Raw genomic sequence first — 72,089 nt, 5'->3', positions numbered from 1 at the left:
CCAAAACATCCGCAACACAAGTGACATAAAGAACCAATCCTCACCAGCACTGACCTTATTATCACAACAATAATTAAGATACACAGCATCAACATAAACAGCAGCTCTGGCAGTAAACAGCTGACTTCTTTAATCATAACAATTCACACTGAAAAACTAGTGCACTAACAATAAATATTTTTCCTTACCTTTACATGACTGTTTGTCCAGGTTATTGGTAAACCGGCAAAAACAATACTTAACAATCCAAATCCATGGTCAAGCTCATAGTTACTAGTTAAGTTACACTTAAACTACAGCTAAACTCAAATTAAACTAACCGTTAAACCCGTTGAGCTAACTTGAGGTTTATGATAAGCAATCGAAGCTACTGTTCAACTCACTTTAAGCTAACGTAACACTTAAAACGAATGTCAAGCTAACGAAGCTAACGTTAAAATAACGTTCAGCTAACATTACACTAACGTCACACTAACTAAGCTAACTTTAAGCTAACGACGCTAACGTTAAAATAACGTCCAGCTAATATTACACTAACTAAACTAACTTTAAGCTAACGACGCTAACGTTAAAATAACGGTCAGCTAATGTTACACTAACGTCACACTAAGCTAACTTTAAGCTAACGAAGCAAAAATGAAGCTAACGTTACGCTCAGGTTAAGCTAACTTGGAGTTTGTGATGAGCATACGAATCTACTCACACTTGAGACGCCTTGAGCTAGCTTAACACCTAAGCTAACTTTAAGCTAACGAAGCAAAAATGAAGCTAACGAAACTAAGCTAGTGTTACGCTAAGTTAGCTAAAACTAAGCTAGCAACGCTAATGTTAAAATTAAGCTAACGTTAGTTGTGTCTCCTTAACTCTCTACTTTAAGTTGTTAACTTTGGATCACTCTTTCAGAAAAGCCAATTAAGACACCTGCTGTTCGTAGCAGACGGCCCATATGTATAAATGAACCAATCAGGGTTATTGATGAGGGAATAGAAAGGGCAATAATTAAATGTAGCTTCAGTATAAACACTGTTTACTCCACTACAATTATCTGCAGGTTGAGGTTTAATTAAATATTGTGTTGCAAGCAATCAAAGGAGTATTGAAGTAAGAATAATAACACACGTGAAAGTAATGGATAATATTGCATAAAATGTGCTTTATTTTGTTATTATTCTAGAGTTTATTATATTTATATGGAATATTTCTTGAATATTATGTAGAATGATCCAAGAAAATGTACATACTATTGAAAGTATGTAAACAAACATTGTTCGGTGACTGACTGAGACACTGTCATCTAGATTTGAGGCGTTAAAGTTTTAACAGCTTTTAAGAACATCCAGGTCCTGACGAGTAACGAGAGCTCATCTCATATAATCAACAATTAACTAACAAGCACATTTCTATTTGCATTACCACTACATCTTAGGAAAAAGGAAAGAGTATAGAGAGTGATCTGCAACCGATTTAAGAGATGACGAGGAAGATGTATTGTGTTCTTTGTGTTTACAAGGGGTGATCAATAAGTTTGTGATCTTAGGTGTATATAAAAATCTTTGAGTGATTATCTAGAAAGTTTGAAATATGTCTTTGAGGACATATTGTAAAATTAAAACGCTATATGACTAAATTACAATCTATTAACTTAGTCTGCCTCATCCATTTCTGAAAACATCAGCAAATATGACGCAACTTGTCAACTTTCCACAAAAGGAGCCGTTCACGTGGAATGAATCTTCGACAGATCTTTAACTGTGGAGTTTTAACAGGTTAATTTAACCTGGGTGCAACAACACATTAACGTCTAGAGCAGGTAGTAAGATTAGTGAGTTTAACAGCGGAGAGATGTTACTCTGGAGCTTCCATTAAAAAGCCCTGCTCCTCCTCCTCCTCCTCCTCCCCCCTTCCTCACACTCCCCCTGCTCCCCCCCTGGGGGAACATCCGGCAGGTTCAGTGCACATTTCCATGATAAGAGTGGAGATGACAGCCACAGGAACATAAACGGCTTCTGTTTGCAAGAAACATCAATCACAGCCAAGAGCTGCCTCACAGGTGGTGCTGACCTCTAGTGACCCCGCTCACTTCCATTCTTCCTCCTGGTTACTTCCTGTGTGTGTGTTTGTGTTTGTGTACACGTATGTTGTATTTACACTTAAACCTGACTGTTGCTCTCAGACATCTGAGGTCCAGTTCGTTTAGTTTTTATCTGCAGGGCTTTACTGTAGAATATTGACAAAAGATGCATCTAGATTTGGCTTCGATAGACTTCAAGAGTGGGAAATTACTTCCAGCCACAAGCTGATGCTGCTAAATTCTCTTAGTGACTGTGGCAGATAATGAACCAGTCTCTCTTTTTATTACTGGAAGTTTACTTGGCAGTTGCCCCAAAATGCAGCAAGTGCTTTGCCAAATCTTTTTTTCTCATTAAAGACACTCTGCAGCCCAGAAAAGAAAGTAAGTGGATGCTGTTATTTACTGTTTCCTGGCTCCACAGAAACTTTTCAAGAGGATCAGGAACCATTTAAGGATGGTATACTAGACTGCTCAACATTGAGGAGACTTTTCTGGTGATGTTCATTAACCTGTGGAGTCAACCTCCTTAGAAAAATGCAAGACAAAACCAATGTGAGTTAAGAATTTATCATATTTATTTGTCAGCTACATGTACACACTAAAGGGCTGTCCAGACCTGGTGTTATGAACACGCGTCCTGAGAGATGGAATTGCAATTGACCAGCTTAAAGTACCGGTGTGAACGCATCCAGGTTTATTTTGACATCGGATCACTTGTATTAATATCCAAACACAAGTGGCCTGTGTTAAAGTGACTGAATTGACCTTTATCCATTATCCATCCATTATGTATTAACACTTATCCTCTAGCTGGCTGTGGACTAACTCTGAACATGCTAACATTTTGTTCATTTAGGTGAAGCATCTTACATGGACGTCATCAGTAGATATTGGAGTTGTTTTAAAAGATGAGGTTGAAAAGTTAAATCTTTATATCATTTACTTTAGAGGAGATTTCGTTAAGAGTAACCCAGATATATTGAATTGTAAGTTTTCCTCCCGTGTCTGCAAATATTTTTACAAGTGAAGGTGTCACAGAGAAGTGAAACTGCAGCCTCCTCTAAAGTGTAAGTGCTCAGCAGCCGACAGACAACACACAAGCATCATAAAATCATTTTAAAAATGGGCGAGAATCTCGGTTTGGATTTCAACTCATTTTTAACAACAGCTTTTTTTTGTATTTTTTTTTTTAGCAGAAGCATCGACTTGCTAAATTCCTATTCAGTTTATGCAAATCCCTCCACAATAGCTAGTGTTGCAAAGTGTTGCACACTGTAAAGCGGCGTGCCGGAGCCCAAAGCAGCGCTCCCTTCAGGTTTCACAACGCTGTAGCTGCACGGGTAGCTTGACACCAGGGAGGCAGGAATGAATAATAGATGTGTGTTACTTCACCCAAACGGATGAATAATTCAGGAAGGGGGCACGGAGGGTGTGTGGAGGGGGGGGGACAGAGCCGAGCGATGACCGAGCTCAACGTGCCGCTGCATGCCGGCATGAGTTTCATCTAAAAATACAGACTCACATGTGCTGTAACGACGCATCAGGCCACATCCACGAGAGGCACATACAGCGAGGAGACAATGCACAGCCTCACAAAAGACATGCAGATGCACTCAGCTACCTGCGAATCTGCAGCTGGTAATACAAAGCAGAGGCACTCAGAGATTTCTCCCTCGGCGGCGCCCGGATTAAAGATGCCAAAGAGAAAGAATGGAGGAAGGCAGAAGACATTGTGGAGCAGGAATTAAGACTGAACATGTAATCCGCTGACCAAAGCGCTCAGAGAGTGCATGTCCAGGCCACAGAGGTTTTAGAGTTTGCTATTGTGAACGACACCTCCTGCATTAGTGATGTGTTGACCTCAGAACTGATGCTAACGTTAGCATGACTTCCTGCTCTATTTTTAGGAATGCTAGCAGCATAGTTGAAGTCATGCATATTTAAGCCTCTCAGCTGGTCAGTTTAATTTGGAGTGAAGGTATGAAAAGACACTCTGCACCTTGGTGATTCTCCAACCTGTCAGATGATTAAAGGTCTTACTTTTTCAGGAGTTATTATTAAAAAACAGATTTAGTCAGAGCTAACACTGTAACACCTAACGTGTAATGTTTGATAGATGAGTTTCTGAAACCTTAGACACCGTCCCAACCTTAGACACCATCCCACATAATCAATACCTGTTTTAAACAATCTGAGACTTGTCATCTGCCCCCTAGTGGATTCATCCATGCTCTGCAGTCAATGGCTTTTGGCAGCCATTTCCAAGATGGCTGCTTTCATGGACCGACTTTCCTGTTTTCATTTTTGAAGGGAAAACCATGTCACTGTCCTCTACTTCCTTTTCTTTGCTCTCCTTTTCCTTTCCTTTCCTTTCCTTTCGTCTTCCCTCCTTTCCTTTCCTTTCCTTTCCATTCCCATCCTTTCCTTTCCTTTCCTTTCCTTTCTTTTCCTTTAGTCTTCCCTCCTTTCCTTTCCTTTTCTTTCCTTTCTTTTGCTTTCCTTTCCTTTCCTTTCCAGTCATCTCCATTCCTTCCCTTCCTTTCCTCTCCTTTTCCTTTAATTTCCTTTCCTTTCCTTTCGTCTTCCCTCCTTTCCTTTCCTTTAATTTCCCTTCCCTTCCCTTCCTTTCCTTTCCTTTCCTTTGCTTTCCTTTCCTTTCCTTTCCTTTCCTCTTCCATCCTTTCCTTTCCTATCCTTTCCTTTAATTTCCTTTCCTTTCCTTTCCTTTCCTTTCCTTTCCTTTCGTCTTCCCGTCTTTCCTTTCCTTTAATCTCTCCTTTCCTTTCCTTTCCTTTCCTTTCGTCTTCTCTCCTTTTCCTTTCCCATCCCATCCCATCCCATTACATACCATCCTTTCCTTTCCTTGTTCCTTCCTCCTCTTCTCTGTTTCCTGTTGCTGTAGTTGTTGTTGTGGTGATTCGTTGCCTGTGTTGCCGTCTCCTCTGCAGACGTGTTGTTGTGACTCATCTGTCTCCTGTCGACTGAGACGGGAGGAAAAATTCATCTCTGCAAGAAAAACTCATCCATCAAACCTGTCGACAGAAACACTCATCAGCACTTCTCACACCTCCACCTGTCCTTTCCTTCCTCTACGCTCCTCGTTACCTTTCTTTCTTTCTTTTGCTTCCTTTTTGTTTCCTGTTTCTTTTGTTGTTATTTTTCCTTTGATTTCCTTTAGTTCCTCTCTTTCTTCTTCCACCTTCTTTTGCTTCCACATATTGTCATTACGCTTTCCTTAAATTTTCTTGTCTTTTCTTTCTTTCTCTTGCCCTTTCCTTTCCTTTCCTGTCCTTTCCTCTTCCCTTCTGCACCTCACCCTTCCTCTCCTTACCCTTTCTTTGTCTTTGTTTTCCGTCATTTTGCTTTTCTTTCCTCTATTTTATTTTCCTTTCTTTCCACCTCACCTCTTTATTTCCTTTTCATTTCCTTAGGATTTATTTCCTTTCCTTCTTCTTTTATCTCATGGTGGAAAGAAGTGACAGGTGCCAGATAAAGGACGGTGATATTTAGGAAAGGTCCCAGTTAGGGTTTGAACCCGTGTTATCGTGTAAAGCAGCCTGAGAGTCAGCAAAGAGAAACTGAGCCCTCCTCTTCCTCCTCCTCCCCCTCCTCTTCCTCTCTGTCTCGTCCTCTGAAGGTCACGGGGAGATTAATGAGCTGATGGCTGACGGAGGAAATGCGTCTGACACGGCGGCCGTCCCGTCTCGCTCGTCCCGTAATGATCATCATTTTCTCTTATCTGCTCAGCGGGACGCTCTGACTCAGTCTGGAGGACATACCTGCCTTTCACCCTCCATTTCTCTCTGCGTCCCGCTGTCTCTGATCCCCGCCATCGGGCCAAAGCCTCATTATTCCCAATCCGGTTGCCACCAGGGACAACGTGACGTCCACCGTGCTCACACCAGAGCAGCTATCAGATTTATATTCAGTATTTCAATCATTCTGAGCCAGTTTTACGCCTCTACCGACCTGAACGAGATGCTGATCGCTGCATTTCACTGAAAACAAATCACCACAATATTCACGTTCCCTCGTCGCTCCTGCACAGTTTTATTTCTACTTTCACATTTTAAACATTGTTAAAAGTGGAGGAAAAAATTAGAATATGTAAATGAGTTTCTGAGAGAATTCCTACATAAATATATATATGACAGTAGAAGTAAAAATATTATTCTCCCTCAGATTTTTGTGGAATTTATTACCAACTTTTCAATTATTTATCAGTTCATTCTCTTATTTTCTTACATTTTTGCTAAAAATATCAGTTAAAACTGTTAAAAAGTCAATATCCTCATGGTTATATGTTCTCTTACTAAAATGACTCTTTATTTTAGGTTTCTATCAGCTGTTTAGACACAAAGATGGGCAATTTAAAGTTTGAGGAAACAGAAAAGTCTGAGAGTTGATTTAAAATCTGATTCTAAAAAGACAAACCGCACCACAAATGAAGACAATGACAATTAAGAGACACAAAATCAACACAAAACAAAACAATATGACAATAAAGAATCACAAAATGACACAGAGCGATGACAAAGATGCACAGCGGCAACAAAAAGACACAAAATCACCACAAAGAGACCAGAAAACGGCACAAACTGGCCGTTAAGAGACGCAAAGCTACCACAAAATAAGACAAAAACTGCCACAGAGTGACAATAAAAAGACACAAAACAAGATGACAAGTAAGAGACAAGAACTGAATACAAACTAAAAATAAGAAAAATTGTAAATAAGACACAAAATTGTCACAAAACGACAAACTAACTACAAAGAAATACACAATGGTTACAAACGAGACACAAATCTACCACAAAATGACATAATGTTACCATTAAAAGACACAACATCACTGCAGAAACACAGTTACTGCACAAAAAGACACAAAATCACCACGAAGAGACAAGAAAACCTATCACTAAGTAAGACAAAATTACCACAAAGTGACAAAAAAAGACACAAATCTACCACAAAATGACATAATCTGATCATTAAAAGACACAAAATCACAACCAGACAATATGACAATACAAAATGACTACAAACCAACACAAAAGTACCACAAAGACACACAAAAATAACGACAGAGACACAAAGGGAATATAAAAACGCATAAATCTCAATAAAACCATAAAAAAATCACAAAATGACACAAATTGACTAAAAGGAGATGCACAACGACTACAAAAAGACACAATAGAAACTTTATTTTACCACCAAATTACACAATCTGACCACAAAGAGACACATTTACTGCCGAGACACAAAAACACCACAAAACATTAAACAAAACTGACAATACTGGTCCTAGTGCCTCTAAAGACACAGAAATCTACCACAATGTGACACAAACTGAGACACAACATCACCACAAAACCATAAAAAGACAAAAAACTACCACAAAAAGTCACACAACCATCAAACACAGACACAAACGGTAAATACAGGACAAAGAAAACAACTAAAATATGAGAAAAAAATAAATAATTCAAACAGAACATAAGAAGACGTCAACTACAAAGAGACACATCTACAGAGACGTTGTCCTCCCTCTGGTTTGTGTGTCTGTGTGCTGCAGCAGCAGGATGATGATGATGATGATGATGATGATGATGATGATGATGAAGGTGTGAGGACACTGTCAGCTGATTCCTGCCTGACACTTTAATTCCTCCTTTCATATTTTAAAGACCGTTTCTCTCGTGTTCTTGACAGCCAGGTCCAAAGGAAAAACGCTTCAAAGTGCAGCAGCTTTCTGGGGAAATTACATTCCTTCTGTCACAGTCGCTGTTTGTGACGTTTAACAAATTAAAACGTCGCACAAACAACAACAGAAACACAAAGTCCCTGACAGCTGGACACGGCAGCAGAGACACAGTCCGTCCTCCGTCTCCATCAATGCTGAGGTCTGAGCTGATTAGCACTTAGCTCCAAGAGTCTGGATGGATGGATGGAAGGATGGATGAATGGATGAATGGATGAATGGATGAATGAATGGATGAATGGATGGATGAATGGATGAATGGATGAATGGATGAATGGATGGATGAATGGATGAATGGATGAATGGATGGATGAATGGATGAATGGATGAATGAATGGATGGATGGATGAATGGATGAATGGATGAATGGATGGATGAATGGATGAATGGATGGATGGATGAATGAATGGATGAATGGATGGATGAATGAATGGATGACAAAGAAATGTGTAATCACTCCAAAGAGACACAAACATACCTTAAAATTAAACTATAAATGACGACAAAGAGACACACAATCACCACAATGGAACAAACAATGAGCACAAACTAAAGGAAGATACACAAATGACACAAAATGACACAAACTAACCAAAGAAACACACAGAATTACCACAAAAATACACAAAGTGACCATGAAAAGACACAAAATCACCAAAGAGACACAAACTGGCTGCACAGTGATGACAAAGAGACACAAATTTACATCACAGTTATACAAACTGACTATGAAAAATGCTGCTCTGTTCAACGGGATGGCTGAAGGTGTGAGTCTGTGTGTGTCTGTGTGTGTGTGTGTCTTTCTGAGGAGTCAAAGTTTTTAGTTTTCTTATCTTTTGTTTTTCAAATGTGTCAAAATCAAAATCACACAAAACGACGAGACGACTTCTCACAGGACAGACGGAGGAACAGCCATGCATCTGTGTGTGTCTGTGTGTGTTTGTGTCTCTGTGTGTGTCTGTGTGTGTGTCTGTGTCTGTGTGTGTGTCTGTGTGTGTCTGGATTTTTGTCCTAGAGTCTTGAGGAGTCTTCTTCACGGAAAGTTAATCAGAAGTAAGTAAGAAGAGAGCTGACAAACTGACGACAAAGAGACACAAACCTACCCCACAATTACACAAATTGGCCCTTTAGAGACATATAGTTACCACAGAGACACAAATTGTCCACACAAAGACACAGGATTACCACAAAACAACACCATATGACCACGTAGTGAACACAAAATGACACAAAAAGAGAAAGAAACCTACCCCAACATTACACGAACTGATTATAAAGAGACACACGATTATCACAGAAGCTCAAAATTACACAAAGTGACCACATAACAACACAATGTGTCCATGGAGAGACACATAACTAGTGAATGTGGAGGCCAGGTCAACACCTTGTGCTGTTCTTCATGTTTTTTTTTTTAGTTGTTCCTAAAGTGTTTTTGTGTGTGTGTCTGTGTCAGGCTGCATCCTGCTGGGGATGGCTGCTGCCATCAAGGAGTGTCATTGCTATGGGGTGGGGGTGCCTGGTCTGGTCTAGGTGGGTGCTACATGTCTAAGTAACATCCACACCAATGAATGCCAGGTCCAGAAGTTTCCCAGCAGAACACTGAACTGTCACAAGGTGGTTTAAATGTTATTTACTTCTCCTGTCAGTGGTCATAATGTTGTGGCTGGTTCCTCTAAAACCACATGAACCAACACAAACTGACTTTAGGACATAAACAATACAACAAATTAAGAGTGTGTGTGTGTTTGTGAGAGTGTAAAGTTGTCAAAGTGTGAGTGTCGTTTTTTTTTTCTCCAGATGTCACACCTTCCTGAATAAGTGATGAAGACAGCTCACACACACACACTACGAACCCCCCCCCCCCCCCCCCACACACACACACTATGACACACACTCTCTCTCTCTCTCTCTCATCATCTCCTCTCAGTCGTCCCCAGACTCGTTATCGGGCCCCAGAGTCTGTACAGTAACGACAAAGAGACACACATTTACATCAGAGTTACACAAACTGACTATGAAATGACACAGAATCATCACAATGAAACAAACAACTAAATAAAGATGCACAAAGTCACCACAAAGACACAATGACGACAAAGAGACGCAGATTTAAATCAAAGTTACACAAAATGATCTTAAATATTCTCTTATATACCCTCCTCCTAAATAAATAAATAAAAATAAACAAATAAATAAACTTATATAAATAAATAAACAAATACAAATAAATACACAGATAAATAAACAAACACATAAAAATTACATATGGATAAATTAACAAACTAATAAATACAAACCTAAATAATCACACAATAAATACACAAATAAATAATAAACAAAAAAATAAATAAATAGATAAATACATCAACATAAAAATCCTAAATATATACAAATAAATCAACTTATATAAATAAATAATTTCAAATAAATACACAGATAAATAAACAAATACATAAAAACTAAATATAGATAAGTAAACTAATAAATACAAACCTAAATAATCACAGGATAAATAAATAAATAAAATAGATACATCAATAAATAAACTCTAAATATAAACAAATAAATAAACAAACAAACAAACACATAAAAATAAATACAGATAAATAAACAAACTAATAAATACAAACCCAAATAAATAATAATAATAAATAAACATATAAATAAATGATTGCAAATAAATATATAGATAAAAACAATAAATAAATAATAAAATAAATACAAACCCAAAATAAATAAATGATTGCAAATAAATATACAGATAATAAACCAACTAATAAATACAAACCTAAATAATTACATGACAAATAATAAACTAATATAAATACATAAATAAATAGAGTTTCCTGGTGTTGTCATGCCGACCCAGTCTGCTCCATGAATTCGTCCAGTCTACAGGTCAAACCCTGAATCGTGCCACTGTTAGCGTCACGCTCCACCTTCCCACCGAGCTGCAAATTCCCCCTTAAATCAGACAAACGAGGCTCAGAGGCAGCCGTGGAGGGAAGCAAAGTGAATACTGGAAACCATGAGTGAGGCTGCCTGGCGACCACACGGCCTCCATCCCACTCTAATAGGCCCATTAGTCACAGAAACAGACCCAGAGTGATTATGAGCAATCAGGCTGCACAGAGAAAGACCACTGAGGGGAACAGGGACACGGTGGGGAGGGAGGAGGAGGGGGGAGGAGGTAGAAAGAGAAAAGAGGAAGCGCCGAGGGTGCTGTTATTATTATCACTCTGCACAAAAAGGTTAATGAAGTCACTGAGAGCAGGAGAAATAAAAGATGGAGCAGGACGGACGCTGAGACTCAGAGGAGGACGATGCAGAGACTGGAGACGCTCATTTGTCAACATCAGCATCTTCCTTGTGTGTGTGGATGCAGTAGGGCTGTGGTCACCATGGCGACATCGAACGCAGCCCGGGGTGGCGATGGTGGTGGTGGTGGTGGTGGTGGTGGGGGGAGTTCTCATTGAGGAGTTAATTATCTGCTGTGGAAATATTTGTCACCTTTGGCTGATGAGGTCGACGACAGAGAGTCGAGAGAAAGACGAAATAAAATGTGATTCAGTTCTTTAGATAAAGAGAAAATATTAACTGTTCTAAAGTTTAAATTCATTAAGACTTTCAGGTCACTTAGTTGACCTACACCGATCAGCCACAACATTATAACCACTTGGAGAAGTAAATAACATTTAAACCATCTTGTGACAGTTCAGTGTTCTGCTGGGAAACTTCTGGACCTGGCATTCATTGGTGTGGATGTTACTTAGACATGTAGCACCCACCTAGACCAGACCAGGCACCCCCACCCCATAGCAATGACACTCCTTGATGGCAGCAGCCATCCCCAGCAGGATGCAGCCTGACACAGACACACACACAAAAACACTTTAGGAACAACTAAAAAAAAACATGAAGAACAGCACAAGGTGTTGACCTGGCCTCCAGATTCACTAGATCCCAAACTGATCAAGTATCTGTGGGATGATCCACAGAGGCCCCTCTTCTCAAAGACAGTAACACTAACAAGAGGACACCCTCAGAAGGCCCATGTCCATTCTCTGATGAGTCACCACAAGGGAGACCTACACAATATTAGAAAGGTGGTCATAATGTGATCAGCTGTTAATTACCAAGCATCCAGTTTCATTTTACCGACTGTACCTGGGCTCATTCGTGTTCTGGACGACCGTTTCAGGCTGTGGATGAACTCAGGTGCTGTAAAACGTGACTTTATGGAGATAAATAAAGACGTTTTTAAAGCCCTGGAGCTAGGAAATGAATAAGAGAAGATTGTGTGATGTTTTAATTTAATGTCCCTGCGTACGGTAAACAGCCCGTCCTCCAAAGTCACTGAAGAGAATTCACGTTTAACCCGATCAAAGTGGAAGCACTTGGTTTAAGTCTTTCATTGTTGTTCCTTTCGGCGTTCGGCGTCTCCAAGCGTCACCGTGAATTTACAGCGGCGAGGCGGTAAGTGGACGGCAAATAATCACTGTAAACATGATCACAATAATAATGGCGGTAATTGCCTCTGCCAGCGCTGCCAGCAGCCTCTCCAAAGCCCTGTTTGTTTTCTGATCCCTCTTCACAGGAGTCATTTTGGTCTAATGGTCCGTTTAATCTCCCTCTTTCTCCCCTTCTCCTCTCCGCTCTCTCCCTCCATCTCCGTTCCCTCCTTCTCTTTGTCTGTAATGGAGCATGCGACGGCGCTAAATGGAGATAATAGCGTCTCCATTTTTGCGGCTAAGAGGGTAATTTGCTAACTCTTTTGAAAAACATAATTCTCGTAAGAGAATAACGGAGGTGATTGTTCCTTTGTTGCTCCGTTTGTCACGAGTCTCATTCAAAAGGCTTTTCGCTCTTGTGTTAACTGTTTTATAATTCAGAAAGTTCCTGGAAACAAATAAAAACATTAACACCTGAAAACGACGACTGATCCGGGAACAATCAAAACGAACAAGGACGCTTTTGAGACGAGAATAAAAGGAAGGACGTCTTTTGAAATGGAGATGAACGAAGATAAACGTGTGACCAGGTATTTACATTCTGCTTTAGTTTAGATCCGACCTGCAGCAGCATGTTAACTGATCTGAATAATAAACTATGGAAGCTCAAGATAAAGCTGTACACGTATGTCTCTGAATATCAAATAGAGGAGATTGAAGATGACTGTTCTCCTCCACAGGAGTGGTCAACCAACAAAGATCACTCCATAATAGTCTGAGAGGTCCCAAAGGAACCCAGGAGAACTTCTAAGCAGCTAAAGGCCTCTTTCTCATTGGCTAATGTTAATGTTGATGAATCCACTGAACAACCATGGTGTGATGGACAAAGACACTGCTCTCCAAGAAGAACATTTCTAAACATCATGTGGACAAGACAGAAGACTATTGGGACAATGTTTAGTGGACAGATGAGACCAAAGTAGAATAGTTTGGTTTAAATGAGATGAAACAACACTGCATCATTCCAGCATCAGAACCTCATCCCTCCATCAAACATGGGGGTGCTAATGTCCTGGTTTGGGCCTGTTCTGCTGCATCTGGACCAGGACGGCTTGTCATCATTGATGGACCAATGAATTCTGAATTCTACCAGTGAACTCTAAAAGAAAATGTCAGGACATCTGTCCATGAGCTGAATGTGAAGAGAAACTGGGTCATGCAGCAAGACAACGAGTCCAAGAACACAAGTGGTTCTACAAAAGAACGGTTAAAGAAGAACAAGATGAATGTTTAGGAACGGCCAAGTCAAAGTCCTGACCTTAATCCAATAGAAATGTTGTGGAAGGACCTGAAGCAAGCAGTTGATGTGAGGAAACCCACCAACATCTCAGAACTGAAGTGGTTCTGTTCTGAGGAATGGGCTAAAATTCCTCCAAGCTGCTGTAGACCACTGATCAGCAGTTACCAGAAACATTTAGTTACAAGGAGGTCACAGCAGATACTGGAAACAAGGAGACAACTAACAGATATGAAGAAATTAATAATTTTCTTGTATAAACAAACAGAGAAGCATAATATTTTGGTCTGATTGTGTTCTCTTTGTCGACTTTCAGGACGTTTTGAGTCACTTTTATGCTAAAATTAAGCGTGCACCAACTTTTAAGTGCATCACTGAACTCTTTCCACTTTAAAGTCAGAAATAGCACCAGAAGGCGCCACTCACATGGACTTTTCCACGTGAACACATTAAACACGATGAAATTTGAACGCAGCCAACACCTAAAATAAAACCCACCCCGTGCTGCCCTCTGTGATTTCTGACGTGATCTATTCATCAAGGCACTCATCAAAACTTTCCACTGAAGCTCAGACTAGAGAATATTTCGCATGATTTATGTCTGATTTCATGTTTTGAAGGCAGCGTGATCCAAGCCGCTGCAGTAATTGAGCATTTCGACTTAATTACAGAGAAGATAATTGAACAGCTGAGTAAATGAAAAGCCACACTGTGCAAGATTTGTTGGGTTTTTTTGGACGCGTCCTTTGGATTCCTTCACTCTGACAATAAAAGACTGGGCTGATATTCAGGTCAATCAATATACTTGATGAAAGTGTCTTCTCGTAGCCCAGTTCTCTAGAAAGGACTTTCTATTATTCTGCAGCATCTCTTCAGAATCCTTGGAGCCGTGGAGCTAGAGGCCGACAGACAGACTGACAGACCGGTTGCTGTTTCCTCCCCCCCAGGGAGGAAATGTGTCCCTAAGTCAATTTAGATCCGCCGACATCTCCTCTCGCCTCTTCCGTTTTATTTTTTTTCTTTCTTCGCGGTATGTTAGTCTGAGCCCGCCGATACATCTGAGGCCTCAGAAGACGAGTCGTGGGAACGGCGCTCTGTCACAGATGGCACTGCCGAGAACATCATGCTCCACTGAGGAAGCGTCAAATTGAATTTGTTGGAGGAAAACAGGTGTGTGAGTTAGGTGCTGTCGTATTAATGTGACTTTCTGTCTCACACACACACACTCGTATATATACATGAGTATATATATATATATCTGTAGAGAGAATGGACATGGGCCTTCTGAGGGTGTCCTGTAGTTAGTGGGGGACCTTTGTGTGTGTGTCTGTGTCAGGCTGCATCCTGCTGGGAATGGCTGCTGCCATCAAGGAGTGTCATTGCTATGGGGTGGGGGTGCCTGGTCTGGTCTAGGTGGGTGCTACATGTCTAAGTAACATCCACACCAATGAATGCCAGGTCCAGAAGTTTCCCAGCAGAACATTGAACTGTCACAAGATGGTTTAAATGTTATTCACTTCTCCTGTCAGTGGTCATAATGTTATGGCTGATCAGTGTTAAGACCCAGGTTTGCAGAACAACATTAATTAGATAATTTTCACTGGTTGGTGTTTCTAATGTTGTAGCTGATTGTGGTATAATTACTGTTATTTAGTCGTATTAATTTCCTACATCTCCTCGTAAACACTGAGTTTCTTTTTGAAGCAGAATGAAAAATGTCGTTTCTTCTTTTCTTCCCGGTTTGTGAACTTTCTGTTTGAAGACGTGTCACTCATCTTGACGAAATGTCACGCAACACAAAGCTGAGGTGATCAGTGTTTGCCGAGGGAACAGATGGTGGATGAAGCCGCTGAAAGAAAAGTTGAGGGGAATCACAACAATAGCCTGCTTTCATTTTGCTGCTATTTGAAACTGTCTCCAGACATTATTTTCCAAACATGAGCAAACACCCCGGACTCAGCCTATAGCCTTTTATACTGTCGTGGACGACTGCTGTACTAAACTGTTTGATCAAAAATAATAAATAACTGCTAGAAGTATCAGCTTGCTAGCTATAACATTAGCATTAATCCTGCTAGCCTTAAAAACACAGACAATAATGTTTATCATTTATTCCCGCCAGCCACCAGGGGGCGATCAAGTTAAGTCTGTTTCAGCTCTCCTATGATAGGTTAACATATGTGCAGTCTATGCCATAGACCGTATAAAAAGTGGACGCCATGACAGCTCCTTTAAAAGTGAAGTCAAAGCAAGTAGAGCTCCCCCTGGTGGCTGGCTGCAATATAGGTTATAAGCTCCACCCCCTCCATGTTAGTGGATGGGTCAAATTTACTTTTTTCAAAGATGGTTTCTGTCATTTTAGGTAGTTAATATAATGCTGATGAATGTTCAAGAGTCTGAGGAGTTTCCTTTTAGTTATTTGACGCTATAAAAACAAGATGTGACGTCACGATGATTGACAGTTGCCATTGACGACAGCTCTGTTTTGTGCTGTAAACTGTACTAACCGACGGCAAGGATCTTGGAGATCTTTGCATTTTTTGCAAATTCTTTCCAAGTTTTCAAGTTAAAACTTTAGTTTTGTTCGAGTTTAAGTGAATTAATGTAATTAGCTAGCTAGCTAAAACACCACTCTAACATTAGCTCTGCGGGGAAAGAAGTTGTCAGTCGGTCGTTACCGTTTATTCAAGCGTTACGGTTACACCATAACGGTGCTTGCTTTTAAAAGAAAATAATTACAATAATCCAACATTTTTGGTATCAGCCAAATTTAAAATCTCTTCTCAGACTTTGGCACCAAACTCACAAGATGGCGCCGCCCATATCCCAGGGATACTAGCATCAGTTTGACCAATGAGAGGAAGTGGAGACGCCTTGTCCATGTTTTTCTGCAGTCTATGGTTTGTGCATGTTGCTGTCGTGTATTCACACATGAACCAGCAAAGAGAAACCAAACAACCAACACTGTGACCTGACGATGACGCTGATTCCTAGTTAAAAGTTAATTTAGCCGCCCTCCGCTTGGTTCTCCTGATCTTTCTCTTTAATCTGTTGCAGTGATTGCAACGTTTCTTGGACCAGAATTCAGACGACTGAAGAGAGCAGTCAAATTACAGTTTTCAATTTTCCTTTCCGTTTCAGCGGGATGGCAATTTCCCTTCAACTCTCCAGTTCCTATTCTCCGTCTTCCACCGAAAGATTTTTATCGACGTCTCCTTCTTAATTCACCCAGCTAAAAAAAGACAAGTCTCTGTGTGCACAAATATATTCAACAGATATGAGGCCATTTCCTCTGCGAGAAGTGCAGAATTATTTAATTACCATGTAAATTTAATCAACCAAGCAGGGAAAAACAAAAAAACAAAACTCCTCTATGAAAACAGAGGGATTCCCATGTCGAGCCCCCGGTACCTCACACCTCGTTGGTATTCAGGGGCTCGAGCAGCCGGTTCAATACGTGTCAAGATTAGCACGCTTCCGTGAGTGGGCCAATCACGGTTCACGGTACATGACTTGCCAAGCTGAATCACCCAATCCCGACGCAGACGCGAGGCTGAGTGATGAAGCGGCAGTTGGGATCTGACATTTGTGTGTGTCTGTGTGTGTCTCTTTGTGTGGATTCACATCCTTTTGTGCATTTTTTGTTTTTCTTACAATTTGCATTTTTTTTGCTCCTCCAATAAATTCTTTATGTGAGCACTGGAATATTTCTTGACGTGTGTATTAACGCATGAATGCATGTGTGTTTGTGCATATATATATGTGTGTGTGTGTGTGTAGTCTATATTATCTGTATGTGTGTGCATGTCTTGCCGCTGTCGGCCTACAGATGGTACGTGTCACATGCAGAGCGGACAGGCGTGGAAAGGCGGGGGAGGCGGTGGAAGGAAGGTTTGGACTGATGGGGGTTGTGAGTCTCTGTGTGTGTGTGGGAGGTGTGTGTTTTGGGGGGTGGGGGAGGGGGTGGTCATTTTAACGTGAGTCAGCTTTCCGCCGACCTTCACCATACGACTGATGTCTGATGTAGCCGGAGGAGGTCCGCTTCAAAAGGCGTTATGAATATTCAGCGTTTCCTCTCTCCTGCCTCCACCAGGCAATCCATCATTCATAAACATGCCTTCACAGCCGGATGGAAGTGTGTGTGTTTCCTATTTTTGTCAAGTGTGCTCGTGGCAAGCTTCCCTGGCAAGAATACTGAAGTATTCAGGTCATTTATCGAAGTAAAGTATTAATGCCACAGCGTAAAAATACAACATTGTGGGCGCCCATGTACCAAAACTTCCAAAACTTTACCAAACACTGAAATTACTTAATTCTTTAATGTGTTATGCATCCTCCTAATTACTGTGAATGTGGAAATAAACACCAACATCATTTGGGACTCAGCAGAATATTTTCATGTTTACTGTCTCGAATGGATTTCTACTGTTGTTTCAGAACCATGAACAATGTTTGAGTGCTCTGTATGCAAATAAATACCAACATCATTTGGGGCTTAGCAGAGTATTTTAACAGTTAACGTCTCTAATGGATTTCTACTGTTGTTTCAGAACCATGAACAGTGCTGCTATTTTGACCTAGATAGATAGAATCACACACAGTGTACTCATATTAAATACTTTCATTTGTAAATTCTTGTTTACATTTACTTCTTTAGTTAGTTAATAGCCACATGGACAGAATATTTTAAAAGGCTTTCATTATTAATGAAGTGGTCATTTATCCAAGTAAAGTATTAATGCCGCAGCGTAAAAATACACCATTGCAGGCGCTCTTGTACCAAAACTTCTAAAATTGATCAAACAAGAGGGAAACATTCATTATTTAATGTGTTTTGCTATAACCTGTGCATGTATCCTCCTAATTACTGTGAATGTGGTTCATTATATAATATACAGTTAAAACAGTGTAAATTTGCATTAACATCAGACTTTACATTAACATCCGTCCTGGGGGGGCGCTGTGGAGCATGGATAGGGAGTAGACGCGTCCTGACCAGCTCCTGCACATTTTGTTAAAATAATTTGGCAAACTACTCTTTTGCTCTCCTACACGGCCAAATTTCTGTCAATAAGACCCGCAAGATGACAGGGAAAGGCAGTTCTCGCCAGGAACGGGCCGAGAGAGGCCGCCAGACGCGGAATACGACTGATGCTATTGCTAACGCTGTTGCTAACCCGCGAGCACATGATGACGACGACGACGTCTCGTTGGACGATGAGCCTTCCCTCTCCTCCGTGGTCAGGCTGATCGAATCCTTCCGGAACGAATCCCGCAACTCCATTGGTAATCTTCAGTCCACAATTGATTCGTACGCCTCTCGTCTCACAGATGTTGAATCTTCACTTCAAGATATTGACGGCAGGGTCGCCGAGCTCGAGGCGAAGTGTGAGGCGCTGAGCAAAAGCAACACGGTGCTTGTGTCCAAAACTGAAGACTTGGAGTCCAGAAGCAGACGCTCCAATTTGAGGGTTTTGGGAATCCCCGAAAACACCGAGGGGCCTCAAGCAACTTCATTCATGTCAGACTTTTTTGCTGAGCTGCTGGGCATCGACAACTCCGGAGTCTTCCCATTGCTAGATATAGCCCACCGCTCGCTGGCTCCCAAGCCCCAACCAGGAGCTCCCTCGCGCCCGATGATTGTTAAAGTCCATCACTTTCAGGTTAAACAACGGATCCTCCGGCTTGCGAGGGAGAGAGCTCCGCTGATGTTCCGCGGACATCAGGTGCGCATCTTCCCGGATTTCACCGTGGACGTTGCTAAGCAGAGAGCTGCATTCACCAGCATCAAGCAGAAGCTCCGAGCTGCCGAGGTCAGATATGGCCTCCTGTTTCCCGCACGGCTGCAGCTCACGTTCAACAATGAGAAGCACATATTCAGCACCCCAGAGGCCGCCGAAAAATACTACGAGGAAAAGATTGCTCCAGCCCGGCCACCGCGGACGGGTCCTGCATCTCCTGCCCCGAATGGTTAAGTTTTCTTCGGGTCTCATCTCTACACTCAGGGTTTATGCACCCGGTCGACCAGGCAGAAATTCATGGACTTATCGTTTGGGACTGAGTTCTTAACGCCACAGTGTCCTATTTCAGGGTGAGTCACAGACTATGTGAATTGAACTGTTTGATAATGGCTTGATCTGGCTCCACAAACTATTTACTATGCCATATGATGTTCGGGACTGTGGCGGCTGTTACAAAACAGCCTACTGTTATTGTTATTACAGTTTAATTTCATGTGTGAAATTTCTCCTCTGATGGTAGTTTTGCTAATGTATATATACACCTGGAGTACTGGTCTAGTGCACAGTTTAGATGCACAGTGGTTTAGGATTCTGGTGCTTCGTTTGGGGAAGTACTGGGGGGGCGGGGCGGGTTTTATTACTATTTTTATATGGTTTTTATCTCCCACACATGTGTTTTTTTTCCCTTGTCTTTTTGTTTCTTGATATCTCAGGCATGCTTTCAGCTATTCAAAACTTGCTCGATTATGGTTGATAGCTCAACAATTAAACTTTGCTCATGGAATATACACGGGATGCAAAGCCCTGTTAAACAGAAGAAAGTTCTTAACTTTTTAAAGAGGGAAAAGGTACAAATAGCTTTCATCCAAGAGACCCACCTGAGTAATGAGGAACACCAGAGATTAAAGAGAGATTGGGTTGGCCAGATATTTTATTCCTCCTTTACATCTAGGAGCAGAGGGGTTGCAATTCTGATCCATAAAGCCTTGCCTCTTACTGAAGTGAAGGTCAAGAGTGATAAACTTGGACGTTATGTAATGATCTCGGGGTCTCTATATGGTGACACTGTTTCTTATTTAAATGTCTATGCTCCACCAATATGTCCTCCTGACTTCTACACCAAAGCATTTTCCCTGTTTTCTGATTGGATTGTTGCATCCTCTGTAATTGCGGGTGATTTTAATTGCTGTCTCAACCCCCGCCTAGATAAATCCCATATTGGGTCGAGATCTAATGTTAGTTCTAGTCAGTCACTTCTAGGTTGCTGTAAAGATTTAAATCTCATTGACACCTGGAGGGCACTCCACCCTACAGACAAACAATATTCATTCTATTCTAAGGTACACAAATCCTCCTCGAGGATTGATTATTTTTTCACTCCCAGCCATGCTCTCTCAAAAGTGCTCTCATGCTCAATGGGTAATATTGTTATTTCAGATCACGCCCCATTGTTTCTGGTTATGTCTAGTAAAGAACAGCGTCCACCGCCTCAGTGGCGTTTTAAAAACTTCCTGCTTAAAAACCCAGATTTTATAAAATACTTTACTGAGCAGTTTAAGCTCTTTTTGGCTGAGAACGATACCCCCGATGTCTCTCCTAATGTGCTTTGGGAGACTTCTAAAGCTGTTTCTAGGGGCATTACAATATCTTTTTCTGCCCATCTCAAGCGCAATAAGGAGGCAGAACGGCAGAATTTGGAACAACAATTAGAGAAGCTCCAGAGAGAATTTGATATCAACCCTTCCATTGACTTGAGATCTCAAATTGATACCACAACAGCAGCTCTGGATACACTTATGTCAGCAGAAGCTCAGAAATCCCTGTTTTTTTCTAAACACAGAATGTATGAGTTTGGGAATAAGTCTGGTAAATACTTGGCAAACTTAGTTAAGACCAGATCTAACTCACAAGCTATCTCTGCAATAAAAGATGAGACAGGTAAAATAGTCCATTATGGTAAGGATATTAATAGTTGCTTTCAAGGGTTTTATGAATCTTTATATAAATCTGAAACTGAGCCTCAGTCTGAGGCCCTGATGCAAAATTTTCTGTCAGCCATCACTCTACCTCAGGCTTCTCAGACCCAGAAAGATCTCTTAAACAGCCCCATTTCACGAGAAGAAGTTATTGCTGCTATTAATGAACTACAAAATAACAAAGCCCCGGGCCCTGATGGCCTGACTCCTGAGTTTTTTAAATCTTTTCAGAACCTGCTAGTCGACCCTCTGCTTAAAATGTTATCCCATTCGTTTAATTCCGGCCACCTTCCGAATACAATGATGGATACCAACATTTCGCTGATCCTGAAGATGGGCAGACCATCAGAGGATTGCTCCTCATACAGACCAATTGCTTTGCTTGATGTTGATAGAAAACTTATTGCAAAAATTTTAGCTAAAAGATTAGAGCTTGTCCTTCCAGACCTTATTTCGATGGACCAGACCGGTTTTATTCAAGGACGTAATTCCTGCAATAACATCAGGAGACTGCTGAATATTATTCAATTTGGCACAAATTTGAAAGCTAAAGCTGTCGTAGTCTCTCTCGATGCCGAGAAGGCTTTCGACAGAGTCGAATGGTCATATTTACTGAATGTCCTCTCTAAATTTAATTTAGGAGATAGCTTCATTAAATGGATTTCTCTCTTATATGATTCCCCTCGTGCGTCCGTCATTTCAAATGGTTGGAAATCTCCCACGTTTTCAGTTGCGCGTGGCACACGCCAGGGCTGCCCAATCTCTCCTCTTCTGTTTGCGCTTGCGATTGAGCCCTTGGCAGAGGCGATTAGGAGCGATCCTCAGGTGGCTGGCATTAACATAGGTCCCCAGAAACACACCATCTCCCTTTATGCAGATGACGTGCTGCTCTTCCTAAGTAACCCTGAGATTTCTATTGTCAGAATTGTTGAAATTATTGGTACCTTCGGCCAGTTTTCGGGCTACAAGATTAATTATTCAAAGTCAGAGGCTATGCCCCTAACCCTCGACACCCCCTGGTCCTCCTCTAGTGCAGCACCTTTTCGATGGTCACCTTCTGGGCTTACTTATCTTGGTATTCATATAACCCCCTCCCTCTCTGGTCTTTATAAAGCCAATTTTGTACCTTTAATCCGTAAAATTAAAGAGGATCTGGCACGCTGGACCAGTCTCCCATTATCTCTTATGGGCAGGGTAAACCTTTTTAAGATGAACATACTTCCTCGTCTGCTTTACGTGTTCCAAATGGTCCCAGTTCTTCTGACTAGAAAGTCACTCTCTATCCTGAATAGTTCTTTATCTTCCTTTTTGTGGAGGAACAAACGTGCCAGACTGAAATTACAAAAGCTACAACTTCGCCTAGGAGAAGGAGGGTTATCCTTGCCGAATATTAAATATTATCAACTAGCCTGCCTCGGCCGCTATCTCTGGGAATGGTTTAGAAATGATCCCCGATCCACTTGGCTTAGCATTGAGGCTGGCCCTCTTGATCCAATTCCTCTTCGTAATGTTTTATATGTTTCTAAAAAATGGGTGTCGAACAAAGTAAGGGGGAATTACCTCCTCCAAAATACATTAAAGGTTTGGAGAATTTTCAATAAAATAGGGTCTCAGGAGGATTGTCTCTCTCTTTCCACCCCCATTCATTTTAACCCAGAGTTTCCTCCTGGCCTTGAAGACAATGCATTTCATTCTTGGTCTGAAAAGGGTATTTGTACTATAGGAGACTTGGTAACTGATGGCACGGTCAAATCCTTTAACCAGCTAATCGAACAATATGACCTTCCCTCCAGACATTTATTTAGATACCTGCAGGTCCGTAGTTTTATCTCCTCAAAAACAAGGTTGTGTCCAGGTGGGTTCTCTCGCTCTTCTATAGAAGAGATACTACAAGACCCTGAGCCCCGAAAACTGATAACCAGGTTATATAGTGCTCTGTTTCCCCCAGTTGAGAGCACGGGTCATCTTAAATTGCTCTGGGAGGCTGATCTGGGGGTATCAATCTCAGATGATGATTGGGGTGATGTGTGGTTGAGCTCTCTCGGCTGTTTGTCCACTAACAAAGTTAAGGAATTTCAATTCAAAATCACCCACAGGCTCCAGATTACACCAGTGCTAAGGAACAAATTTAATCCCACACTCTCCAAATACTGTAATAAATGCAAGATCTCAGAGGGATCATACTACCATTGCTTCTTTGACTGCCCTTTTATTAAAAATTTCTGGAGAAAGGTCTGTAAAGAAATTTCTGACATATTTGGTAAAGACCTGGACCTAACCCCACTGTCTTGTATCCTTGGTTTACATCCTGCACTGAACCTTAATTCTTGTATGCTGAGACTGCTTGATGTTCTTCTGTTTGGTGCCAGACGATGTATCCTACTTCAGTGGATCTCTGACAAACCTCCTGAGCTTTCACAGTGGCTGCAGAGTATAAGGGAACTTATTCCCCTGGAAGCAATGACCTACTGGCTTAGGGACAAGCCTCTGTTATTTTACAAAACTTGGAATCCATTTTTAGACTATATCGGTTTGGAGAGTGCGCAGACTCTACAGAAGGGCCTTTATGGACTTATCTGGTCGGACATCCCTAGAGGGAGCCACACTTAAGTTGTGAAATCAACCAAACACCATAGTAATGCTGTAATACCTGAATATCTGCTTACGTATCCCTTTAACTCATGAACAAATTTGACCTTTAATGTTGTTGTATGATTTTGCTTTGTTTTGGTTCTCCACCCCTTTTTTTTTTTTTTTTTTTTTTTTTTTTTAAATTTTTATTTTATTTATTTAATAATTTTTTCAAGTTTTCTCTCTTACATGTCTGTACTTTACATTTATCTTATGTGAATATATTTTTACAGGGTCTCCTGTTTTTTTTTTTTTTGTTTTTTTTTGTTTTTTTTTGTTTTTTTTGGTAATTATTATCATTATTATTTATTTATTCTTTCTTTCACAGTGTGGGTTTTTGTTGTTGCTGTGGTTGTTTGTTTGTCTGTTCACCATGTTCTGTGTAGTATAAGGCACTTTTATGCTTTTGTACAAAGCCTTTCCTGTATAAATTGAAAAAGTAATAAAGATACGTTTAAAAAAAAAAAAAAAAAAAAAAAAAAAAAAAAAACAACATCCGTCCTGGGTGATCCGATCACAAGTGGCCTGTGTTCACACCTGGTATTAAAATACGTCTCCTGCTAGCATTTGAGATCTGTTTGAGTAACATTTGAATGTTTTAACAGTTAAAATCTCTACTGTTGTTTCAGAACCATGAACAGCCCTTTTTTTTTTTTTTTTTTTACCTACAGATAGAATCACACACAGTGTACTCATATTAAATACTTTAATTTGTTAATTCTTGTTTAGATTTGTTTCTTCTTTACTTAGTTAACAGCTAGAAGGACAGAATATTTTAAAAGGCTCTCGTTACTAATGAACAGACGTCACTTATAATGCTTTTTCCTTTTCAGGCGATCAGTGTTGGACATGGAATGCTAACCTCTGTAGCGCACATTCTGCTTTTTCAGTTTTTTTAGACTTTGCCATCTTTAAAGCTTACATTTAATTAAAGATTAATTTGATAATAAACTAGATTATTAATTCACGTGAAGAAGAAAGCTGTTACAGATCCTGTTTTCTTAACATCTTTGAATGAAACCCCTCAAACATGTCAAAATGCATTTAAACAAACATTCCATCTATTATGTTAAACTTAAAATGAATACAGCAGAAAGATCCAGAATAGATAGAACAGCTTAACATCAAAGACAAAGATCTAACAGAATTATAATATAATAATAAAAAGCATCTGATGTTTCATTTGTTTCCACTGGAATCAACACAATCAGGCCTGAGAGTATGAAGTGACATGAAACACGCAGCAGACAGCGAACAGGCGACGAAGAATCTGAGTCATGTGTGAAGACGGCGGACGTGTCCCATGTGACTTATAGTTTTGGAGAGTGGTGTGTCTGTGATGTTTATGTATGTGACACTGGGAATGAGTCTGAGAAGGTAAAAGCGGCGTGCGTTGCGTCCGTGACATGGATGACTCCTGACGGCGTGCAGAGAGCTGGCACTCGGACGTCCTCTCCTCCACCCAGTCCCGTCTCATGCGGTCAGACACATGCACAGACTTTCTATCCTTTACGCCAACCGTCTCAACTAAGAGAATAACCCCAAACTAAGAGTAACGAGGATAGACTGTATGAAAACTGGACGCCATGACAGCTCCTCAAAAGTGAACCAAAAGCATGTGGAGCTCCCCCTGGTGGCTGGCTGCTGTATAGGTCAAATAACCCACGGTCCTCATAGGCCCCTCCCACTGCAGCATACGTCACATGCACTAAGCATTGTGGGAGATGTGAGAGACAGACGACAAGAGGCACTTTTCTTATTATTTTTGTTAACTCCGTTCATTCAGCATGCACCCACACACAGTATGACGATCTCTACCCAGGAGTGATTAGCGGTCACACTGCTAACAGGGTGCCTTCTCCGCATTAGCCACGCCCACTTCCAATTTCTGACCAATCACAGAATAGTTGCCGGACACCACACGAGAAAAAAGTTCTGCCCGGTGGATGTGTCGAGGACAAGCTGTCCCAAACAAGGGCTGTTCTTGCAGACCTCTTGTTCTCTAGTTGCTTGGTTTGTTAATTAAATTTCTCACTTCTCGCGGAGTATGTAATAGCCTTTACTCTAACCATCTCAACCAAGTGTCCTAACACTAAGACCAGGCTTGTCAAGAAAAACCAAGACACTATCCATTTGCCAATGAATCCTTAAACCTTGCGTGTTAATGGTTTTATACCTCCCACACAGTTCGTTCTACATTCCCTTCAGCCTTCTCTAACTGAAGCTGAGAGTTTGCACTTGAGTGTAGTGTCCAATTATCTTATTTTAAATTGAGTCTGCTGAAGCACAGAGCATTAAGAACAAAAACCGCCTAACACACTTCCAGTCCAGACTGTATGTGGCTGTGCATACGTCGAGCTGCTCTGCTGGTAAAACACTCTGGTGGCCTGAATCTGACGAGGCAGAACTAATGTCCAATTTCAGCTGGAGTCATGAAAATGTCGGTGTCTCCATTTGCGGACCTCGAGACGCTCATTTGATTAACTTGAAAATCTGATACGCGGAGGGAAGTGCTCGTCCACGGTGCGTTCTCCATGTTGAATTAACTGTTGTTTGAACTGCAGGAGTTCATTTTCCACTTCTGCAGGGACAACCTGACAATTTCCTTTCAATTTATTAAATATGATTCAATTATATTTGACTGTTATTATTTTGTTTACTGTTGCCAGAGAGGATTGGGTGTAAAAAGTGTAGATCACTGACATTAAACAAGAAACAAGTCCGAATTAGCTTATTTTCTCCCTTTAATGTTGAATAAAACAACAAGAAAAACTCAGATAATGGCAGATACCATGTACATGTTGATAACAGTAGTGTTTATACTTTAACTACAAGCTTATTCACGTTGTTTCAGTCTCCTAGCTAAGCTAACAATTTGACTAGCGGCCACACTGCTCTGCTAGCTAAGTTAACTAAGTCAAAGAAAGAACAATCTAAATAATGTGATGCTAATGGAAGTTAAGGCTGGACGACTTTTTTTGCCCCACAGAGCTAACACTTGAATATTGTTTTAGCTAGCTAGTTAATTACATTAATATTTAACCTCAGATCCATGAGGTCGGTTAGCACAGTTTACAGCACAAATACTCATTTAGTAGTTTTCAAACAGACGTTCTTTCCTGGAGTGGTTGTCAGTGGCAACTGTCAGTCATCATGATGTCACATCCTGTTTTTATAGCGTCAAATAACTAAAACCACTCGATTAACTACGTCAAGTCTCATTCTCTAACGTGAAGGGGCGGAGCTTATGTCTTTTACTGCAACCAGCCACCAGGGGGAGCTTCACATGGTTTGGCTTCACATTTGAGGAGCTGTCATGGCGTCCAATTTTTTTACAGTCTATGTGCTGGACTAGTAGCAGTCAGTTAGCTAGTTTTAACTTCTCTTCATTCTGAAATGGCCTCCATTGTCATATGTAAATACTTTAAAAAGTAATACCCCCAACATGTAACTCACTGATGTAATTTAAAGTCCGTAAGCCCTTGGGAGCCCCCTACTGGCCTGGAGCCTCTGTCTGCAGCAGTCCTGAGTATTCAGTCCCGTCCAGAGCTGTCGGTACCAGGATGTAAACCCGCCTTGTAATGTGTCAGCAGTTATTAACCCGAGTGTGTTTCTGCAGACAGCCTTTGTACTCGCTGATTAGAGCGATTCCGCCGCTGATCAAAGGGGACGATATTCGAGGAGGATGAGGTCCAAGTATTTCTGTCCGTCCTTTTATCCCGTCCCTAAATGTCGGCAAAGCAAACTTTTGATGACACATGCAAATGTTCTGTTCAGATTAAAAGCTCCTCTGTCTTCAGTCGAAAATCAGCACATTTAAGACGACATGATGAAATAGAATTTAAATAAAACGTCATTGAGCAGTTGACCCCAACGCTCAGATGACACATCTTATTTGTTTGATTCAGATTCCCCAAGAAAACAGACTGAATCCACCAAAGACAAAATAAAATGAGGACTTCTGAGTCTTGTAATCGTGACTTATCATCTCATTAGTTCTGAACATTGTCTCCTTAGATTATAGATATCTCAGATTTAGAGCCAGAGGAACCATTTTTAAAGAGTGTATTGCAAAACTGAACATGTTTCATACTGAACACAAAATATTCCTTGCAGAATATTTATAACCTAAGTTCAATATACAATATGTATTTATATACACATATACCTGCAAATAATACTTTTATTCTGTTCTTATTCTTTTTTATTGCTTCTTTTCTCTCTCTATTGTTTTGCTGTTAAGAGTCAGTTAAACTTAATTTAACTTTAACTTGTACTGCTGGTGTTTAGCTCTGAATGTCAATAAAAAAAAAGTCTACAACAAAGAATTTATTTATTTTTCTTTACAATATTGGACAAAATTGGACCAATGTTTGAAAGAGTTTAGTAAATTATTCTGGTTAAAGGTCAGTATCAGGTTTGTATTCTTCCTCTGGCCATCCAGGCTGGTCCAGCCAAATATATATTTAATATTCAAGATTAAATTAATTATTATGAAAGTAAAATGATTTACAAAAACCCTGGAAGAAGGCACGTATACAAGTATAACTGGGAAAACCCACCAAAATTATTCCAAACCGGCCCTAGTTATACTATTTTTTAAATAAAATTTAAAAACATCCCCAACCATAGACTGTATATAAATATGGACACTTCCTGTCATTGGTCAAACTGACGCTATTTTCCTGGGGATACGGGCGGCGCCATCTTTCAACTACACTCATCAACATTATATTAACTACCTAAAATGACAGAAGCCATCCTTGAAAAAAATCTGATGTGTATTTTAGTGTTTTCGTTTGGCCCAAGTCCCGCCCACTAACATGGAGGGGGTGGAGCTTATGACCTATACCACACCCAGCCACCAGGGGGAGCTCTACTTGATTTGGCTTCACTTTTGAGGTGCAGTTCCACGTCCATATTTATGTTCAGTCCATGTTCCCAACTGAAAGTGAAACCAAAAGAAAGAAAAGAAGAAACTTTCAAAATAAAAACAGGAAACACAAGGAAAACCAAATAGGACAATAAAGAAAAACATTTTAAAACTAGACAAAGGAGTTCATGACTTCTTCATATTTACCATACAGGTATGAGCTTATAATGCTGTTATTTAACTATTTAAGGAGGAAACCAAACTGTACTACACTCAACTTTTCATTGGGCTAAATACTAAAGTAAACCTGCTCAACAAAATGATGTCTTCTGAAGTCTCCTTTTCTTTTTTATTATTTTGGGGGGATTCCCTGTTTGAGGAAGAAAGAAAGAGGCTAAAAGAAGAACTGGAGATGAAAGGCGGTGTCAAGCCTTCAAAGATCACTCGTGTGGCTTCAGATCTGTTGAGTGAAGTTTTGACAAGACGCCTGGAATTGCAGGAGAAAGCTTCTTCATCGGTTTTATTTCGGACTGTAAATGCAGTCGTATGCTCCTGGGAGGTCTCCCTGCAGATGAAAACTGGTCGTTCACCTCGCGGAGGCCTGACGGTCACCTTTAACCCGCCCCGGCTCGCTCGCCGAGGGTCTCCACTGAGGAATCAGATCCTAACGAGGCCACGACTGGCTCATTAAAACAGACCTGAGGAGGTTGACTGGAGACCAGAAGACCTGTTTACTTTATTATTATTATTATTATTATTATTATTTGCATTTTTAGAAATCATTCTGATCAGAGATTAGCCGTTGCCATGGAAACTACATAAAATGACGAGATCAAATACATCACATCAGAACTTTAACCACTGTAGAGGTTTATTGATGATAAAGGGAGCGTCACATCTACTGGAAATAGAACAGAAGAAGAAGAAGGGGAAGAAGAGAAAGGAGGAAGTAGAAGCAGGAAGGAAGCCTAGGGGGATAAAATGAGGAGGAAGGAGGAAGAGGAGAAGATGGTAAAGAAGACAAAGGTGGCGGAAAAGAGGAAGGAGGAGGACAAGTTGAAGAAGAAAAATTAAGGAGGTGGAAGAAGTGTTGGAGAAGGAGTAAGAAGACAAGGAGAATATGCATGAGGAGGAAGGAGAAGAAGAAGATGGTGAAAAAGAAAAGGGATGAGGAGGAGGAGGAGGAGAGAAGAATTAAAGCCACAAAGTAAAAAGAGGAAGTTTTTCTCCATCTTTCTCTCCAGTCCTGAATGTGTAGAGTCTTAGAAGACGACCAAGATGTCTTCACGTCTCCAACGTCTCTGTCCACATTGATTCCATCTTGGTTCGTCTTGTTTTTCTGTCCCTCACCTGATGTTTACTGCATGTGGAGCAGACATGCTCAGAGAGAATGGATTTATTCTAGAGAGAAACCAGCAACATTAAAGCAAAGACTGAGATTTAAAGTGAAGGATTAAAGACAGAATGGGGCTGAAAGGGGAGAATTAAAGGATGTACTGCTGCTCCTGATCAGGACTAACTCTGTGCTCAGACTCTCTAATCTCCACTCGTACATGACTCATACTGTATGGACTCAGACAGGGTGTTTCCCCACGCAGGGACAAATATTGCTTTTTATTATCCACTTAAAGAAAATGTAGTAAATTAGATTTGTCCATGGGGCTCCCGAGAGTTTCGGCCTGGAATCTGATTGCTTCGTTAGCTGTGGACGTGTGCAGAGACTGGGTGGTCTGCAAAAAGAAATAAAACATAACAGAAAGTCAAAGGTACTGCAGCATGAAGCTTCAGCACGATTTAAAAACGATTCCACCTTTAATGCACTGGTAATTATTAACCCTAGACTGAGTTATTTCTGCTACAAGTATTTTCAAGGAAGCAGAAAGTTAACATTCAGTTAGTTATAAAGAGGGAGGACGTGTTTTTGTAATTTAATTGAGTATCACTAAGTTTGTTTCCATTAGAACAGCTGATTGATTTAATTAAAGACGGATGAGGTTTCATTTAATTTTCAGAAGCACATGAGGAACTTTTTTCTTCATGAACATTAAGGAGCTCCTGATGAATTCATGTATTGTTTCCTGAACTTCTACCACGAGGTTCAGAAGAACAAGAACGAGAAGAAAAAGAAGATGAACAAGAACAAAAAAGAACAAGAACAAGAAGGTGAAGAAGACAAAGAGGAGAACAAGCAAGAACTAACAGAAGAAAAACAACAACAGTAAGATAAAGAAGAAGGACAAGGTGAAGGAGAAGAAGAAGGAGAAGAAGAACCAAAAAACAAGAACAATGAGATGATGAACAAGAAGATGAAGAAGAAAAAGAAGAAGAAGAGCAAGAACAAGGACAAACACAAGAAGAAGAAGACGACGAAAAAGAAGACAAAGAACAAGAACAGCAAGAACAAAAAGAATAACAACAGCAGAAAGATGATGAAGAAGAAGGAGAAGAAGAACCAAAAAAGAACAAGAACAATGAGACAACGAGCAAGAAGATGAAGAAGAAGAAGAACAAAACAAGGACAAAAACAAAAGAAGACAAAGACAAAAAAGAAAAAGATGAAAAAGAACAAGAACAAGATGAAGACATTGAAAAAGCTTATGACAAAGATAAGGAAAAAGAGCAAGACAACAAAGAAGAAGAAGACGATGCAGACTATAAAGATAGAGGTGAAGATGGAGGAGATGAAGAAGACAAAGATTAAGACACTGAAGATGACAACCATGAAGATGAAAGAGAGAAGAGGAAGATAAAAACAAAGACAAAAATGAAGACGGTGAAGGCAAAGAAGACGAAGAGGACAAAGACAAAGACAACGGTCAAGGACAAGAGGAAGAAGAAACAAAAACAAAGAAGACAAAGAAGAAGAACTTTCTGCACTTAAATAAATGTCCTCTCCATTGAGTCACTGACATTAATGAAACGTCCTCACGTCTTTGACTCAATCGTCTTCTTAGGATTCTGTCCTTAGACTTGGAGATGGTTTGGAGTTTCTCTACCTTCACTCGAGACAGAAGAACCAAAATAAAACCACGTCAGGCATCCTGTCCAGGTGACAACTGTCTCTGAGACGTCTTCATCTGATCTCACACTGAGTCACGTTTCCAGCAGATGAAAGAGACGTTAAAAGACGTTGGAAGACACAGTCTCATGGGAGAGGAATGGACGTAAACGACTGTGTTTGCTTCTCTCTGTCACTAATTACCTGAGCTGCTCTGTGATTAGTCTCAGAGCCGAGCGCCACCGATGACGAGACAGGGACTAATAAAAACTGAAACTCACACAGAGCGACAAACTGAAAACGCTCAGAACGACACACAGAGGATGTTGTGTCCCGCTATCGTCCCCGTCCGTGGACACGTCCTCAGAGGGAGGCGCTGATTGGAGGTGCTGTGAAGCAGCTTTAAAACCAAACATAAAACAGATTAAAGCTCATTTACTGCACGGTTTATCAGGACTGAGAGCAAACTGTCCTGCAGGGGGTTTATTTTACAGCTAAGACGTCACGAGACAACAACGTGATGAGGAAAGGTTTTATATAAAACTCCTGTATATTAGTCCTATACGTCTCTCAGTGTGTGCATGTGTGCCTGGAGAGAATTATTAATTATAATATTATTATTATTATAATTTTTTCTCAAGCATCTATTTATTTAATTATTTTTTTTTAATTTATTTTATTTTATTTTTATTTATCTTTTTTTTACTTTTTTATTTTATTTTTTACTTTTTTATTTTTACCTTTTTTATTTATTTTTTTACTTTTTTATTTTTTTACATTTTTATTTTTATTTTATTTTTATCCATACTACCTCTGCAAAAACATAAGGTAATATATAAAACAAAACATAAATATATATAATTCCAGTTTTGGATAGTTAATACATTTATGACATAGTTTTATCTTTTTGTATAGACTTGTTCTATTTTTTGTGTTTTTTGTTCCTAAAAATGAATGGGTCGTCAAACTTTCTTAGACTTAGAAAACTAACTGACCATGAAGAAGAGAAGGAAGATAAATCGCTGATATATAACTTTATAACAAGCTACAAGAGTTTTAGTTTTTTGTCTTGAGAAGGCATCAATCCTGTTATTTGTGATAAAACTCTGTGGTGGTGGTTTTAGCAGAAAGTGACCCGTCGCTGCCCAAGTACTGTTCCATCTCAAATTATCATCTGCGTGACCGCCCAAGTTCCCCGTACGTTCCATCGTGGAAGCATCGCGGGGTAACTTGCGTGGACTTGGGACAGCCCGGTTTCCCAGAATGCACTTCAAACACGCTGCAGCTCCAATCCTTGGAGGACCGTCCTGAATCAAACCCAAGTCCAAAGTCCGTTTATGAACAGTCATCTGATCATTTTGCAAAATTACAAATAAGCCAGGAATGAGAATAAATAACACGTTATTTTATTGTATTTCTTGTATATTGAGTGAAACGTTTGAATTGCAGTTGTTTTAATTCATTGCGCATTATCAAACCCAATGCTCTTTGTTCTGGATCTGCAGCACTTGATGATTGCAATGACTTTTACGCCAAAACCTTCTGAATTAACTCAGTTAATTAGTTGTGTTATTGCTGAGTGAGTTGAACCGTTCAGTGTGACAATGTCCAGTTTTAGTTTACCTGCTGTTTTAAACATTGAACAGGTCACTTTAGATATTACGGCAACAAATGTCCTCTCTGAGAAGTTCCAGCCGCCACAGAAATGTCCTCACCGTCCCAACAACACCAACATATCCACCCTTTTTTTGCCAGTTGGGTTCATTTTTGTTTCTACTTCTTGCTTCACCTTCAACAATGGCGACTGAAACTTTTGCCAAAGACGAGTCGTACAAATGTTTGTATCTCTGAACCTCCTCAGTTAACCTTTCCTCCATGTGTTCCATCTTTATTGATCCAAAACAATCAATTCTAAAATTGCAGAGATGGAGAAGCAGCCGGAAATACTAAAGCGTAAACATATCATACCTACAGGTAATGCAGCTTTAGTTTCTCCAGTTCTAAACGTCTGGAGGGAGTTCCTGTGAGCTCTCCACTGACGCCTGAGAAAAATATCATCCTACTTAGCAGCTAAACGCTCCCCTACGTCGACCTACTATTTCCTCACAGTGTTGTCGGTGTGTTTGCTGCAGGGCAGATATCTTACAGTGTTGTGTTATGAGCGTCTGTGTTACTGTTTGTCTTTGTTGCTGTTGGAAACAAAGCTTACGAAAGAGGTGAGACATAATTAGCCGCCTTAAAAACCAACACTCAGGAGTTGAAAGACGTTCAATGGCTCCGTAGTCCTGACAGGACTCACTACGTGTTGCATCGCTACAGACCCTGCTCACCTGAAATCCACCCATACAGGTGGCGTCACTCATTGTGTCTGATTATATCTTGGATCTTTATGACCTCATTTCACGCAGTTTTGCAAAACAACAAAGGGAGGCTGCTGTTGTCGGCGGCGGTGAGGTGCAGCAGGGCGTGTTGACGTGAGCAGAGCAGATCTTATTTTCCTGGCTCCAGTAAACAGTGACAATGAGCCGGCATTAACGAAACCACGGCCCAGGAACCAGCTCACCTGCATGGAGGGCATCGGACCAAAAAGAGGATTCATATTTTGGATTTGCATGCACAGTCTGACCCTGGGGTCTGGGACACATGAACACACCTTAACTATCAGGTCTAATTCATAGCTAAATGGTTAGACTAAGAGACACTGAAGACACTTTGTATAATGTTGTTAGAGGTCTACAGCAGCTTGGAGGAATTTTAGCCCATTCCTCAGAACAGAACCACTTCAGTTCTGAGATGTTGGTGGGTTTCCTCACATCAACTGCTTGCTTCAGGTCCTTCCACAACATTTCTATTGGATTAAGGTCAGGACTTTGACTTGGCCGTTCCTAAACATTCATCTTGTTCTTCTTTAACCGTTCTTTTGTAGAACCACTTGTGTTCTTGGTTCTCGTTGTCTTGCTGCATGACCCAGTTTCTCTTCACATTCAGCTCATGGACAGATGGAGTTCACTGGTAGAATTCAGAATTCATTGGTCCATCAATGATGACAAGCCGTCCTGGTCCAGATGCAGCAGAACAGGCCCAAACCAGGACATTAGAACCCCCATGTTTGATGGAGGGATGAGGTTCTGATGCTGGAATGATGCAGTGTTGTTTCATCTCATTTAAACCAAACTGTTCTACTTTGGTCTCATCTGTCCACTAAACATTGTCCCAATAGTCTTTTGTCTTGTCCACATGATGTTTAGAAATGTTCTTCTTGGAGAGCAGTGTCTTTGTCCATCACACCATGGTTGTTCAGTGAATTCACCAACAGTAAGAGAGGCCTTTAGCTGCTTAGAAGTTCCCCTGGGTTCCTTTGGGACCTCTCAGACTATTATGGAGTGATCTTTGTTGGTGGACCACTCCTGTGGAGGGGAACAGTCGTCTTCAATCTCAAGATATAATTAAAGTTTACAGTTTCATTCTAGACTTCCAGAATTCAGTTCCTTTGGGACTATTATGCATCTTTTTTTTTGGGAAATCAATGGTGCACTTACTTTTGCAACTCATAGATATGAACAAATGACCCATTTACTTAAATAAATAAAAGTTTCATTGGGTTTTCTTTGTCTACTTTCAGGACTTTTTTAAGTGGCACTAAAAATCTCCTCCATTTACCGACTACCATCAGTAACACCAGCGCTGCCACGTTTCCATTAGTCTCTAAACAACCGGCCAAAATCTCTTCTATTAAATGTTTTTTTTTTTTAAAAACTGCTTCCCACAAGAACTGAAGTAAGACACACACACTCCCACACGTGTAAAGTTTAATTGAAAGGAGGGGTGGTGGGCTCGGCGTCCCATTGTGAAGCTAAACAGAACAGCCCACGACTGAGTCAGAGCCCACAGCATCTGTCTCCTGTGTTTATGGTAAACAAAGGTTACAGTGGCCACAGTCATGCATGTATAATGTCACATACGCTGCAGCGCATGCATTCAAACCGCCCTCCCACCTCCAAACAGATGTGCCCGGGATGAGTCACGCTCACCGAGAGGAGCTCACTCTACCAGTAGCGGACGGCTGTGTTGTTGTATATTTAACTCACAGATTACATTACGGCGACGGGCGCAATCAAATCAGCTCCAGCGTCTGCACACTTCATTAACGTGCACAGATTTATTTCCATTTCGGAAGAAAAAAACAAAAAACTAAGCTCTGCAGCGAATCAGACAAATTATCTACAAAACAATTACACACAGACATTTCACATCTGGATGGTTCCTGTTTCTGCTGAGGACGCTGAGGAGAAGATTTTCAGTTTTTGCTTTAACATTCAACTTCTCTAACACTTTTAATGGCAGTAAATATTCATATTAAATTCCAGCCTGACGTTAATTCTTATCAGAACATGAGTCTAGTCTTGGAATTCATTATGTGGTATCAACCGATACCTCAAACCAATCAGAGCAAAGGATGTGACATCAAGTAATTAATTCTCTTAATCATCGTTGTCGGTATCTTTTACAACAGATGTGATAGCAGAGTCTATTGCTTCTCGAAAGACGGCAGCCATTTAGCTGTAAACACATTTAACTCTTCATTGATGACGCGTATGGCAACTGTCAAACTTGTCACGTACGCTGCAAGAAGTTTGTTCTTGCTCATCGGGCTGCAAGAACAAAATGACGTATTTTTGTAAACACATTTAATTCTTCATAGATGACGCATATGGCGACTGTCACACTTGTTACGTACTCTGCAAGAAGTTTGTTCTTGCTCATCGGGCTGCAAGAACAAAATGACGTATTTTTGTTCTCGCAGCCTCGTTTGGGAGTTCTCGCAGCTTGTTCTCAACGAATCAACTGGGCAGAACTTTTTTCTCATGTGGTGTCCGGCAACTATTCTGTGATTAGTCAGAAATTGGAAGTGGGCGTGGTTAATGCTAAAAAGTTGAAATTCATGATCCAATGGACACAGTCGTCGAAACTACTTGCCGACATCCGAAAATAATAAGAAAAGGGTCTATCCTCATCCGCCTCCTGCATCTTCCACAATGCTTAGCGCGTGTGATGTATGCTGCAGTGGGAGGAGCCTATGAGGGCTTCCCCGCATTTCGAGTTTCTTGTGATGTATAAATGACCTTGCCAGAACAAACTTCGTTCTTGTTCTTGCCGATCTCTACCCACACTTTCGCACTGCGAATATTAGCATCTGGTAGCTCACAGAGTGGCCGCTAACCTTTCAGCTTTTCTGCATTAACCACGCCCACTTCCAGGTTCTGACCAATCACAGAATAGCTGTTGGACACGGCACAAGAAAAAAGTTCTGCCCGGTTGATGTGTCGGGTAAAAGCTACAAGAACAAAATAACAAATTTCTCGCTTCTCGCAGAGTATATAACAGCCTTTACTCTTCTGTCCATCACCACTTTAAGCCCCACCCCCAAGCAATCTGATTGGCCTGGCAGATCATTCCAGAAGCATAATTAGTTCCCAACAGAGAGACTCCAGAACATATTTCCACCACAAAACAGGAGAAGGTTAAAAGTACATTTGATTGAAATTAGTCTATAAGATTGAAATGTCTTCTGAAGGCTGGTAGAGTCCATATCTGATGCATCCGTCTTTTATCTACACTCTTTGTGTCGTTCATATGATGGACCTCTCAGCAGAAACCACCACCTTATCTCTGCTCTACGCTGAGTGAGTGTGAATGAACACATCACATTCTTTGATGGAGCACCGATGAGAGCAGCCTCACATGGAGACGGAGACTCTGGGTGGAAGTTTATTTTACAGAAACGGAGTTCAACCTTAACTGCAGTTCAGTCAAAAGGAAACTGATTAATGTGCAGCAGCTTATTTTTAAGCTACTTAAGCAAAGTTTTATGTTTACTTTGCACAGTTTCCAGCATTGGATTAATAGGTTCTAGTCAGAACTTGACTGTTTTTGAGAAAGTTTAAAACCTGGATCTTAACCCTCATACCTGATTTTAAAATAGTTACGTTGTTACCACTAAGGGACAAAAGTGTCCTCTTTTAAAATGCCATAAAAATGGCATATGTTAATATTTTTTTCTGCTTTTTTTTACATAAATCTTTTCATTTACTTCAGTCCTAATCATAAATACCAAATGTTTGATTATTTTCAATATTTTAACCCTTTATATGCCAGTGTTTGTGATGGCATCCAAAATTTATTGTAAAAAAAACACACAAAAAAAGAAATATTTTCAATAATCTGAATGCAAAACTGATTTTTCTTGGGGGGATTATTAGAGCCTTGGATATGTCAATGAACAGTAGCAAGATTGATTTGGATGGATTTTTAGTTTTTTTGTAGTGTCAGATTTACAAAAATAGTTACATTGTTACCACTAAGGGACAAAAGTGTCCTCTTTTAAAATGCCATAAAAATGGCATATGTTAATATTTTTTTCTGCTTTTTTTTACATAAATCTTTTCATCTACTTCAGTCCTAATCATAAATACCAAATGTTTGATTATTTTCAATATTTTAACCCTTTATATGCCATTGTTTGTGATGGCATCCAAAATTTATTGTAAAAAAAACACACAAAAATGGAATATTTTCAATAATCTGAATGCAAAGTGGATTTTTCTTGGGGGGATTATTAGAGCCTTGGATATGTCAATGAACAGTAGCAAGATTGATTTTGATGGATTTTTAGTTTTTTTGTAGTGTCAGATTTACAAAAATAGTTACATTGTTACCACTAAGGGACAAAAGTGTCCTCTTTTAAAATGCCATAAAAATGGCATATGTTAATATTTTTTTCTGCTTTTTTTTTACATAAATCTTTTCATCTACTTCAGTCCTAATCATAAATACCAAATATTTGATTATTTTCAATATTTTAACCCTTTATATGCCAGTGTTTGTGATGGCATCCAAAATTTATCGTAAAAAAACACACAAAAAATGGAATATTTTCAATAATCTAAATGCAAAGTGGATTTTTCTTGGGGGGATTATTAGAGCCTTGGATATGTCAATAAATGGAAGCAAGATTGATTTTGATGGATTATTATTAGTAGTATTAGTATTGTTTTTTTGTGCTGTGTACAAACAACTCCCATTGAAATCCAATGAACCTACTGTTTTGTACTTTGCACCTGCACCTGTGTGTCTTTGAAGTAAAAGTATACATGTTATAGATCAAACGCCTCAATTAGACACATACTGCATCACCGTGTGGTACGGCAGCACTGTGGCCGGGACCCCAAACGCCTGCAGAGAGGATCACCAGGACTCTACTGCCCTCTCTGCAGAATATCTACAAGCATAGAGTCCGCAGGAGAGCTGCCTCCATAACTAAAGACCCCACCTGCCACCAACACAGACTGTTCACACCCCTACCTTCAGGAAGGAGGTACAGGAGTGTGAAATATAAGACCTCGAGACTTTTCTTCTTCCCCACTGCCATCAGAGTCCTCAAGAGCTGACAGGAGTCTACAATCACAGACTAAAATCATGCCATGTTCACTTTCCAGCTTTTGTTTACATTTTTTCAGTACATTGTTTTCATTTCATTTGCATATCGATATTTGCACTTCGTCTTCATCTTCTCGCGCTTATCCGGGTCCGGGTCACGGGGACAACAGTTTCAGCAGGGAATCCCAGACAGCCCTCGCCCCAGCCTCTTCAGCCAGCTCCTCCGGAGGAACCCCCAGGCGTTCCCAGGCCAGACGAGAGATGTAATCCCTCCATCGTGTCCTGTGTCCGACCCGAGGTCTCCTTCCGGTGGGACATGCCCGAAACACCTCTCCCGGCAGGCGTCCAGGAGGCATCCTTACCAGATGCCCTAGCCACCGCAACTGACTCCTCTCGATGTGGAGGAGCATCGGTTCCTCCACGTCGAGAGGAACCGATGCTCCTCCATGTCGAGAGGAACCGATGCTCCTCCATGTCGAGAGGAACCGATGCTCCTCCACGTCGAGAGGCGGGGAGGAGCATCGTGTCCTGTGTCCGACCCGAGGTCTCCTTCCGGTGGGACATGCCCGAAACACCTCTCCCGGGAGGCGTCCAGGAGGCATCCTTACCAGATGCCCTAGCCACCTCAACTGACTCCTCTCGATGTGGAGGAGCAGCGGTTCTACTCTGAGCTCCTCCCGTATGTCCGAGCTCCTTACCCAATCTCTATGGCTGAGCCCGGCCACCCTACGAAGGAAACTCATTTCGGCCGCTTGTATTTGCGATCTTGTTCTTTCGGTCATTACCCAAAGTTCATGACCATAGGTGAGGGTTGGAACGTAGATCGACCGGTAAATTGAGAGCCTCACCTTTCAGCTTAGCTCTCTCTTCACGACCGACCGGTTAAGTATCCACATCACTGCAGATACTGCTCCAATCCGCCTGGTGATCTCCTGCTCCCGCCTACCTTCACTTGATACAATATTTGCACTAGTTATCTTATATTTTTGTATTATATGTATCTTTTTATATTCTAATTGTAAGATTTTTTTATATTCGTAGGCATTTGGGTGGACGGCAAAAGAAGAATTTCATTGTACAGGGAAACATGTTTCTACACTGAGCACATGAAAATAAACTCTTTGAATCTTGAACATACACATGCACACACACACACACACACACACACACACACACACACACACACACACACAATCAATGCAAGGATCCCTTTCTCCTCATGACCAATAACATCACTTTTATATCATAAGAAACTTGGGAGCTGCAAATCACAGCAACTGTGGAAAACACATTTGCAAAGTTCACACATCCTTTTGCTGCAGTTCCTGTGTATGAGGGTGAACTGAACTCATACACATGTACACACACGCACAAACACACACAACATTCCTGATGCCATTCATGTACTTTTCTGTTCCACATTTTTAAATATTTATGTATTTATGTTTTACTTCTTGAGCGATCGAAGTTGTTGGACACTGCACTCCTAATTGAAATGCATTGTATGTAATGCATTGTGATGCCATCACAAACACTGGCATATAAAGGGTTAAAATATTGAAAATAATCAAACATTTGGTATTTATGATTAGGACTGAAGTAAATGAAAAGATTTATGTAAAAAAAAGCAGAAAAAAATATTAACATATGCCATTTTTATGGCATTTTACAAGAGGACACTTTTGTCCCTTAGTGGTAACAACGTAACTATTTTGGTAAATCTGACACTACAAAAAAACTAAAAATCCATCCAAATCAATCTTGCTACTGTTCATTGACATATCCAAGGCTCTAATAATCCCCCCAAGAAAAATCAGTTTTGCATTCAGATTATTGAAAATATTTCATTTTTTGTGTGTTTTTTTACGATAAATTTTGGATGCCATCACAAACACTGGCATATAAAGGGTTAAAATATTGAAAATAATCAAACATTTGGTATTTATGATTAGGACTGAAGTAGATGAAAAGATTTATGTAAAAAAAAGCAGAAAAAAATATTAACATATGCCATTTTTATGGCATTTTAAAAGAGGACACTTTTGTCCCTTAGTGGTAACAACGTAACTATTTAGATTACACTGTAAAAATAGAGTATTATGGGATTTGTTTTTGGAATATCAAAATTTGTTCAAAAATACACACCTTGACCAAATATCATAGCAGCAAGCATAACCAACACTGAGTAATCAAAAAAATTAAATCAGAAAAGGACACTTTTGTCCATATCAGGTATGAGGGTTAATATACCTCTATTTTTATTAATACTGTTATATAGCAGGGTTGTGGGTTCTCTCCAGGTTCTCCAGCTTCCTCCCACCGTCCAAAGACATGCTGGTTAGGTTCATTGGTGATTCTAAATTGGCCGTAGATGGGAGTGTCTCTCTATGTTAGCCCTGTGATGGACCCCATGATCCTTTATTTGTAATCACTATCATTCAGTTTGTGTTTCTATGATAACAAGAGTTAGTTTAGCTTGATGCATAGCTGTGCAGCTACTTAGACCAACTCCTTGTTATAAACTTGCTCTGTAGCTCCTCCTTTGAGAACTGATCATGCTCCTGCAAACATCCATTTTCAGACGTAAATATTTTTTCTCTGGATCAGCTGAAACACCACAATGAAACACAAATGGAGCGTTTTCAGACTCATATTTTTGAGTCTGGCCACGACAGACTCGCACCAACATGCAAGGCGACGTAAAGAAAACGTGTGGAGGAGATTTGACGGAGATCAGGGAGCAATCCCCGGAGCAACAGGTGGTTTCCAGCATTAATCATCTTATATCTGACTGAAGGGAGAAACTTTGGTAGCTGCAAAAGTTTGCATTTGTGGGATTAATTGTAAAACTGTTGTTGTACAAAGACTGAGAAGACACTTGACTGAGAAATACCTCATCAGTGCTTGTGTCCATGTGAACATCTGCAGATGACAGCATAAATATAAAACAGACAGAGCTTATATCTGTATGTAGCTGAGAAGCGACCACTAGCTTGTTAGCTGCAGGATCCTCCGGAGGGTCTGTGCATGTGAAATAAAATAAAACACAATAAGATGAGCGGCAATTAATTTTATTGATCCCCGAAGGAAGGTGCAGTCGTCGCTGCCGCAGAAAACCAAAGTGTAAATCGGACATCTGAGACCAAGGAAGGTAATAAAGACAGAAACATAAAACGTAATAAAGCCCTGGAAATAATATTCATAATGAGAGCGTCTCCGTGAGGCCGATATTAAGTTTCTCCCCAGTGACTAAAATGGGATTCGTTCTCCGGCTGCAATCAGTAGAACAGCACGTACCTCGACAGAATTCACAGGTAGAACTCCCACATCGAATCATCAGACGAACAAGGCAACAATAAATACCCCCCCCCCCACCGCCACCACCTACTCACATGAATCATCCAAACACCTTCAGGAGGTTCAACATTTTAGCTGCTGAAAGACGCGATGGTTCATGGACAGTTCTGAGGGGGATGAATCCACGTTGCCATGACTGAAAAGGAGAAAGTCACAACTGCAAATGTTCCAGAAGCATCAACCAGTTGCTGGTTTGTTACGGCCCAAAGTGTTTCTGTCTTTGTGTTTAATCTGTTTTAAATAGACAACTTCATCTCCAACCATTCCACCAATCAGAACGCGGTCTCCATCAGAACAACTGGTTTAAAAGCATCGTTCTACTGACATTCGAGGCAGCTGTGTGTTCAGAGATAGAGGAACAAGTTGCCTCGGTGTCGGTTACAGAAAATTGTTGTAAGTTGCCTGTTTGGAATCGAGCTTTGAGCTACTTTTATTCTGTTACAAAGATTAGGAACTATCGGCTGTCTCGATTTGAAGCAGAGGCAAGATTTGAAATTAAAACGAGAACAAAGGAAGACCAAACTCAACTAACTCATCCACAACAGAAAACTGATCAGAAGTAGCACCACTACACCTAGAGTTCAGAATTCTTCTAAGTATAAACAGTGATATGAAATCAAAACAGGATTCACTTCTGAGAGCATGTGTTGTAAAGATCAGACTGAAAAACGACATAAAACAAAACAATTCTGAGCAGAGGGGCTCTGATTTGGTCTTGATGCTGTTTTGTTTATCACGTCTACAGGAAGACATTGTTACGATGCAGCTCGCTAGGGGTAAGGGGATGAAATGGGTTCAGATGGTTGGTTATTGTTTAATGTTAAATAATTCAAAAATAACATAAACAAAAGAGGAACCAGAAGTGGGCAGTGGGTGCTTCTCCAAAGATATGATGTCAAGAGACAAAACCATCTCTAAACAGTTTGAAATCCACAAATCCACAGTCAAAACGAATGGGCTAAAATTCCTCCAAGCCGTTGTAGACAACAAATCAGTGGTTACCGGAAATGTTTAGTTTAGTTTAGTTAGTAGGGGCCGTTGGGGTTGAGTGGTGGTGATGAATGGTGGAGTAGGAAACCAAAACCAAAAGGGATTAAATAAACTCTGGAAACTGGGACTCACAAGGGGTAGAACAGAAACATGAGAAATCATTGACTTCAGGAGGAAGAGGACACCATCCAGGGCCTGGAAGTAGGTGGAAGAAGTGGACTGAGTCCTTGTGAACAAGCTGTAGACGACAGATCAGCAGTTACCGGAAATGTTTAGATTAGTTAGTAGGGGGTGCCACGTTTTGGTGATGTTGAATGGTGAATGGACCCAAACTCAAAGGGAGGTAGGAGCAGGAAACAAAAACCAAAAGGGATTAAATAAACTCTGGAAAGTGGGAATCGCAAGGAGGGGTACAACAGAGACACGGGGATGCATACAACCGGGTAACAAAACATAAGAAACTGGCGAGCCACAGGTGAATCCAATCAAACAATCAAATGAAGTAAAGCAGGACAAGAAACACCAAGGAAGAACATTTCAAAATTAATGTTGTCAAGAGAGCTTTCTGAGGTTAGAACGAATGAGCTAAAATTCCTCCAAGCCGCTGTAGACGACAGATCAGCAGTTACCGGAAATGTTTAGTTTAGTTACTAGGGGGTGCCACGTTTTGGTGGTGTTGAATGGCTGAAGTAGGACCCAAACACAGGACACAAAGGGAGGTAGGAGCAGGAAACAAAAACCAAAAGGGATTAATTAAACTCTGGAAACCGGGAATCACAAGGAGTAGAACAGAAAGAAACCAATCAAACAATCAACGGAAGTAAAGCAGGACAAGAAAGACGGAGGAAGAAGCTTAGAAAATAAAAACAGGAAACATTCAAAGGTCTGTACCATGACGGGGAGATGGAAGATGGTCATTTAGTCGTATAGTGTCTTCTTTGTAATATTTTATAATTTGTTGACATTCCCGACAGCCTCATCCTTTAATTACACCTTTGAGTTTCTTTGCGTTAAGTTGTCTGGTTCCTAGCTTGCTAGCTGTTAGCCTGGGTTGCTTCTAAACGCCAACCGTTGCCCAGCAGCAGCAGCAGCAGCCGAGCAAAACCCCCAAATATTGATGCAGTCCATGTCAGATCATTTGGCCCCGCCATCCTTTCTGTTTCTTTAATAAACCTTTATTGACACTTTGAGCCTCTGCAGCTGCTACAAGGTGTTTCTGTCATGTTCATTCAAGCCGTCGTCACAAAGCGTGTTCGTCTATGGCTGAGATCAGAGGTCGGTCCTCCTGGTCAGACGGTCACTCTGCCTTCTCTCCGCCTCCCCTTTGTCTCCTCCAGGGGCCTCCTGTGTTAAACTGACACATCTGTCGGGCCCCTGGCTGAGCCTCCTCTTTACTGGAGCAGAAGGCAGGAGGAGGAGGAGGAGGAGGAGGAGGAGGAAGAATGGAGCTCGTGCCTTCACACAAGACTCCTCCATCTGGCCCGTGCCTCAACAGATGCTCCTGACAAACACACAAAGACACACTCCTTCACACACACACTCCTTCACACACACACTCCTTCACACACACACACACACACACACACACACACACACACACACACACTCCTTCACACACACACACAGGTCTGTCCTTTTCATACCTCATAAGTCAATCAGTTCCTCCCACTCAGCCAAGAAAAGCAATTAAAGCGATACACCCCCCCACACACACACTAACCTCTGCCTTTCACCAAAACACCATCACCTCCTCCTCCCCCCTCTGTCGCCTCCTCCCTTCCTTTCGTTGCCTCCTTCAGATCGCAGCCTTTATTAGAAACCAACAAAAGGTCTCTAGGCAGGTCAACTAAGGACCCCCTGTACAAAAAAATGGTCTGGTTATTCTCCCTATGACTGAACATGGCCTCTAGATACTGCACCTCACTTCTCACGACAAACATCTTGTTCAGAACAAGCTACAGTAAAACCACGAGTCTCCTTCTTGTCGCTGGGATAGTAGTATAAAAAATAAAATAAAAAGCTGACGGCTCTGCTTGTTCTCGAAGAAGCGAATGAACTTGGAGTCTTTCCGAAACGGCGGGATGTGGGCACACGGCGTCCTCTCGGGAAGAAAGCACCGGGAACATTTATCATGTCGTCAAAGACGGATGGCGGGCCGCTCCGAGGTCTATTTCTGCCTCAGACATGGGAGCTCTTCAACTTTTGAGGACGTTGACAATGATTGAACACGGCGTGGCGCGGCTCAGAGCTCTCTGCAAAAAGTCCAAAATGTGAACGTGTAAAGTGTTTCCACTGCCTCCAAAAACTATTACACGTAGTCTAAAAGTCCGGTATGCAAATTCATGAGATGAATTTACCACCAAAGCTGCAAGAAATCACATCTCTCCGAGGCTACGCACGCTGAAAATATATGCACTGATAGAAGCGTAAAGGAGCTTAAAGCAGTAGCAGCGAGGAGGATGTAATTTGATGACTGTGTGGGAGAGAAATGTGGGAACAAAGAAGAGTCTAGTTTCCAGGAGGAGGATATCAGTGGATATGTGGCCTTCTTTATTCTCCTCCTCACGTCGGATCAGTTGGTCGTCGCTGCAGCAGAGCGAGCGCAAGGCCGTTACACGCCAGGCATCTAAATGTAGGAAAATTGAAGCTTTTAGAAGTTTCAATGGACTGGAGTGTGTTTGTATTCGGCAAGCGGGGGGGTTTAGGCGGTGAAGCGGGCTCATATTGTACCGAGTCGTTCTGACCCAGTTCTCACTCATCCCGTCCTATTTGCCGTCACGATTTATTCATTGGACGCGGCGGCGCTCGGTACTTTCACAGAGACGCGGCTCTTAATAATGCATGTCGACCTAAAGTGGAATTGGGAGAGAGCGGTGGCGGAGGAGGAGGAGGAGGAGGAGGAGGAGGAGGTATTGAAAACACATCCATTCATGTCCTTTTTCCACTCTGCTCAGTTCGCACTTTTAATAGAAAACATTGCAGCGATTTTGGGGGAAATGTTTTATTCTGGGTCATAAAAATTGATTTGGTCTGAATTGTTTTAACTGTCACGTAGCGGCACAGGAAGGTAAAGCAAGCGTCCTCTGTGCAGCAGCTCAGGACTGTAGCTGGTTTGTGGTTCGATCCCTTGGGGTCAAAGTGTCCCTGAGCAACAGACTGAACCCGGGGTTAGGGTTAGGGTTGCTCCCATTGCTTTGGATTGGTGCTGGTATGATGTGAAGGTAGGACCCAAACTCTGAATGAAGACCAGGAACCACAAGGAGTTGAACAGAAACACTAGGAAACTCAAAAGGTACATGAATAACCAGGTAACTCAACAGACGACAACAGATTAGGTAGACGTGTCCATGGATGTAGGGTTAGGGTTAGGGTTAGGATTACCCTAGGTAGGGTCCTGATCTGGTCTTAAATGTCCTAGAGTTGGTCCCCTGTAGATTCCTCAAGTCTTTTCTTGAGTCGACTGGATTCAGTCCAATAAATCTTTCTGTCAAAGTTAATGTAGTGTGGAGAGGGTAGCTGGTACCTTGTGTTCTCTACTCCAGAAATGTTCTGGTCATCCAACGCTGCCATAAACTCCCTAACCCTCTCTGGAAGATGTTTCTCCTTGATGCTGTCTCCAGGAAACTTTTCTCTTCTTTTAAACGTTCAGTGTTTGTTGTTGTTGTTTGGGTGCAGCCTTTGACTGAGTGGACTCCATGGATTCTGTTTAGTCATTTTATTGTTGGTAGTATTGAATGATGATAAACAACTACCACCTCTTCTTCTGCCTTTTTGTTTTTGGCAGCTTTGACACTAGCCAACCGCCAATAAAACAGAAGAAGAAGAAGTAGTTTTGACGCTACAGGGACGTGGTTTTGGGTTTAATCCAGACCTAAAATAAACAACTACAAAGGATCAGACTTGGCTGAAGCCCCATACAGATTTGATCGTCCCCAATACCGATCTCCCAATACCAGTTGGGACACACAGGAAAGACTGAATGAAAACCCAAAAATTCAGTTTAATGGACCGTATAGAACAAAAAGTGCTGCTGGATCAATCTAAATGAACTAAAGATGTCCCACCAGAGTAAAAGCCAGTAGATCATAGTGGGACCAGGAGCCTTGAGTATTACGTAGGCCCTAGAGAGCCTTGCTCAGTAACACATTGTGTAATATTATCATTGTGCTTCCTTCTCATGCAGCTGCACATCAGCCGTGGTTTATACTGTGAGGAGGCAGGCTAAAGAAGAGGGCAGAAATGTTATTTAGTGAGAACTTTAATCACTTTTTAAAGTTTTTAAAGCTCCACACACACACACACACACACACACACTGGGGACTGGTCGGCGTATTTGATTAAGCGTTCCTTACGGTTCCCAATAAACCTTCTCGTTGCCTGGTAAATAGAAAACTCCATGTTCCTCCATCCAGAAATCCGCTTTAATAAACCAACTTTAATAAATCCCTGGATTACCGGAGAGAGCTTGTGGTTTGACCAGAACCTGCAACACTACTGCAGAAAGGATCTGAACTGAAAGGAGTCCAGGAGAAACTCAATCCTCTTAATGCAGCTTCTTAAACTACTTCAGATGTGCTTTTGTCTTTTTTACTTGGACATTTACTTCTCCCAGGGTTTGTACACTCAAGAAACGATCAGCCTTTAAATATTTAAATATCTCCTAATCCTCTCAGTCTACAAACTATAAATCCAATAGTTTGGTTAGCAGTCAGAAATAATGCTGAGATGGATGCAAAGCTGGTTTCCAGAGTAAATATGAATGTGGCTTTCAGAGTACGTCTTGTTTGTTATGTTCCTACAAGTCTGCCGAGTCCTTGGCTCCGTTCAGACCTGGAATTAACATCCGTTCTGGGCGATCCAATCACAAGTGTCCATCTTAAAGTACTGGAGTGAGCACACTAAGGTTAAATTTGAAAGATCTGGTCAAGGCTGAGTACAACGAATAAAGAAGAACGTTAACATGTGGGAGTCTTTCCATCTTGTTCCAACATCTGGATCATGTCTCCAAGTCAACAAGCAGCTGTTGATGGTTCTGATCCAGCGGTAGGTAGAGATCCATTAGAGACAGCAGCTGCTACAATATTCTACTGACCACATGATGGCGCTGCTGATTTACAGACACACAAACTGAGATCAGATCTCAAGTGCTGGCTGGGGACGCATGTGGAGACACATTTATATTAAGACCAGGTGGATGGACAGGTGTGAACAGATTGACAGAGCTGGATGTTAATGCAACGTCTGATTGAAGCCTTAGAGTTAAAAAGATCTGTGCAGAAATGGCTGCATGGGAACTAAACATGAAAATTAATAATTCTATCCCATGTGTCGTGCCTTTGTGTTGGAGAATATCTGTACAGGTGAACTCTAAATGTGGAGGTTGTCGTGCAGTCTGATCCCTGGACGCTTTAAAACGCCGGCCTTCATAGTTCAGGTCATGGTTAACACAAAGCCTTACACGTCTCCACCTGATCTGACTGGGACTCTCTGGAAAGATATAATTGTCGTGCAGTCTGATCCCTGGATTGATGCAATAATGAAGCAACAAGCTCTGGACTGAACGTAGAACCTTTCTGAGACCTGCACAGCTTAAAGTTGTTTTCTTCTTCATGATGTTTTTTTTTATCTGTGTGTTCTTGTGAAGCTTTTCTGACATTTGCAATTTACATGTGTCTTCATATCAAAGCACAGAAAACTTTGTGACTTTAACACTTGAAATCTGAGTCTCGCCCCTCAGTGCTTCTTCAAGGAGAGCAGGTGTTCTTCTTCTTCTTCATCAAACAGTTTTCTGTTTCCTCTGTGATGTCGATCGCGGTTCAGACACTTTGTACAAAACCTGTTGCTCAAATAAAGTTTGACTGATTGATTCTTCTGAGTCGTGTCAGGGAACTCCCCCCTCGGGGAGGTTCAGCCGACCCGTCGGCACACGCTCAGTGGGGGCGTCAGACATTTGATCTGCCTCCATGGCAACTGAATATTTAGACACATGTGGGCGTGTTGTGTGGATGTGGGACACTCCTCTGTGTGTGTGTTGGTACCAAGTGTGCCATCGGCTGCAAGGCATGAGGGGGCGTCTCCTGAATTTACGACCTATTGTGAAAAGCTGTGCACTCAGACTCAGTTCCCACAAACTCCCTGAGGTTTCCGTGTCTTCTCCAGACAAACCAGCTCGTCCCTTTTAACTTCCCTAAAAGGATGTGTCGTGATATCAGATGTGTAATGTGGTGACACACACACACTTTTCATCATGCACGTGCAGAAACGCCACAGGGCAGAGTTCAGGCTGCAGATGTCAGTTTGTTGGACACGGTGAATGTGTGTGTGGGTGTGCATTGACCTTTGACCCCCTGCACACACACACACACACTTTCACCTCCCATAACCCCAACAAACCCCACCTCCTTATTGCAGGGGGCTTAAATGAGGTCTGGTCACCAGGTCAGATCATCTCAGCTCTTCAGCATAAATACAAAATGATAAAAATTGAAAATGAGAGTGAATTAAACTAAAAACATCTCTGCTGTCTGTGCTCCCACAGCCTGGCAAGCTCCAGAAAACAATGGCACATAGTTAGTCGTCTGATTAGTTTGTTCTGCCTCATAACACTGTTGTATGAAAACACATTTTTGACACGACGCTGCACCTTTAGCTCATTAGAACTGACTGAAAAGCCAAATCACTCACAGGAAAAACAAAACTCAAACCCATAAGAGGAACAATCAACACAAGGTAGAACAGTGACACCTGGTGGCCACAGCAAAAACTAAATGGAGTGGAGTTGGGGTGACTAGCCGGAGACGACGAAGACACAACATGTTGTCACCTGCTCCTAAACATACAAAATAAGAGCTTAGATTAGTAATCGATCCTAAAACGTCTTTATTTAACTTTGTTTCTGTCACTGCGTTGAAATTATGATGGAAGTCAGAGTTAAAATAAAGAAGATCTTTACATGTGAGAGTCTTTCCATCTTGTTTCAACATCTGGATCATGTCTCCAAGTCAACAACCAGCTGTTGATGGTTCTGATCCAGCGGTAGGTAGAGATCTATTAGAGACAGCAGCTGGTACAATATCCCACATGATGCTGGTATTTATTTGCATTCTGAGACGTCTGCTCCCAAATGAATGAAAGATAAGATTTTACATCAGAGTTCATTTAGGCACATGGCACAAAATATCTTCCTGAGAAATAGTGCTGAAAAATGCCAAAACCTCCAGAAAACTCATTCATCAACAGAAGAACAAATAATCACTTTACAGCATATAACATAAAAGGCTCATGGTACTAGGACGGGTGAGCAGCAGCCCAACAGCCACGGTTAGTAGCTACTGAACCATGACAGCAGCTATCCGTCACCTGTCATACAAAGTGAACACGCCCCCTAACATGTACAGTTGACGATAATAGCTAAATTAGTTCTAGAGACCAACTGTTTCTTGTAAATGTGTTTTTTTTGCTGTAAAGTTTGACATTTTAATGTAAGTCTTTGGGAATCTTTGACATTAGAGGAACTGCAGTTTTTTTCTGGAAGTTGCCTCGTGTTCAAAGCACAGTGACGTCGGGAAGACAACGTACAGGACGGACATTTCCATGTGAAATTTTAAAATAAAATAATTCAATAACTGTATTGAGATGGTGAGGAGGTAGGACTTAAATGCAGACACAAGTTTGAGGAGGAAACAAAAGTAGTTTAATGAAATCTTGCAGCTGTGAGGCAGGGAAGTCTGAAAAACCAAACGCTAGACAAAGCTCAGAAAACAGAGAAAACACAAGAGGAAACAATCAGGTAAGTAAACGATATACCTCCAAGTCAATTCGACCCAGACGCTAGCGCCGTAGCCTGACGTGCAGCTCCCCAGGTCGTGGCGATGCAGACTGCAAGAGCTGTGATTGGTCCGCTTGGTAGTAGCGTGTTTCTGCTTTAGTATTTCTGCTACTTCTCTAGTGCCGCGATTTAGAAGTGATTGTTTTGGGTCAGTTAAACAAAAATGAACCTGACTGGCAAAAAAGACACGGCCCTGACTAGTGTTGTTTGGGTGGCGTTGTTACAGATCAAGACAGAATGACGAGCACACACAAGTATAAATGGCTCGCACCGGTGTAGGCTACGTACGTAGGTTACGGCGTCTATGTCCTGTAAAGGTATAAACTGCACTTTAACTCAATCAACACAACGTCCCAAAGGGCTGAGAGGTAAACGAGACACAGGTGAAACTAATGAGGGAGGAGCACACCACTCATAATGAGAGGGAAAACACAGACAGGAAATGAAGTAGGACACCAAACACCAAGGAAGAGACTCTGAAAATAAAAACAGGAAACACAAGAAAAACCAAACAGAGTCACAGAGAATATTTAAAAATCAAACTGATTGAGGTAAAGTTCACAAACACAAAAAAAGTGTCTAAAAACTCAAACACTCAAACGTTTTTAACTCCTTCATTCTTCAACCACACTTCAGAGTTTGGTCCCGTTTCAAACCCCTGCAGGTTTCTCCTCTTTGTTCGCCGTCCGTCCTCCGGGGGTTAATGACCTAGAATCCGTCATCTCCTAATCCTCGTCGACATGAAAAGAGACTCTGTTTACATGCATCTGCCTTCAAAGGGGAACGAGCCCAAATTAGAAGCAGCAAGTCAAACGCTATGCAGATGAGGCAGCTGACTGGGGTGAATAGACGACTCCCGACTGGAGGCACGCACCCTCCTCACCCTCCTCACCCTCCTTCATCTCTCAGTCGTGTCCTGTGGGTGAGGATGGAGAGTCGTATGGGGAGGCAGGTGCTGTCTCCCCCCCCAGCCTGCAGAGCTCCTCCATTGTGGTTCTTCTTCTTAAAAAAGGACAGCTGTTGTGTCTCACCCCTCACCCTCCCCCTCACCCACCCCCGTCCAGAGCTGTGTGCGTCTAGATGTTTATCAGAGTGTGTTTTTATGAAGTGTTTCAGTTCAACAGGCCGAGCTGCTGCCGCTGCTCTCAGCTGTTTGGTGACGCTCTTCTGGTTCCTCCGTCTGGAATAATTGACAATTTTCTCGCTTGTCATGTTCCTGTTCGGTCGTACTTCGCTGCTGTCTGTCCACTCTGTCTTTCTCGTTTTTTCTTCACGTTTCGCTGCTCCCTCCTTCGTCTTCTTCGTTCATCACCATTCTCTCATCTGGTTTTGTTTCAGACAGTTAACCCCAGCTCTCCACCTGTTCTAAAGGACTGGTGGAGAGCTGGGTTTAACTGTCTGTCTGTAGCGTTCATCTTAAACCCATCAGATCAGATCCTCACCTTGATCCTCTTTTCTTTCCTGAATGAATCGGCGTCTCCGACTGAAACAACCTCCTCATTTCATCCAGAGAAAATAAAACAAAACTGGAAAACCCTTCTCTGATTTTTGTTGAGATAAAATCTGCTGACAATTTAGAAACGCAGTCTGAACACGTGTCTCCATCCAAGAAGAGTCTGGAGTCATTAATGGTTCATGGGAGAAGACTCACAGGTGAGTTTCAGGTGGGAAACACCCACACATTCCTAATAGAAAACCCACCGGTCATTAAGAACTGAAGAATCTCGAATGAAATGTTTTCAACAAACCCAATTTGTTTCAGCTTTGTTTTTGGATTAAACTAATTTCCACTTAAACTACTTTGGACCCAAACACTTAGAACAACGCAAAGAAATAAACCGAGTTTCTTTGTGTTTTTGACTCTTACCGAAGCCATTTCACTCTCTACCCTCATTTCAGCAGCCGTGCTCCATCGGGCTCCACTAACTTTGCATTTTAATGATGCAGGGAGCTCATTTATTTATGGATTTATCAGAGCTTTTTACAAGATTACAGCCATAAACTAAAATTCTAAATATATCAAGATATACTGATAATTATCTTTGATTATTTGATCCTTTGTTATTATACAGAAACTGTTGATTAGCTTAAATATTCATTGGTTTGGTTCAGTTCATCTTTTCCTTCACAGCCTGTTTGTTCCGAACCCTGAAAACCTCATTATTCCTTCCTCTGTCTACTTCATCCAATCTCTCTTTCAGTTCCTCCATCTCTCTTTTAAAAGGCTTTGGGAGTAACAAGCGTGTCCAGGGTTCAGATGAGCCCCCGTTGGGTCGACAGTCTGCCCTTTTGTCCCCTCCCAGGGCCCAGATGCCTCCGGTTCGCTGGGATGACCACATCGGCATCAGAGGAATGACCCTAGGAATTCTTTTGTGTTGGTACTGTTTAGCCTCCCCCCACGCTGGCAGCCACCGGCCTCACCCCTCCGCCCCGCTAATTTAATCATTTCAGAGTAGAGAAAGCTCACAGCCTCGATAAGAACGTCATTCAAATCTGAACAGACAGCTGATGAGGTACAACTTCTTTTATTCGTGTTTTCACATACAGACCAATTTGATCTCAAGCGTCCCGGATCAGTAACAAAAAAATCCCTTCATTTTAGTGCAAAGAAGAACTTCTATGTGATTTTGGCCAAGACTGGACCCTCTGGAGGGGTCGGTTGTGGCATTTAGGCATTCTTATGGGCCTATGAGGTTTATTTGAGGCCCTGCAAACCAACTAAAGTCCAAAGTTTAACAAATGTTTCTCTGTTGTAGTTTTTTTCCCAACCAAAGAAATTATTTTTAACTTTAGTCAAAGGAATTCTGCACAAATAAATCCCACGCTAAATGAGAGATTGGGTCACTGAGGCCAATGTCTAAGACATTTTTTGGATTCATCAAGCGAACCTAAAGTCTGTACCTAATGTTTTGCCAGTGCACGAAGCCAGGCTGCTGATCAGACATCACACAAGTATACAACCTACATTGCCTGGCCAAAAAAACAAGCCACCACCAAAAACAACGGTCACACACTCTAATATCTGGTTGGACCTCCTTTATCTTTGATTCCAGCAGATTCTCTGTATCATTGTTTCAATAACCTTCTCCAATGTCACCAGATTTATTTCCATCCAGTGTTGCATTCATTTTTCACCAAGATCTTGTATTGATGATGGAGAGTCTGACCACTGCACAAAGCCTTCTGCAGCACATCCCAAAGATTCTCAATGGGGTTCAGGTCTGGACTCTGTGGTGGCCAATCCATGTGTGAAAATGATGTCTCATGCTCCCTGAACCACTCTTTCACAATCTGAGCCCCATGAATCCTGACATTGTCATCTTGGAATATGATCCATTGATGGAATAACCTGGTCATTCAGGATATTCAGGTAGTCAGCTGACCTCATTCTTTGGACACATAATGTTGCTGAACCTAGACCTGAGCAACTGCAGCAACCCCAGATCATAGCACTGCCCCCACAGGCTTGTACAGTAGACACTAGGCATGATGGGTGCATCACTTCATCTGCCTCTCTTCTTACCCTGATGCCCCATCACTCTGGAACAGGGTAAATCTGGACTCATCAGACCACATGACCTTCTTCCATTGCTCCAGAGTCCAATCTTTATGCTCCCTAGCAAACTGAAGCCTTTTTTCCCAGTTAGCCTCACTGATTAGTGGTTTTCTTAAGGCTACACAGCTGTTCAGTCCCAATCCCTTGATGTAGAAATGTTCTTACTTTCACTATTAGACATAGCCCTGAGTTCTACTGTTGTTTTTCTTCCATTTGATTTCACCAAACGTTTAAGTGATCAGTGATCACCATCAATCAGGATTTTTTTTCCGACCACATTTCTTCCTGGAAGACGATGGTTCTCCACTCTTCTTCCAGTTTTTAATAATGCGTTGGACAGTTCTTAACCCAGTTTTAGTAGTTTCTTCAATCTCCTTAGATGTTTTCTCTGCTTGATGCATGCCAATGATTTGACCCTTCTCAAACAGACTAACATCTTTACCACGACCACAGGATGTGTCTTTAGACATGGTTGTTTAAGAAATGAGAAGCTACTCATTGCATCAGTTGGGGTTAAATAACTTGTTGCCAGCTGAAAGATAATCACCCATGCAGTAATTATCCAATAGGAGGCTCCTACATATTTGATTAGTTAAATCCAGGTGGTGACTTTTTTTTGGCCAGGCAGTGTATTTAATATTTTTACAGATAGACCAACATTGTGGGACCTGAAACACTCTGTGTATGTACCGAGGGAAGATTTATTACATTAATCTAATTAAGACAGCAATAGATGTCAATTACCTTCACGGTTCATTACATTACTTCATTAACAGCTGTAACAAAGCTTTCAGGATCCAGCGTGAGCTAAAGAGCTGCAACACGCAATGAAACTGTTTTAATAATCGTGACACGGGATTTCCTGTCGTTGTTTTTCATTGTCGTGTTCAGGACGTCAATGCCTCCCCCCCACGGCAGGCCTCATTCACCACCGTCCCTCATGATGATCGTCTCTGACAGATGATGCTTGATGTGTAAGTGAAGCTGCAGCTCAGAGCGAACCGTCTTTTATTTGTTTACGATGAACTGATTTTTGCCAGACGTCTCGTGAAGTGATGAACGGATCATTCACGTGGGAGTGAATCAATTTCTTGCGACCTCCATTGTAGCGCTGACCCAGGAGTTAAGGCGTGTGGGAGTACGGGGGGGTTGGGGGGTGAGGCCTCCACCAGGGAGCTGCAGCCTCTTTGTGATATGCTTTACATTTTTTAACATTTAATGATTTTATCGATCGTACAGGAGGCCAGTTTAAACAAGGAATAATGCTCCTGGGTGGGTGCGTGGGAGTCTGTTGGTTATGCAGAAGAATCGACCAATCAGGTTTCATTCATGTCAGAACAGTAAGGCTGGGAATAGATTGAAATATTTAGTGTTATATATTTAAATGTACTCCCTCATTAGGAGGCATGTCTTTCAGAGCGGCTCGTCATGGCACACCTGATCTCCATCTCCTCATCATAATCATTTAAAATACTGGAGTTTGATGCTGGACCCTTTGCTTCCATGTGGTTTCTTTCCTGTTATCCAGTTCTATCGCTGCTTCTCGATCTTGTTTTTCTACATATATGTTTTTGGAATAAAATAAAACCTCTTTGGGTTTATTTGGTTCTTTTGTTTGGATTTTTATTTGGACTCTCCCTGACCTGACCGTTGTGCACTTTTTGTTCCTGATAAGTTTAATTAAAGTTCTTTTGTTTCCTGCTCTGGCCTTCCCTGGTGTCTGCATTAGTGTCCTAAACCAACCAATAAACAATATTTTTTAAGTTCAGAAAGCTTCCTGCTCTCAGCTGTCAACCATCTGTCGTTCAAAAGACCTGTTTCTTTATCTTTATTCACTCATTTTCTTCCTCTACTTCTTCTTCTGGCATTTTTTTTTTTAATTTATTTGTTTATTTATCTTTTTTTTTTAACAAACTCTCTACACCTGAGAGCAAATAAACCAGCAGGTGGCAATGGTTTGAATTCCTAATTTAAAAAGGGAAACAGAAAGGGCAACTATTAGTTGGGAGGCTAGGAAGCTATGAAGAGCTACTGTTAGCTGGGAAAATAGGAAGCGCTAGGATGAACTTCTATTAGCTAGGGGGCTGGGGAGCTATGAAGAGCAACTATTAGCTGGAAGGTTAACAAGCTAGGAAGAGCTACCGTTAGCGGGGTGGCTGGGACTCTAGGAAGCAAGGGCGAGCAACTATTAGCTAGGAGGCTAGGAAGAGGAAGTCTATTGTTTATTAATTCTAGATCATCATGTCAAAAAGGAGAGTCTTCTGTGTGACCTTTGAACTTTGTCGTTTTGTTTACCTTCATCACTTCCTGTTTCTGTTTATCGACCAGTCAGGGTTGCTGCTGCACCGTGCACTGTCTGGGCTGAGGATAACATGAAGGAATAACATAACTATTAAATAAAATTATTTTCAAACTCAAATGAATTATTTTCTCAGTTAGGTTGAGGTGTAAAGTCTGTGGTTGGATTACTATCAGAGGGAACGTTTAATGAAAGTAACACGTTAATGAACGACATATCGTCCATATCACCAGAAGATGCTGCAGTGATCGGAGCCAAGATGAACTCTTCAACTTGAAAACTTTCCTCTTTTATTTTTGTCTCTACACCAACGCTCCCTGAGAACAGAAGCTGTTTTCTGGCACAGTCTTGTTAATGTGTTTTTTCCGTCTCGTAGAACAAGGTCACAGACAAAGAGCTGTGAGAAGAAAAGAATAGATCATTATTTAATCCTGAAAACAGTTGCCCCGCTGACTGGATGTGGAGGGGAACTTCTTCCCTTCTCCACAAACCAGCGTCAAGGTGCCCTTGAGCAAGGTGCTTAGCCTCCCACTGCTGCAGCGCATCTGCTCAGTGGTCAGCGGTACATGACTTTGGCTGTACTGAACAGACTTCACATGCAGGTGTTGGATGAGTGAGTGACTCTAATAATCAACTGCGACGCAGAAATAATTCACACCAAAGACTCATTTACTATGTCCGGATCCAGAATAAACTGACAATCATCATTTTACTGGTTCTCATTGTCTTACATTTCCATTCAATTAAACAGAATTAAGGCTTTCTGATGCAAATGTCCTTCAATGAAAGCACTGGTTTGTGAAATCAGCTGCAGCAGGAAGGACTTTGGTTCATTCTTATTTCACACTGAATCAGCTACTGTCTGACATGCAGCTATTAAGCTGTACAACCGAGACACGAGTCATTAAGTCCAACCGTGTCTTAACATCGCAGCCTATTTTTAGTTGACACCGAGCTCCTTTATTAGCCCTGGTCACTTCTTTCCACTCTGCTGCACCGGCCCGACACAAACCGAGGGAAATGTGCACCGTGGGAGACGGTTAATGTGTCTCAGGTGCTCAGGACCCCGCCCTGGATGTCCTCCGAAGACCAAACAATGAATCTGTGGGTGTGCACCGATCAGGCATAACATTGTGACCACCTTCTTAATATTGTGCAGGTCTCCAAAACAGTTGGGACAGTTGGGTGTCTGGCAACAGGATGTTCTTAGTAGGGGGGTCTTTGAGGGGAGGGGCCTCTGAGGATCATCCCACAGATACTTGATCAGTTTGGGATCTAGTGAATTTGGAGGCCAGGTCAACACCTTGTGCTGTTCTTCATGTTTTTTTTTTAGTTGTTCCTAAAGTGTTTTTGTGCGTCAGTGGTCATAATGTTGTGGCTGATTTTCCACTGAGAAGAAACGCTCCTTTTAAAGAATCAATAAGGTTTAATCTGACTATATTTGGTTCACATTTAGAAAGACTTCTAGTTGTTGCAACAAAGATCCAGCAGCAGCATCGGTGCGTGACATAACATCAGCGTCATTTCTTTCTGTAAAATGTCTTTTTTAATTTCTTCTTCTGGTTTTGCCTCAAATTACCATAAACTGAGCTCAGCAGGTTGCCCTTTTATAAGCGCCGGCACTCAGTCATATCCAGGTGGTAATAATCAGCCTGAAACGAGAAATTCACAAGAAGCGGGAGCAGCTCAGACATGAATGTGACTTCTAACGAGTTCAGAGAGGTTAGAAACGAGGACACGGAAATGTCCTGTGTCTCTGGATCGTGTGTTACAGGGACATTTAGGTGATGAACACCCAGTAACCAAACTTTGACGTCTTTTAAGGAATAAAACTTCCAGATTCCGACGGTTTCTTCAGAGTTTAGCTCAGTGTTAACAATGTTTTGCAGAATTTACTGTCGTCTTTTAACTAATGACATAAAGACAGCGCTTTTCTTTCCGTCAAAGACATTTTTGAAGTAACTTTAGTTTATCTGATTCTACTGGGAGAGTTCATAAGATGGAGATGTTTGCAGATCTGTGTCTCTCTCTCCCTCCTCATCCTCTCTCAAGCTCTTCACCTATCCCTCTTTCTCCCTCCCTCTCTCTCTCTCTCTGTCTTCCTCCCCCCGCTGTCCCCCATCATATATTCAGGAAGATTAATATTTCATCTGCCACTTCACAGTGCTCTCCAGCCGTGCAGGGGAAGATGAGGAGGAGGAGGAGGAGGAGGAGGAGGAGGAGGAGGAGAAGGAAGTCATTGCTCACGTGTTTTACTACGCAAACATCATGAGAGGACGTTCTTCTCTCATCATGATCCTGACTGATTTTAAAAAGCAGGAGAAAGTGCTTCAGTTAGTTTAGTCTTTCTGCTGGAGCGTCCCGGACGGGGAATGGTTCAGTGATTTCTTCAATAATGCGCAAGACACCGGAGACGATGAAAACAAAGATTTACGCAGATATCGAGATAAAACCTGTGCACGCAGCAGCCCATGGAGAGGGGTGTTAAGCTTGGTAATACACTGATCAGTCACAACATTATGACCACTGACAGGAGAAGGGAACAACATTTAAACCATCTTGTGACAGTTCAGAGTTCTGCTGGGAAACTTCTGGACCTGGCATTCATTGGTGTGGATGTTACTTAGACATGTAGCACCCACCTAGACCAGACCAGGCACCCCCACCCCATAGCAATGACACTCCTTGATGGCAGCAGCCATCCCCAGCAGGATGCAGCCTGACACAGACACACACACAAAAACATAACCTAAAAATGAAACCTAATAACTTAATCATAACATGTAATGATGGTATGAATCTGCATAGAGTTGAACAATTCAAATATCTAGGATTATGGCTTGACTCAGAACTTACTTTCAAACCTCATATAGACTATATTCTTCGTAAAATCAACTTTGGTATCAGTGTTTTATTTCGATCCAAGAACTGTTTTACGCTTAATGTTCGAAAGAAACTTGCCTCACAACTTATTTTACCTTTTTTTGATTATGCTGACGTAATATATCTAAATGCATCCAAAACCAATCTTCTACCCCTCAACACAGCATATAACAGTCTTTGTAGATTTGCTCTTGGTTGTTCTTTTTACACTCATCACTGTACCATGTATAATACACTCAAATGGCCCTCACTCAGTATAAGAAGACATAATCACTGGTTACACTTTATTTTTAAATGTATACATTGCAATTATCCTGCTTATTTAAAACAATTTTTGATTCCATATTCCACAACATATCAATTACGGCACTCATCCCAGTACTTTTTCCTTATTCCTACAGTGAACAAAACAATTGGTAAAAGAGCATTTATGTTTAAAGCGCCATCAGACTGGAATAATCTTCCGTTAAACATACGCTCATTGACTTCTTTTCATAGGTTCAAATTTTCCTTGTCTTCTTATTTTGAGTTAAATTGCACATGTTTCCGATGATGTTATATCAATATTATTTGTAACACACTGTAACTTTAATTCGCAACATTATGTTATTATTATACTTTTTATTTTACTAGGCTACTGCTATGGCCATTTGTGGCCATCGAGAGGTTGTGCTTATTCTTATTCTTTTACTTATTTTTTTATGTTTGTGTTGATGTCCGTTGTCTTTGTCGTTATATGTCTGTAGATTGTTGATTGTGTTTTGTCTCTTTATTTTTTGGTTGTAATGTATTTTAGGACCCCCTCGAAAACGAGAGGATTCCTCTCAAGGGGTTTATCCTATTAAATAAAATTTCTGATGATGATGATGAAATTCACTAGATCCCAAACTGATCAAGTATCTGTGGGATGATCCACAGAGCCCCCCCCCCCCCCCCCCCCACTAACTACAGGACACCCTCAGAAGGCCCATGTCCATTCTCTGATGAGTCACCACAAAGTAGACCTGCACAATATTAGGAAGGTGGTCATAATGTTATGCCTGATTGGTGTGTGTAGTACGGAAAGAGAAAGGCATAGTCAATTTATTAATCCAGGAGTGAACCTGTGTAACGACCAAATTCTACACTAACACTGTGAAGAAGGTGAACCTGGAGGTGTTCGTCTTGATAGATTAAGTGTTAAAATAACTGCGACCTTTGCTGCGTTCAAGTAAAACAGTTTTGCTGCATCCTTGACCCCCCAGCCCCAGAGAAATCCTGACAGTTCACAGACTGGACTTCCAGTTATTTATTTTTATATCTATAATGGCAGTGATTGGAGATGTGGTCTGGGCTGTGAGGAGCCAGCAGCAGCAGCAGCAGCAGATTACTCTGTAATTGAGTTAACCTCCAGCGTGAGGACGGGGTGTTATGTTGAAGATGGAGGAGGACGAGGGGGGAGCGTGAAAGGACACAAGGCTTTTTGTGTCCCAGAGAGCGAAGACAGAATCAATCTCACCTCTCTGAGTCGACAACAATGGAGCCAAGAGTCGTTTATGTCCTCGTAATGAAGCTGGGACGTGTCCTCCGACGGGCCGACACTCAGCTCTACACTGATATCATTTAATGGTGACGTGAACCTGTAATTAAAACTTCACCACTGTCCAGCTGTTAGCCGTGCATTATGTTTTGTTACCATGGAAATGCGAGTTGCTAGTTATTTCCCCTTATTTACATATTTTATGTTTTAATGATCGCTCAGCGGTCTCATAATTAGCAAGCGGAGATAAACAGCTCACTCCACAGGCTCTAATGTGCCTCCATGTCTCAGAGGCAGGGAGGGAATAAATATATAAAACCTGTGATCTTAGTCAAGGTGAGGGAGACGTGGAGCTTTAATCAGATCAAACATAAAGTACTGTTGCATGATATTTAACTTTAGGTGCAATTTTGTAAATTATTTCCGTGTAGAAATGGAAAATCCTGGACGTTCTTAATATTTATATAATTTACTATGTGAGTGATTAAAGCTACAAGAGGTGCACCGTCCAGCATAAACTTTTTATGATGCATTCACTTACTGTACACTGGGGATTTCCACTTTCACCAGTCGTGAAGATGTTGGCAAGAGGAAATCATCTATTAAACAATAAAGCAGTGACGATGCAACTCATAAAAACAGGGAATTAAATACAAATTTAGCAACACACCAGTTAGTGCTGTTTTAACTTTACTACTTACCTTCAAACTTGTGCGGAGGACAGAGAACAATAAATGGCACAATCAAGGGTCGTGTTTCTGCACCATCTGCCACCCAAGCAAATACTGTCTTAAAATGAAATGCATGCATGAAATAAAACGGCTGAATTTGCTAAACTTACATCCTGCTAAAGGAGCGGCAGCAGTAGAAGTCGTAACATTAGTTGTAAAATCTCTTGTGGAGGGTCAAATTTGCTCTTAAATGCAACCAAATTATTTTTTATGAGGTGCAGTTGAGCAAAAGAAAAGCTCGTCTTGACCTGAATTACACAGGAATGGAGTCTTTTCAGAACTCGTTTAAGGACTAAAAAGCTCAAAGACGTGTTTTTAGTATAAAACTAGACACAGAAATGTTAAAATTAACAAAAGTTAAACCACTTATATAAATTGCAGAGCATGTCATCAGCATATTCTAGTTCATTATTTATGAACGTTCAGCCCTCTGTGCTTCTTCTTTGTGAGCTGAGGCTGGGACAACCCTGGACAGGAGCATAGATGGTCGGTCAGCGCCACCAAGTGGTTAAATGACAACACTGCGCATGTGTCAACGTGAACTAATTAACGGAGTTGTCTCATTTCAAGCAATTAATTCAGGTCAGATTAAAACATGCTTTATTTTGCATGAATTCTCTCACACAATTTAACCTTCGATTCACCTCTGTCTCTTTCTCTCTTCATACTGTTTTCCTCTTTATTTTTCATTTTCTATTACCCCCTTTCTTTCTTGAGTAATTTATGAAAAGTAAGAAGGAAATTAGAGATTTCTATCCATCTAAAGACTGAAACTATGGTACCTCTCTTCTGTGAAAGCAAAAAAATTATAATAATAATAATAACAAGATAAACTAATCCAATATAATACAGACTCCAGTAATTAGACCAGGTTAATAGATATAACAGTAGATATAAATAAAAAAAATGTTGATAACAAAAAATGAATTCAAGATACATATATCTATACTTTTTATTTTAATAATAGTATTTTATTGTTTACATAACATAACGGTCACTTCCTGTTTTGCAGTCGTTATTCGTGTAATGTGTGAAACAGCGCCCCCCTCAGTAAATACCACATATGTGGTCAAATGTGGTATTGCAAGCAAAACACGCGAATTGTTAAAGTTTGTTTTAAATAATAAATTGGCAAAATCGTCGACTATCTGTTTACTAGAGAAACCCATCTCTTAAATGAACGTAAACTTGCATACGCTGAGAAGTTTAAATAGTATTTACATAAACGGACAGGTAAAGTTAGCTTGATGCGGTTGTGGCTAAGCTAATTACGCTAGCTAGCAGAGGCTATGTCAACAAACTGAAAGACCCTCGGAGCAACAAGAGAAATGAGACATGACATCGTATCACCGCCTTGAAAGAGAAGAATGGACTTAAACATAACAAACGTGAGTTATTTTGACTTTTATTTTTTCATAATAATTCAGTTAATCTTCCACAAACGTTGATTTAAGAGGACGTCTCCAATCCATTTCGAAAATATAACTTTGTTTTGTTTGACACATAACTGTCTCTTCCTTCTCTTGCATGTGTTCTAAGTAAATAAATAAATAAATAAATAAATAAATCCATATATAGATATGTAAGTGTTACTTCCTGTTTTGTCAATTAATTAATTCTGTAATGAGTGAAACAGCGCCCCTCTTGGTTTTCATTGCTTTTAAATGTCTTCCAGCCTGTGTGGCCAAACGTGGTATTGCAACCAAACATTTTAAAACGTAATTCTTTTAAATTATTTTATTATTAATTAATTAATCTTAATTGGACAGCCATAGAACAGACGATGGGAAGTTTAATAGATTAAATATGTTATAAATATTCAAATATATACAATTTGGCTTTGAGCTGATTTTATTTGATTTTTTTAACTTTCCACCTTGCACATTTATTTAAGGAAGATAGCAGGACTGATATCCACTATGTTTACAGACCTAGGAAGGGTTAAGGAGAGACCTCACCCTCCTAATTTCTCTTAGTTTACACAGAGAGGTCAGTTAATCTTCCCTCAGACTCTCTAAACTTTAATTTAAGAGGAAGTTGAGGGAGGCTTGTCTAGTCTCTTCTCCTCTCCAGTCAGTCTAATTAAATGACTCAAGTGTCTGGCAGCCTGTCTGCAGCCCACTAATGCATTATCAATATCTGCCTTAATTGTTAGGATGAAGGGGCGCTTCTGTGTCTGCGCAGGAAATAGGAAAGACGACGGAGCTGTTTCCTGGAATCTGATGTTATGAGGAGGAAGACCACGTGATGGCTGCAAGAGTTTCAGAGCGATACCAAGATCTGTGTTCATCAGGACTTTGGAGAAGGCTGCAGGTATCGTTTCAGGATGAGAGTTGGTACGGTGATCTTTTCTCTTCTGCGTCGTCTTCTTCATATTCCTCTGCAAGATGTGATTTTGCTGCAGTTGCATGCTTTTGATCGATTTTAATCCCATTTTTATCTTCCTTGAATTGATCAAAACATTTTAGTTCACTGATATTCTGTTCACGCTGTAGTGGACGGTCAAACTCACTCATCCAAGGAAAACACTGAATATCTTTAATTCACATTTTTCCCGAATTCTCCCTGACATGAGGTGTCTTTGAAAGAAAATCTGATTTAAAATTGTTTGGTTGCAGAGCAGCTACAAAATGATTGCTTAGGTTATTTTTGGAGCTTGGTTAAATGCTTTCAGACTCCTTGAGACTATAAAGAATTTCCTTGGCTCGGTTTATTTGGCCAGAAGACATCACCTGATCATTGTTGCAGACCATCTATATCGCTATAGTACCTCCTGGTGCCATGTGTTCCCCAGATAAGTGACGTACACGTAGCTGGTCCATGTGGTAAAAGAAAACACGAGTCATCAGACCAGAACCACCTTCTTCCTCCGTGTCTCCATGGTCTGGTTCTGATGTGTCCATTGTAGGAGCTTTTGTCAGAGGTCAGAGGTCAGCATGGTCACCCTGACTGGTCTGAGATCCACTGAGTGTTCTGACTTCTTTCTGTCAGAACCAGCATCAACTTCTTCAGCAGAACCACACGGGTCAGACTCAACGATCTTTGGTTCATGACCCTGTCTCTGGTTCTTCTCCCTCCTTGGACCACTGTTGATTACCGACCACTGCAGACCAGGATCACCCCAGTCGTCTAGTCATCACAGTTTACTCTTTGTCAAAGTTACTAAAATCCTCACTCTTACCCATTTTTCCAGCTTCTGACATCAACTTTTTGGACCAAATGTTGTCTTCTTGTTTAATATGTCCCACCTACTGACAGGAGCCATGACAACCAGATAATCAGTCATATTCCCTTCACCCGTCTCTGGTCATAATGTTACGGCTGATCAGTGTACAGCTTCAATGTAGTCCTGTAATCCCACTTGTCTTGCCATAATTTATTCTTTCCCTCGTTCCTTTATCCCTTTTTATATTTAATTCTATTAGTAGCAGTGATTTGTATTTGTTGCCTCCAGCAGGTGGCGCTGTCGCCTCAGTAAAGGTTTTCAGGTCATTTATTTAGTCTGTAAAGACACACACACACACAAACACTTCTTGCTTGTTGTCAGGTATCAGGTGACAAACTATCAACCTCACACACTTGAGGGTGTGTCGCCACAACACCTGAGAAGCAGAGAAACCCCCTCGGAGCTCAGGGAAGAGGTTGGAGGAAGCTGGTAGGGCTGTGGCTCGTTACTTTCATTACACATTAATTGTTTAGTCTATGAAATGGAAAAAAAAAACAAAATTAAAATTTTAAAAAATCCCAGAGTCCATACTGACCTGTTGGACTTCCTCGGTTTGTCCAAACATTTAATTTAATTTAATTTAAATTAATTTAATGTCAGAAATTACATTTACTATCATAGAAAAGTGTGCTTACTATGAACACATTAAAAGGCACGAAGGAGTTTTTTTGGACATTTTTGATTTCCCATTGTCAGAATAAATAATTATTAATTATTAATTCATTCTTATCCAAAGAAAAGCTGTAATAATGGGGAATAAATGTAATAGATGAATGCATTTGTGTTTTATTTTGAAATTCCACCTGCTACTGGTTCATTTTTCATTCTCACAATTATTTGATTGATTTATTGTTTATGTATTTATTTGGTTGCAGTAGTTCAAGGTCCACCTGCTATTGATCTGTGCAGGCGATGATTTCTCATTTTTAATGAATAAGAGTGTCTAACATTATTGACCTCACCTCAGTTTGTTAAAGTCTGACTTGTCGTCCCGCTCAGACTCAGGCCTACCTGCTGTCGCCAGAGCCAACGCTGCAGCGAACGTACCCATTGGCTGTCGGCCTCTGGCTCCATTGTTGCAGCCGTGCTTCTGTTGTCTCATACCTCAACAGCTGTAATGAGAGAGGGGAGGCCGGGACGGGGGAGTGGTGGTGTTTGGGGGGGGGGGGTGAGGTGGGGGAGGCCTTTTTCCCCTCCTGTAGGGAAGCTGTTGAGCTTAATGTTTAATAAGCCACTGGACACAGAAGGAAACCCGACCCTCTCCGGAGAGGATGGCGTGTGTGTGTGTGTGTGTGTGTTTGTTGTGCGAGTATCCAAGCGTGCTGCATTATTCTCTGGTCAATGTGTGAATCAGATACACCGTGTTGATCGGTCTCTGTTGTAATCGACTCTTTATTCAACTCAAGGCCAGGTAGTGTTTCTCCTCAGAACACAGCTTCTGAGAAAACGTCTCTTATCAGCTTCAGTCTTTCACTGCTTTTACTTTTTGCCTACTGGAAGACCAACAATCACTATTTTTAGATATTTATAATGTTCCTTTGCGTGAGTGCATGTCATGTCTTTTTTTTTTTTTTTGCCTCTTTCAGCTCGTTGTTTTGGTTTTACTCCTCTTACACCAGAGCCCAATACGTCGATTGTCATTGACCGGTAGATCGCATGCCATCAAAATAAAAATAAAAAAAATATGTTTTTGACACGTACTATACAATGACAGATTGACGGGCTGCCAGTCTGAGATCTCCCCATGCATGCACGGTAAAACGCTGCAGAATTCCAGTGAGTTAAATAGTTCCCCATACAGTGTGAAGTTAACACTGTGGCCGTCCGCCAGGGTCTTATTTACTCCACCGTGGTCTCAAAAGAATCGGAAATATTTTTGCACTTCTCAGACAATGTTGTGCTTGCGTTGTGTTTTTCCTGTTGCTCCCGAAAGCATCTCTGCCTTTATCTTGTCACCAATCAAAATTGACATTACCGTCACCGTTTAAAACACGATGTTGTGCTCTTGATTTTTTTAGACCATGGAGATTTACAATTATTTTAAGAGTTGGTCAAAACCCGAAGGAAAGGACACCAGGCATAACCTGAACTAGCTCACCTTTATAAGAGCTAGCTAGCAAAGTCAGATTAAAAGTCAACTGTTTAGTATAAATTAGGTTTATTCGCTCATACTTACATACATTCGAAATACTATTTTATTTGTCCATAGAATGCCACGTCTCAACAGCATTAAGTGTAGTATTTTTGTATACGAATTGCACAGGCTGCTGCTGTTTGTCGCTAAATCCATTATCCGCGTTTATTACGGTAATAACGGACTGATAAAAACCTGAAGCTGTGGTGTGGTATCTGACACCAAGACATTGGCAACAGAGTCCTGCTTTAAGTTGAGAGGTGGAGGCCTTCGTAGATCGGACTTGTGTGTCCAGAACATCCCACAGATGCTTGACTATATTGAGAAGTGGGGAATCTGGAGGCCAAGTCAACACCTCGAGCTCGTTGTTGTCCCTCAAATCATTCCTGAACCATTTTTGCTTTTTGGCAGGGAGCATTATCCTGCTGAAAGAAGAGGCCACCGGCATCAGGGAATACCGTTTCCATGAAAGGGTGTTTGCAATGGCAGGACTCAAGGTCTCCCAGCAGGACATTGCCCAAAGCATAATGCATCCTCCTGGGTGCCTCCCTTTGGAGGTTTACTGGGGATGGTAAGCTAGGAGAAGAGCCCGGGGTAGACCCAGAATTTGCTGTAGGGATTACATATCTTGTCCGACTTGGGAACGCCTAGGGATACCCCAGGAAGAACTGGAATGTGTTGCCAGGGAGAGGGACGTCTGGAATTCCTTACTTAGCCTTTTCCCACCTTGACCCAATCTCAGATAAGCGGAAATGGATGGATGACTGACAACCTTTACAGACGTCTTGTCTTTATAAAGTAAATGTTGAAATGTCGTGACATATTTGCAGCTTGCTTGAAGCTCTGTGTCCTGTGCAGAAAAGTTTACTTTAAACCCTAAATTACGGTAAAAGTTTATCACTTCAGGAAGTACTCACTGGAGCGTTTGATAACGTTTCACGTCACTGCAGCTCATCCAAGTGGAAGAAAAACAGGAATTGAGCGTTATATTCTGCCTAGCCCACGACATCCCTTTGGGGAAAAAGTGAAAATTGTTTCTTTTCCAGCAGCTGCAGGTTGACTCATAGCGTGCATTGTTATGTTGTTCATCAACAGCCCGGCTGCATGTTTTATTTTATAGCAAGCTGAAAACACTTTGATTGTTACATCCCTAACAGGGGAACAACCGTCTCACTCCAAGATATGTGCTTCCCCCTCTAACATCCTAGGATAATTGCCATTCTTCTCAAATGAATCATATCCGCTGCTTTCTTCTTCTACTCCTTTTAAGTTTGCAAATAAAAATGGCTGCCACCGAGGCTTCAGTAACAAGTCACTCATGTAGGCTTTTTTAATTTGCGTTTGCGTAGTTGGGGACAAAATATTTGACTTTCAGTCTCGACCTCGGAAACGGTAGTAGCTCGTTCTAAATTGGCATTAGAATACTAAAATATGTAGTCGGGATGCTGCGTAGCAGTTATTATTCTTTATAATTTACTCTTTACAGAGAGCCTGCTTGGTGATTGAAATGTTCTGCCAGGGCTGGCAAACCTAATGCATTACTAGACTGTTTAATTACCGACCGCACTTCGGAATATGCTTGCTTTCCACAGCGTTTTCCTAAACTACGGTCAGACCAGAGTCTTGTTTGTGTCGTTAAAAGGAATTATTTTACTTATATATTTATATATTATATTCTAACTACAATAAGAATAGAAATTGTCTCAAGATTGCAAGAAAGAAACTTCCTTTATACGTTGGTTTCGGTGCTGATATTTTCTTATTGAATAAAATCGAAGTAAAAATTCCTTCTGTTCTGATTGAGGTACATAAATGAGGTACTTTTATTCTTATTATTGGCAGAATACTACTGCCCAAGGTAACCCTGCAGCCAGACACATCAAGTATTCATTATGACCCCTGAACCGTCATTGTTTTTTACGGTTACAAATGCTGAAAAGAAACTGAGAGCTGAGACTTGCAGTTGACAGCCCATACTGTACTGTAAAACAAAAAGGTCAGATGACAGCATGACCTCACATACAGTTCAAAGTTGCTGTTAAAGACTCAGAACAGACTGTAGACATCACCCATCGCTCTCCCTTGCAGCTGTGTTCACCAGAGCAGCTGGACGCACACTGAGGCCACAGTTGTAGGCAGCAGCCAGTTAAGCTTTCACATCAACCACATGGTGTTTCGCTGGCGGTAATAATACAGCTTTTACTCATCAACGGTCACAGTGAATGGCCATTCTGCTGTGGTCACGTGTCCCCTGTTGGCTGAAGCCGCTGGCCTTCCTCCTGTCCCGGGGTATCAGGTAGAGTTACGGGGCAGCTAAAGCCTCTGATCTATTATTCATCTACCCATGTCAGATATTACGGGGGGGACAGGGTGCCATGGGGAGGGAGGTGGCTGTGAGGGGGTGGAGGGGTTTGGGCATGCACCACTGCACCACAGGGTCAGGAAGTGGACACAAACAGGCTGGCAACCCGACAGAGAAACGGGCAACAGGCATGGACTGTAGGGCTCTGTCTACATCTCTGCATCTGTCACAGTGACCCCAAATCACCACCGTCCCTCTTCTGCTAACACCTGTTCCCCTTTTGCTTCAAGAGTCACCATGAAAGCCACTGAAATCAAACTTTATCAAAACCTACTGCGTGAATGGTGGTAGTAGTAGTAGTAGTAGTCTGTACTGATCATTCAAAAGGAGAAACAGGAAGAGCTACTGTTAGCTGGGAGGCTAGGAAGCTAGGAAGAGTTACTGTTAGCTTGGAGGCTGGGAAGATAAGAGGAACTACTAATGAGCAGGGAGGCTAGGAAGCTTGGAGGAACAACTATTAGCAGGGAGGCTAGGGAGCTAGGAAGAGCTACAAACCCTTGAACAGGTCCGGTCTCTCTTGAATCATGCTGATGAGTTGGTTTGCAGTTTATTCAATTTAGATGATCGTGTTGATGTAGAAAAATATTTGTGAATTTAAAAGTTCAGATGAGATCGTAGACGCTCCCGAACGTCCCGGCAAATAGCTTGGTGTGAAAAAGTGGGCTGAATCATAATCTAACAACTATAGCTAATAATTCAAGAGTGTTTTTGTAAAGAAACCTCATTTTCTTTGGGTTCTTGTGAGATCGGAAACAAATGCCTAGGTGCGTTTTAGATCAGGCTTCACTTCTTGACCTCTGAAGAATCTCATCTCTGCACAGTTGTTCTAGAAATGCAGCAAAAGCTCCAAGACTTCCACACAGCTGCACAAACTACTCACAGCAGATGGAAGACAGTATTATTACCATCGTGCTGCCGTCAAACGGAGACTTCAGTCAAGTACCGTGCACCAACCAGATGCCCCTGTGTTCCCAGTGAGACCTGGAATTAGGAGAGCGCTCATTGGCCAGTATGATCCATTACCCTGTACTCACGACAAGTGGAGGAGGGGGGGTACAGCTCTGAACAGGGTGAAAAAAAAAAGAAAAAAGTTAAAACCTGACCCTGTCCCTGCACACAAAGCCCAGGGGTATGTGAGGGGGTATGAGAGCAATAATAGCCCTGCCTAAAAATAAAAGGGGCAAAATGACAGTGGAGGATACCGTTACAAAGAGCTCCACTGGACAAATAGGAGGGCCAGCGCTTTGAAGAGTTTCTCACAAAAGACGGACACCCCTCCACCGCCACCCAGCCACCCGCCCCGCGCTCCCTCCGATCAGGTTCCCATTATCGGCAAGGCCACACGGTGGAGAGGGCAGGAGGGGTTTGAAGTGCCTGTCAGGAGCTGCTCGTCTGTGTCCGGCCTCCATGGCTCGAGCGCACAAACACAACACATGCCGAGTATTACGAGCTTTATTTGTGCTATGTTTGCAAGGGATTTCATTCACACACACACCTTCACCCTAAATCATCCTTACGCCTTTCCCCATTGACATTCATTCATTTTGCACATGCTCTTGTTGATTATTGACAAGTCCAAGATATTTATAGTCATTCCTAGGACGTGTTTCAACTAATGCAGAGAAAAAACAATCTCTGCATGCAATAGTAGTCCTAAAACCAATCAGATCCATTATACTATAACAATTTCAACTCCCAAAACCTGCCCTCCCGGTAGATCTTGGAGCTGGGCACATAATCAGTTCCCAATGGAGAGGCATTTGGGAAATTTGTCGGTGGTGGAAGTCAGGCTAACTTCCGGGCTAGCATGTCCCATGACAACACCCAAGAATTAATCTGGTGTACAAACAAACAAGTGCTCCATATATTTTTACCTGATTTGAATGTAAAAACGACACCAATTTCCGGTAAAGCAGATAAAATCTTGTGTGTACTGTATAATACATATTATATACCTAGAAA

This window comes from Chelon labrosus (genome assembly GCF_963514085.1).
Source record: "Chelon labrosus genome assembly, chromosome: 20".
Classification (NCBI taxonomy): Eukaryota; Metazoa; Chordata; class Actinopteri; order Mugiliformes; family Mugilidae; genus Chelon; species Chelon labrosus.
The sequence above is the reverse complement of the archived record's forward strand: the minus strand, read 5'-3'. Positions refer to the sequence as shown.